The sequence below is a fragment of the Pinus tabuliformis genome, chromosome 2_2, assembly GCF_031772625.1.
Source record: "Pinus tabuliformis cultivar Carrire ecotype Pingquan chromosome 2_2, CPIR1, whole genome shotgun sequence".
Taxonomy (NCBI): Eukaryota; Viridiplantae; Streptophyta; class Pinopsida; order Pinales; family Pinaceae; genus Pinus; species Pinus tabuliformis.
This window is the reverse complement of record NC_142300.1, coordinates 1,225,168,726-1,225,240,814: the sequence shown is the minus strand read 5'-3', so window position 1 is coordinate 1,225,240,814 and position 72,089 is coordinate 1,225,168,726. Positions and strand designations below refer to the sequence as shown.

The window sequence follows — 72,089 nt, the reverse complement described above, 5'->3', positions numbered from 1 at the left end:
GAAGAAAATGTAATGAAGTGTATGTGGATAATGGGAAATGGATAATGACTCTTGCTGGGAAAAAGTGAATTATGGCATGAAAAATCTCAAAAATAGCAAATCTGCTTCTTAATTATGGAATTTCTGCTAAAATAGTTGAGTTTGACCTATGTTGACCAGCCACCTGTAGACGTTGAATTCAAGTGTGGATAGGTATTTCACCATCCTTGTACATTTAAGAACAACCCCCAAGTCTTCAAATTTTCTAATCTATCATGCAACATATCAAACCATTAAACCCTTACAGGAAGTTACAAGAACTTGTAAGTTTCTGGAAATGTCGTTCTTATGATCATGGTCTTGTTCTTTAGAATTTTTCATGAAACTAGTCTTTTGAAGACCAATTGTCATCACAATTTAATCTCCTTAATGATCAGTTGATCATCCGAAACCTGCTAAAAAAACTTGGCATAAAGAACATAAGTTTGTTCAAGAAGAGATGGCCATTCCCTTTCTGATTCTTACGCAAAAATTGTATGCCAAAATTAAACAGATTAAAGAATATCAAAAGCATAATTTTAGTCCAGTTCATCATCTTAATAACAATATATCTTTTAATAAAAATAACCATGAAAAGTAAATCAACTCCCTGTTCGTGTCCGATGACTCATAGAATGTGCATGTAAAAGCTTGGCATTGTAGATTTGTTGTATCGTGCAGATTAGTACGTCACACAAAAGCATTTAACAAGAATACAATTATAGATTTTAATGCCAACTATAAATGAATCCTCCTAATTTGCTTCCAAGTGTAAACCCAAAAAATTAAACAAATTTAGACCTCTCAAGCTTGTAATTTTTTTCACATGGGTGACAGAAATGATGATATTCACAGATAAACAATTTCCTCCACTTTTTTGTTTGAACCATAAAATTTCATAAAGATTTTTTCAGTTTGTTTCAATCACACAATAAATTTCACATCATTTTTTTTATAATTTTCCATGACAATTTTCTGAAAAACAAGAAAACAAATAAAATATTTACAAAACTAAAAAGTGAAATAAACAAAACATTAAACACAATAATCACAAAACATATCCAAAACATAATATTAAAACTGCTGACATTTGCAACAAGAAATGCTAAAAATAACACTACTATAAATAGTGGGGCTATAAATAGCAGTTCAGCCATTGGAGATCTTAGCAACAATGGGTGAAAAGTGAAAGTGCTAAAAATGGCTTTTCTAAAAATAGCATTTCGGGATCCCTTCTTATTTTAGTCAGTTCCTTGACTAAACATAGGATAAAATTTGAATTTGATATAAACATCAGTTTGAAAATTAATTAGTTAATTCATCTTGAGTTAATTAGTTAAGGAAAATCAAACTTGAATTCTATGTGAGGACATGCAACAGTTTCTCCTTTGATTGAGGAATTTAACCTTCAGTTAAAGAGATAAGGATGAGTTGTAATATTGAGTTGTAATTAGTTGACTTAGTTTAACTTAGTCAAGTCCAGTTAGATTAATTTAACAGTTTTTTAAATTAATGAGAGTTTAGTTAGTTGATGCTTGCATGAATGTAACTACTGTAATTCAGATAACTGAAGATTCACTCATGGATAACTCATGCATGTCAGTTCAGTCAAAGACCCAGTTGAAATCAGATGGAAGGACAGTGTAATATTATTCCTTATGGATTGCGTAGTTGGACCTGAGGTTACAGTGAGTGTGATGAGGCCAATTCACCCATGTGATATCATTGGACCCAAATCAAAATTGTGCAAGGAAATAGGAGGCTTAGAGGGCTTGAGGAAGATATATTCTATGTCTATTGAGTCTGTGAGCAGTGTTTGAGTGCAGAGAGATCAGGATAGCTTGAGAGCTAATTCTTTTTATAACTTGAACAAGATTTCCACTTGTATGATAATACAGAGTTGGGGTTTTAGGCTAGTGCTTTCCCCAGTGATATATCTTTTGTGTTATGGTTGATTACTTCTCATTCTCAGTTATGTCTGTTCATGCTTGATGATGCTCATATTTGTTTAAGCTTCCACAAAGTTTATGGTAGAAGTAGATCAAGTATTATGCTTTAGGACATCGCATATATCAGGTTGATCTATAGGTGAAAATTCTACATGGTATCGGAGCAAAGGTGATCAAGTCAGAACAGTATACAAGCAAGAGAAGTACGAAGTTTGGTTTCTGAATATTGAATTGAGTTCTTATCACATCTATTTCATCGATGGCGTTCAGTGGCTTAAGACTCGAATATGCCCTTGATGGCAGTTCGAATTATATAGCCTGGAAGGATCGCATGGAGGCAGTATTGGAAGATAACGGTCTCAAGGACTTCATTGATCAAGAAGTCCAAAAGCCGACCGATGCTACTCAACTGGCGAAATGGAAAAAGTGTGCGGCTAGAGCAAGGAGAATCCTCCTGGAGGGAGTTTGAGATCACATTGTCTTGAGCCTCTATGGGAAGGAGACTCTATTTTCGATGTGGAAAACATTAAAAGATATTTATCAGAATAGCAGCGATCAGAGGAATCTGGTGCTGAAGGACAAACTTCACAAGATCAAGTGCGAAAAGGGTGACACAATCTCTACGTTCCTGAACAAGCTCACCACCTGTAGGGATGAGCTTGCAAGTGTAGGGGTCGTGACTGCTGATGACGACATGGTGAGTCTAGCACTCCTCGATCTTCCTAAGAGCTAGCATAGCTACCAGTACTCGGTTAATGGAAGAGAGAAACAACCAGATTGGGAACAACTTTGGTCAGACCTAATGTAGGAGGAGGTAAGGTGGAGCACCAAAGATAAATCTTCATCAAAACAAGATGATGAAGAAAATATAGCTTTAGCGAGTAAAGCTAAGAAAGGGAAAGGGAAGGCGTCCCAATCCAAGTCTTCTCATGGTGGGAAGAAGGTTGAAAAGTCGAAGGTGCGATGCTTTCAATGTCATGAAGTGGGCCATTATGCTATGAATTGTCCACAGAAGAAATGCAAGAAGGGTTTCTCAAAGGGATTTGATGGTGATGCACTAGCTTCATAATTTGAGTTGTATTTCTCGCTTATTGCATGCATGGTTTCATCCATGGTGGAATGTGTTTGGTACCTGGACAGTGGAGCTTCTCTCCACATGTCAGGTGACAAGAATCTTTTCAGTACATTGGAGGAGAAGGATCTCCAGATGTGGATCGAGATGGGCGATGATGGAAAATACTATGTCTCGGGTGAAGGTACAGTTGTCTTTCAGAGGGAGCATGGTGCTCCTCTCACCCTATCTGTTGTTAAATATGTACCAGGTTTGAAAAAGAATCTTGTGTCTATTTCTATGCTAGAAGATAAAGGCTATGATGTAGTCTTTAGTAAAGGAAAAGTTTTTCTGAGGAATATCGGCACTAGACAGACCAAGCGAATAGGGATTCAAGTAAAGAATCTCTACAAGATGGAGGTAGATGATTGTGCTGCACTGAGTTCTAAAGCAAAGGTGGTGCAAAGCCAAGACGTTGGCGAGCTATGGCATAGGAGACTGGACCACTTGCATCACGAGGCCTTGAAGATCATGCAACAAATTTCTATCAGCTTACCCAAGGGAAAAATGGAGCAAACAGACACATGCAAAGGTTGTACCTTGGGTAAGTATGCGAAATATTCCTTTCAGGATTGGGATAGTAGAGCTAGAGAAATCCTGGAGCGAGTTCACTCAGATGTATGTGGACCATTCTCTATAGCCTCCACTGTTAAACAAAGGTACTATGTTCTTTTTATTGATGATTTTTCTCATAGATGCTGGATCTACTTTATGCAAAAGAAGGATCAAACCTTCTTGAGGTTTTGTGAGTTTAAAGCCTCGACAGAGAAAGAATCTGGGAAGAAAATAACATCCTTGCATAGTGACAATGGTGGAGAGTATATTTCCCAACAATTTAAAGACTTATGTGCTACAAAAGGAATTAAACGGGAACTGACGACACCCCATAACCCACAATAGAATGGGGTGGCTGAAAGGAAGAATAGATCTATTATGAGAGCATCTCAAGCAATGTTTCATGACCAAGGACTACCACTTCATGTGCAGGCTGAGGCATGCAATACAACAGTGTATCTTCAGAATAGAAGTCCTCATCGTATCTTGGGGATGAAGACACCTATGGAGAATTTTTCGGGGATGTGACCAGATGTGAGTCACTTTCACATCTTTGGATCATCAGTTTTCTGTCATGTGACCAAAGATGCTCAGAAGAAGCTAGACCCAACAGCTAAGTTGGGGATACTTGTGGGGTACACAGATACACCCCACAACTATCGTGTGTTTTTGCCTGCCAGTCAGAGGACTGTAGTGCGCAGGGATATGAATTTCAACGAGTAGAGAGCCATGTGAGTGTCACTTGAGAGGGAGCTCAAGTTGCATGGTGATGAGGAAATTTTAGTTCCAAAGTTGGAGGAGCCTCCTAATGATGTGGATCAGCCACATGCAGAGGATCCAGTAGCGAATACCACCACTCCTGGAGAGTCTTCCAGAGACGGGTGGAAACGCTCACGAGAAGATGACAGATTGATGCAGGATGCAAGAGAGAATGTGGGGAAGTCGTCCTCTCATCGTAGATAGAGGAGATCTCCCGAGAGATACATTGGCTACCTGGCCCTAGTTGGGGAGTGTGTAGCGACCGAACCTTCTTCTTTTTAGGAGGCAGTGCAGCAACCAGTCTAGGTTGATGCAATGGTAGAAGAGTACGATTCTATCATGCAGAACAGTGTGTGGGATGTTGTCCCTAGACCTGCGGACAAGTCAGTGGTTAGTTCCCAATGGCTTTACAAGGTAAAGCAGGCAGTTGATGGCAGTGTTGAGAAACACAAGGCAAGGTTTGTTGCCCGAGGTTTCTCACAGGTTGAGGGGATTGACTACGATGAGACCTTTGCTCCCGTAGCAAGGTACTCATCTATCAAATCAATGCTAGCTCTATTAGCTCAGATGGGTTGGAAGATCCATCATATGGATGTGAAGACGGCGTTCCTCAATGGGAAGATTGAGGAAGAGGTATACATTGAGTAGCCCGAAGGATTTGAGACCTTCAATCGTGAGTCGCATGTCTACTGACTCAAGCGAGCAATGTATGGGCTGAATCAAGCACCCCGTGCTTGGTATACCAAGATCGACAGTTATTTCACCGGGTTGGGCTTCATCAAGAGTGAAGAAGATGGGAACCTTTACCACATCATAGTAGAAGGTAAGCCATTGATTATTGTACTTTATGTGGATGATCTGATTTTGAAAGGTGATGATCAGTTGATCAAATCTTGCAAGGAGGAACTTTCAAGAGAGTTCAAGATGAAGGACTTGGGCCTCATGCACTACTTTCTAGGCATGGAAGTGTGGTAGAAAGATGGGGAAGTATTTGTGCCTCAAGGCAAGTATGCCAATGAGATACTCAGGTGCTTTCACATGGAGAAGTGCAAGCCCATGTAGACTCCTCTAGCTGGGAACTGGAGGAAGGAGGATGCTACTTCAAGTGAGGTAGTAGTTGCTACTGTTTATCGGCAGCTTGTGGGTTCACTCATGTATTTGGTGAACACATGACCCGACTTATGCTTTGCAGTGAACTAGCTGAGTCAAGCTATGGTTCAGCCTACCAACCTGTTTTGGAAGGCAGTGAAGCATGTGCTGAGATATCTCAGAGGCACTACACAGTATAGATTATGATATAGACAGATAGAGGGAGTGAAGCTGCAAGGATTCACAGATGCGGATTGGGTTGGTAGTCCATCAAATCAGAAGAGCACTTCTGGAGGAATCTTCAACTTCAGCTGCAGTTTCTTGGTATAGTAAGAAACAGAGATCAGTTGCACTTAGCTCAGTAGAGGCTAAATACATGGCTGCAAGTCAGGCAACATCTGAGGCCATTTGGATGCGGAAGATTCTAGTGGGATTGTTTGGTCAAATAATGGATCCTACAGTGATATACTGTGATAATCAGAGTTGCATAAAACTCTCTGAGAATCCAGTGTTTCATGATAGGTCCAAGCATATGGATATCCGTTACCATCATCTACGGGACTGTGTGGTCAAGAGGATCATGATGTTGCAGTACGTTTCGACCGAGGAGCAGGATGCAGATACTTTAACTAAGGCATTGTCAAAATGCAAGTTCGAGTTCCATAGATACACGATCGGGGTTATTGATAATCCCTTTCTTGTTGAGAGGGAGTGCTGAGATTTGCAACAAGAAATCCTAAAAATAGTACTACTATAAATAGTCGGGCTATAAATAGCAGTTCATCCATTGGAGATCTTAGCAACAATGGGTGAAAAGTGAATGTGCTAAAAATATCTTTTCTAAAAATAGAATTTCAAGATCCCTTCTTATTTTAGTCAGTCCCTGGACTAAACATACGAAGTAAAATTCGAATTTGATATCAACAGCAGTTTGGAAATTAATTAATTAATTCATCTTAAGTTAATTAGTTAAGGAAAATCAAACTTGAATTCTATGTGAGGACATGCAACAGTTTCTCCTCTGATTGAGGAATTTAACCTTCAGTTAAAGAGATAAGTATGAGTTGTAATATTGAGTTGTAATTGGTTGACTTAGTTTAACTTAGTCAATTCCAGTTAGATTAATTTAACAGTTTGTTAAATTAATGAGAGTTTAGTTAGTTAATGATTGCATGCATGTAACTATTGTAATTCAGATAACTGAAGATTTGCTCATGGATAACTCATGCATGTCAATTCAGTCAAAGACCCAGTTGAGATCAGATGGAGGGACAGTGTACTATCAGTTGCTAGGATATTCCCTGTTGAATATTCCTTGCATGTAGAAGGAATATTATTCCTTATGGATTGCATAGTTGGACCTAAGGTTATAGTGAGTGTGATGAGGCCAATTCAGACATGTGATATCATTGGACCCCAATCAAACCTGCGCAAGGAAATAGGAGTATTGGAGGGCTTGAGGAAGATATATTCTATGTCTATTGAGTCTATGAGTAGTATTGTTTGAGTGCAGAGAGATCAGGATAGCTTGAGAGCTAATTCTTTTTATAACTTGAACAAGATTTCCACTTGTATTCTAATACAGAGTTGGGGTTTTAGGCTGGTGCTTTCCCCAGTGATATATCTTTTGTGTTATGGTTGATTACTTCTCATTCTCAGTTATATCTGTTCATGCTTGATGGTGCTCATATCTATTTAAGCTTCCGCAAAGCTTATGGTAGAAGTAGATCAAGTATTATGCTTTAGGACATTGCATATATCAGGTTGATCTATAGGTGAAAATACAAAAACATAACATCAACATTAAAACATATATAAAAACATAACATTAAAATATATACTAAAAAAAAACATAACGCATAAAAAATAATTATAATAATAATAATTATAACATATAACAAAAATATATACATTGAAAACAAAACAAAACATATAGACGAAAAAAATAAAATTTATAAACAAATAATATTAAAAATCAAACACTCAATTATAAAACATAACATAAAAAAAAAACAAAACAAAACATATATTATAAGAACATTGAAAGAAACGATATTAAAACAAATTAACTTCAAAATATGAATACATAAACGATCCTTGCAATTCTGGGCTCGCATTTATGGGCAAAACTCTTCATGCTCATAATTCTCAGTAGAATGTTAGCAACGCATATCTACGGGACGGTGTTATGGACAGATCACTTACCTCAGATTCCTTTCTAGAGATATCCCTATAGATATGGCACAATTTTCTCACAAAATCTGCATTTAATCATTGATAATATTCAAATCAGCAAATATGGAAGACTAGTTCTGCGTGCCTCCTGTGCTTGAAGACTAGATCAGGTTTCAGATCCAATTAGTAAAATTTGAATTTAATAATTCCCTCCTATTTTTGCTCAATTCAGCCTACCTAAAATCCCTCCTTTTCATTATATAAGGAGACTTGTTTTCTCCACAATTGCAAGTATCAAATCATTGATCTTATCTCCATTTTTATGTGACCCTTGGGTAGTCTTGCATATCTTGTGAAGGATCTTGAAGATTCAAGAAATGCTCTTGGTTTAATTTTTTATGTTTTGGTTTCGGTTATTCACTGGGCAAAGTGAAACCATGCTATTCTAGTTTGGAAAATGAGTATAAAGCTTCTATATCTTATTGCGATCAATTCGTTGTTTGAATAATACAGTTTTGGTTGGGTCGCTGGGTGGATTTGATCTTTGGTTACAGTGAAAACAATACCTCGACCACATTTTCCTATGCGTGTTTAAAATTTCATCTTGATGGTTGAATAATGATGTATTGCTGCTTTGGTGAAAGTTAGATCTTCTTATTGATGTAGATATATATATGGAAGGAGAAATATACATTATCAATAAATTATTGACAGCATACTATGTGGGTTTCCACCTACAAATTTCTTTCCTAAAGACTAACCTTGAATTGTTTATATATAGATTTGGCTTGTTAGAAATCTTCAGTCTTAAAAAAAAAAAAAAACCGTTTTTTCCTTCACGTAGTCACCAAAATAGGGTCCTGAAGAACCATGATTTCCCCTCAAACCGTTAGGAATCCAAGGAAATGATTTCTGGGTTACGTAACACATTCCGTTTCGGAAGAAACCCATGTCCCAATTTTTTTAATTTTTCCCTGGTTTGATTGGAAACCACTTTTTAAAAATGAAGTTTTTATAGAGGTTGCGTTTGGATTACCTGTAGGATAGATTTTCTTGGGAACCTTCTCATTCGAAGCGGCAAAATGATGTGCACGATGTGAGACCCTTTAGCCATAGATCATAATGGAAATCTACAAGGAAGTCATATTGAAACGAATCTAATTGGTTTCTTAAGCATTTTTTTTAGAAAAAATATGTCTACTTCTTGAGCATACGTTAACCTCACTTATGACTTGGATCTCAACCTATTTTAAAGACAATAACTCAGCCTTATTAAGACAAAAATTGGCTCTTTAAAACCTCAGTCTCGGCCCTATGGAACATCTATTTCACATCTGGTATTTGACCCTTATTTGTGGAAACTTGGCTCCCTGGTTCATGGTTGCAGCTTGGCCCCTTCTGCAGAGGATTTTGGTCCCCCTGTGGCCTATGGATAGAGAAATAACTTCGGACCTGTAGAAGTAGCTTGTGGACTCCTTTTTGAGTGCAGAATAGTGGTATATATACCTACTTGTGGTGGACGGAACATTGGTATATAATAGTTGGAAAACTTGGTTAGGGTACAGTACAAAGCTTGGACCTGCGTTGGCTGCCAAATTTGATTCTATAACATCGGAAGAGTTCTCAGACCTATCACACTTGTTGAATTCATACTCAAGCAAAGAAAATTTCAATAATATCCTTGGATTATTTAAGAGTTTTAACACAATTATCAAATCACGAAACTACAGATTTAATTTTTAAATTTGAAATCGAAAATAAAGAATTTTTTAAAAAATGATTTCGATTTCTTGTAATGCTTGTAGTTTCAATGATTTGTGCAAATTCCTAGCAAGAGATTTTTATTTAATTTTGAAAATAAATCAAGAGATTTTCTGATCTTCCTGATTGCTCGAAGCGCAAGAAGAGAGCATACTAACCTATTGATTTATTTATTTTTTATTTTTGCAGGTTATCATGGATGAAGTGGCTCACATGAATTTATTCATGAGAAATGTTTATGATTTTTTTTATTATTTTTATTATTATTATTTTTAGAAGACAAGACTAAAAGAAAAATCTACGAGATCTCGTTTTATTTTTCTAATCTATTCTACCTTAACTTGAAACTCTTTTTTTATTTCCTAGGTAAAAGAATGTTTCCAATGAAGCCATCTACGGACTAAAAATTCAAAAATGCTCACATCTAGATTTAAAGTTTTTACTTGATTATTTGCAAGCATGTGAGTAACCTGTCTTATTCTTGGAGTTGGCACAAGGTTCTTTTGAAACCAATCTTCAATATTGTTCTTGCTCTCCAAGAAGTACCTGTTCAACATTTTCAATTTTCTCATCCGTAGATGGATTAGTAAGAAATGGAGGGTTTAAAAACTGAATTTGAAACTAAGTATGACAAAAAATAAAAATAAACTCAACTTGAACTCCTTTATGAAAATCTTGTTGCCACCAGGTTTCACAAGTTAGTCCATAAAAGGAAATTGCAATAAAAATGACTTCCTAAGTCTATCTCTAAATCATCCTCCCTGGAAACAACGCCAAAATGTTGGGTCTAAAATGCGGATGCAAATTAGAGTTTCATTTACTTATCAATCTGGGTAAGTAAACTTTGAGGATCATCCAATATATATGGACTTAGAGACAAATTAAACTAAGCTAGGTGAAGAAATCCCAAAGCTCCCTTACAGGAGGTCTTTCATTGGGATCTCCAACACCTATTTAGTCGTTTAACAAAATGAAATCTAAAAACATTATGACAAGTGTAATAAATGTTAAAGCTCCCTTATAGGAGACTGTTCATTAATATTTCTAATCATCTTAATCAACAAACTATTTAAACTAATGAAAATAAAGCACTTAAACCTAATATGATTGATTTCATGAAATATTAAAGCTCTCTTACAAGAGACTATTCATTTATATCTCAAGCATATGAATCATAAACTTAAACTAATGAAATCAAACATTAAATAACAAATTAGAGTCATTGAAAGAAACATTAATACTTTCTTACGAAAGGTCATTCATTAATATTTCAAACATATGAACTAATAATGTAATCTAATGAAATTCACAAACAAACATAAAATGAAAGTTTACCAAAACAAAACAAGCATGCAAGTGAGGCAATGGGGGCCCTCCATATCTCAACAAGCACAACTAGAAAGAAGTCAAATGTAGAAGAAAATCCAATCCACTTTATTTATCATCAATTGCAAATTGCAATTACAAGCTCCAAGTTCTACATTCCAAGAGGTCCTAAACTCTACATCACAATGATTCTAAAATCTAAAATTACGAATGAATGACTAAGTTTCTAAATTCTAAAAATTAATATTACAAATGAAGGAGATAACACTCCTATTTATACAAAAAGATGAGATAACAAACTCATAATGATGATCCACTATTCCCTCTTCAAATCCACATATCTCTCAACCAATGGTGACACATAACCCTATCCTCCATGATCTTCTCCATGAGGTCCATGATCTTATCCATGAGGTCCATGATCTCCTCAAATTCGAATTTGAACATAGAGTGCCACATAAGGGTACCTTATAAGCTTCCTTTGTACCTACACATGTCAGCAAACTCATTCTAATTGTTAGGTATAAGTATATGGATATTATTTTCTACAGTTTAACTACAAATTCTCTTAAAAATACTAAGAATTAATAATGTTTTGGAAAACACAATGATAACCCATTTAATGATGAAAGTGAAGCTAATGTGATGACATGGTGGTGGAATAGAGGTGAGAAAATGTGTCAATGGAGAGAAAGTGGATGTTGAATGGAGTGAACATGGATGCATTTTAAGGATAATTCTTAGGCCCAACAGTAGTTCCAAGGCATTTTATGCATGCCAAGATGTGCTAGGTTCTAGGGTGTGGCGCCAACACATGTTAGGGAGTGGTAGGGCTAAGTGTCAGGGAAACACAATGGAGCATTAGTTTCAAATGCATGGAAATGAATGAATATGAGTGTGTGATAGGGAGTGTCAATGAGTTCCAAGTGTGCTAAGGAGGGAGTGACAAGGTATGCTAGGAAGTGGCAAGGTATGCTAGGCAGTGCCAAGGCATGCTAGAGTGCTAGGGAAGCATGTCAAGATGTGCCAAGTGACAAGGTGTGCCAATGCATGCTAAGGAGTGTTAGTGAGTGCTAGGGAAACACAAGGGAGAACTAGGTCAAAATGCATGGGAAATGAATGAATAAGAGTGTGTGAGGGAGTGTCAATGAGTTCTAGGTGTGCTAAGGATGGAGTGACATGGTATGCTAAGCAGTGCTAAGGCATGGTAGAGTGCTAGGGTAGCATGCGTCCAAGATGTGCCAGGTGCAAGGGTGTACCAATGCGTGCTAGGAAGTGTTAGGGAGTGCATTGACTTGGTAACTTGTTAAGTGGGATGAGTTGAGATTGGACATGAGTAACGTAAGATGAGTTACGGGTAGTTCTTAGTTAAACAAGGCATATGTTGAATTTTCATGACACATGAGAATATGGGTTTGGTCTTAGAATATTTGATGCAAACACTCTCAAGTGCCACAACAAATATACTTTGCACAAAGAAATCTACGCACATTAGCTAATCAACTAGCGCACATGCAAATTTTTAACTTTTTCAAACCCTTCTTTGTTATATTACAAACTTTAATAGAAAAGGCTAGAGCTCCCATACGAGGGATCATTTCCCTTTACAATCACATTGATACAAGGAATACAATTAGGGCTTGGTGTTAGTCCTTTGACAACCAATCTACCTTGAACAAGACAACACTTGACCTACTTGTTGATGTTGGCCACACACAAACCTTTCAGTCCACGTGTCCCAAACACATCTAGCAAGTCGTATTGCCTCCCATTCTGCAACTCCTCAATCTGCCTCTATCAATAAACATAACTCCTTTAGGTTATTGAACTCATCTCAACACAAGTTTCCCTTTAACTACCTCCTTTTTCCTTCAAGGTCTGCAACACTTAGGGTATTTGATCAGTTGCTCACAACTCTATTTGTGAACAACTCTTTGGTCTTCCGACTTTTTCCATACTACTTCTCCAAGATGACAAGTCTAGGACTATGGTGGCTTCCCTTGTTCTCACTAAATCAATCCTCTACAATAGTGTGAACTAGGGCTAGTTGGCTAGCCCACTTGACGGCTACTTTAGTCCTTCAAAGTTTGCATGTCCTTACACCCAATACACCTACCCTTCTACCAGTCTTGTTGTCCTTCACAAGTATAGGACTTAGGGATCTTCTTTGATAGTCACCTAACAACCCTCCAACTGTACTTGGACTACCATCAATTTTACCAACCACATTCAATTCTTTTGTTGATCCAGGGGCCACAACACTGCCCTCATCTACAGATGAGGTGATCCTTTAATTATAGTATCTCGTGTATATGGACAAGCTAGCATATTAAGAGGAAGGTCATTATGATTAGTTTCAACTCGACGCGAATGTAAACCCACTTTGAATGCACCAAGGGGGATCTGAAGGGTAGCATCTGGTGCTCTTGCGCATATGTGGTTAAACAAAAAGGCCCCCTTTCATTTGCATGAAGTGTTCTTGGTACAAATCCATGTTAGAGTCGAGGCCATAGAAAGATGAAGTCTAAGTACATTGAATGTATTGTCTATAAATAACCTCTCTAAAAACCTGACACAAACATACAATGATGTCATTTACATTGGAGGTGTAAATCACTAGAATTGTCTTACAACTTTAATCGCTCCCCCACAAAAATGTGTCATGCTGCCTTGTGATGATGCTTCAACCCTATTAGAGAATAACCTCACAATGTAAAACTAATTTAAACATGATGTAACTTTAATAGTGCCCCACATTCACCCCCTGGCTCACCACTCATGGCTAATTTAAGGCTATTTCAAGCATTGATGTGGATAACATCATTTTATTTTCTCTTATGTATATTATTCTACATTGACACAATTGAGTTTAGAGGTTAAGGACTTAAGAATTAGGGGATTTAGGTGTTAGTGGTTAAGGGGTTAGTAGTTAAGGTGTTTAGGTGGTGAAGGGTTAGGGTTAAGGGTCACAGGTTAAGAGGATAAGGAGTTATGTATTAGGAGTTGGTTCATGAATTATAGGTTAGGGGTTAGTGTCTTAAGATTTAATGAGTCAAGAGGTTTATGGGTTATGAGTTGTGAGTGTAGGGGTTAAGTGTAGAATTTTCTCTACAAATCAGCTAGCTCACTGATATCATGTAGAAATTTCACCTGTAGATCAAACTGATATATGCAATGTACTAAAGCATAATACTATATCTACATCTACCATAAAATTTGCGGAAGCTAATCAACCATGAGCAACATCAAGCATGAAAACATATAGCCGATAAGAAGGAATCAATCACACATAACACAGAAGAATTTATGCGGGAAAAGCACCAGCCTAAAACCCCATCTCTGTATTATCAATCAAGTGGAAATCCTCAACAACATACAAAAAGAATCAACTCAAAAGCTATCCTGCTCTCTCTATACTCTGATGATGTAGATCATGGACTATCTAGGCCTATACAAATAGGCTCCACAAGTCCTTCAAGCCCCTATTTCCTTGCGCAGTTTTGATTGGGGTCCAATTACATAACATGCGTTAATTGGCCAAATCATACCTACAATCACCTCAGGTCCAACTACGTAGTACTAGAAGGAATAATATTCCTTCCTCATGCAAGGAATATTCACTAAGAATATCCTAGCAACTGATAGTACATTGTCCCTCATCTGATCTCAACTGGGTCTCTGTCTGAACTGACATGCATCAGTTATCCATGAGTGAATACTCAGTTATCTGAAAATACCAATTGTCACATGCATGCAAGCATCAACAAACTGAATCTCATTAATTTAACAACTTGTTAAATTAATCTAACTAGACTTGACTAAGTTAAACTAAGTCAACTGATCCTCTCAATATAGAACTCATCCTTAATTCCTCAATCAATGGAGAAAATCAAGGACACATTCCCCAATCAGTGGAGAAATTATTGCATGTTCTCATGAAGACTTCAAGTTTGATTTTCCTTAACTAATTAACTCAAAATGAATTAATTAATTAATATTCAAACTACTGGTAAGACCAAATTCGAATTTTACTTCCTATTTCTAGTCCAGGGACTAACTAAAATAGGAAACCACACTACACTGCTATTAATAGAACTTCTATTTTTAACACTTCCATTTTTCATTCCCTGTTGCCCAATCCAACATTGATGCCCAAACTGCTATTTTTAGCAGTGTTATTTTTAGCACTTCTATTTTTAGCAATTTCTTGTTGCCAATTTTCAACACTCCCTCTCAACAAGAAAGGCTTCCTCTTGAACCCAATCATGTACCTCTGGAATGTTTTGCATGCAACACATCTACCAAGTGTGGTTGCTCCAGCAACTCTTGAAACAAAAAACTCCCAAATGACCTCTCTGTTTGGCTAGAAACATACTCTGATGCTGAAGCTCTACCTATTGCTGACAAGTGCTCCCTCTCTGACCTCTGTGCTACTGCAACATCTCCATGCATCTTGCACCATTGCACCCTTATCTGTGCTACCCTTCACTATGCAACACACTTGTGCCTCTCGCATTGCTCCAGCCTGCATGCTCTGTGCTATCCTGGGATTCCATGCATTGTACCTCTCTCTGCTGCTCCATCCGCATCTATCTCTACCCAATCAGTCAGTTCTTGCTACTCCACATCAGGGCTCCCGTAACAAGGTCTCATCCAAGAGGTTGGGTACCTCAAGGATCCTACCCCTCATCCTTGGGACGGTCACTCTACATCGCCCCACCTCCTACCTAGAGGTATGGCTGCATGTGATCCCTCAGCCCACCTTGCTCGAAGTTTCCCCCTATTGGAGGTCTCTACATGAGTAGATGTCTCTACTTAATCTCCACTCAGCTTCCCCGGTTGTGGCTACTCCACAACCCCCTGAAGCTGCTGCACCAATCATGGCTCCTCCAAAATCGTCTGAGACTTCTTCTGGCACTACATGTTGAGAGGTAATATACCCTCCCTCTCAACCATCAAGTCTCCATTAGTTTCCTTGTTGCTCAAGGCTTTGCATGCATCTTGAACCTCAAGGGAATACAGGTTCTTGACCTATGAACTGATCTGCTTCACCTGTTTAGTGATGATGTGTCTAAGGAAAACCTTTCCCTTACTGAAGACTACATCATAGCCTTTGTCTTCCAGCATCGTGATCGAGACCAAGTTTCTCTTCAATCCTGTTACATACTTGACATCGGTCAAGGTAAGGCGAGCTCCATGCTCCCTCTAAAAAATAACCATGCCTACACCTGAGACACTGTAATTTTCATCATTACCCGTCGCTATGAGTATCTGGAGATCTTTCTCCTCTAAAGTACTGAACAAACTCTTGTCGCCGATCATGTGGAAAGAAGCTCCACTGTCAAGAAACCAACCACTTCCCACCATGGATGAAACCATGCATGTGAAGAGTGTGAAATCCAACTCGAACTGTGAAGCAAGTGCCTCACCTTCAAATCCTTCCCCGGATCCCTTCTTGGATTTCCTTAGTGGACAATTTGTAACAAAATGGCCCACCTCATGGCAACAAAATCATCGCACTTTTGATTTGTCAAACTTCTTCCCACCATGGGAAGAATTGGACTTAGAAATAGAAACCTTCTCCTTCCCCTTCTTCACCTTACTCACGAAGGCACAATTTTCTTCATTGTCCATGGATGAAGAACCATCTCTGCTGCCTCTTCTTATCATCTCCTGCATTAAATCCAACCAAAGTTGTTCCCAATCTGGGAGTTTCTCTCTTCCATTAACCGAGTCCTGGTAGCTATGCCAGCTCTTAGGAAGACCGAGGAGTGCAAGACTCACCATGTCATCATCAGCTGTCATGATCCCTACACTTCCAAGCTCATCCCTACATGAGGTGAGCTTGTTCAGATACATAGAGATGTTGCCATCCTTTTCACACTTGATCTTTTGAAGTTTGTCCTTCAGTGCCAACTTCCTCTGATCATTTCTATTTTGATAAAGATCTATCAATGTTTTCCACATCGAAAATGGAGTTTCCTTCCCATGGAGGCTCGAGAAAATGAGATCTCGAACTCCCTCCAGAATGATTCTCCTAGCTCTAGCCACACACTTCCTCCATTCCACCAACTCTTGGGCATTAAATCCTGAGGGCTTGGGGACTTCTTGATCAATGAAGTCCTCACCCCGTTATCCTCTAATACTACCTCCATGAGATCCTTCTAGGCAATATAGTCTTAGCTGCCATCCAATGCATACTCAAGCCTCAAACTACAGAATACCATTGATGAAATCTGAAATGTGATAAGAACTCGATATCTATATCTAGAAACCACAAACTTCTTCCTTCTTGTATATTGTTCTTCCTTGATCACCTATGCTCTGATACCAAGTAGAATTTTCTCTAAAAATCAGCTAGCTCACTGATATCATGTAGAAATTTTACCTGCAGTTCAAACCGATATATGCAATGTGCTAAAGCATAATACTAGATCTACATCTACCATAAACTTTTCGCAAGCTAATCAACCATGAGCAACATCAAGAATGAACACATATAACTGATAAGAAGGAATCGATCACACATAACATAGAAGAATTTATCCGGGAAAATCACCAGCCCAAAACCCCATCTCTGTATTATCAATCAAGTGGAAATCCTCAACAACATACAAAAAGAATTAGCTCAAAATCTATCCTGCTCTCTCTGTACTCTAATGATGTAGCTCATGGACTATCTAGGCATGTATAAATAGACTCCACAAGTCCTCCAAGCCCCTATTTCCTTGCGCATTTTTGATTGGGGTCCAATTACATAACATGTGTGAATTGGCCAAATCATACCTGCTGTCACCTTAGGTCCAACTACGCAGTATTAAAAGGAATAATATTCCTTCCTCATGCAAGGAATATTCACTAGGAATATCCTAGCAACTGATAGTACATTGTCCCTCATCTGATCTCAACTGGGTCTCTGTCTGAAATGACATGCATCAGTTATCCATGAGTGAATACTCAGTTATCTGAAAATACTAGTTATCACATGCATGCAAGCATCAACAAACTGAATCTCATTAATTTAACAACTTGTTAAATTAATCTAACTAGACTTAACTAAGTTAAACTAAGTCAACTGATCCTCTCAATATAGAACTCATCCTTAATTCCTCAATCAGTGGAGCAATTCAAGGACACATTCCCCAATTAGTGGAGAAATTATTGCATGTTCTCACAAAGACTTCAAGTTTGATTTTCCTTAACTAATTAACTCAAATTGAATTAATTGATTAATATTCAAACTGCTGGTAAGACCAAATTCGAATTTTACTTCCTATTTCTAGTCGAGGGACTGACTAAAATAGGAATCCACACTACACTACTAAAAATAGAACTTCTAGTTTTAGCACTTCCATTTTTCATTCCCTGTTTCCCAATCTAGCACTGATGCCCAAAGTTCTATTTTTAGCAGTGCTATTTTTAGCAATTTCTTGTTGCCAATTTTCAACATTAAGGGATTATCGATTGGGGGTTAAGGGGATAGGGAATTTAGTGGTTATGGGTTAAGGTCTTATGGTTTGTGATAATTGGACTCTTAATCCCCTTATCACCACTATTGGGGGTTCCCCTATCAATTTCTCTTTCTACCTTCCCTCTAGGTCCCCTAGACCCTATGAAATTAAGTCCTAAGCCCCCTTCTCATTCTCTAATGCTACGATTATAGATATTAGTAAACCATGATTTAACCTCCAATTTCTACCATCCATGCTACCCTTGTGCCCCCTTGGCCTGTTCAATACACCATAACATACCCCCACAACCTTTTTGGTCATGCCATTCTGCTTTTCCTAATGTTATGAACCCCCAAATTTGGTCCCAATGCCCCTACAACTACACCCTTGGGCCCCCTTGGCTAAGGGATTAAACACATTAGGGGTTATGGGTTGTGATAAGGGAGCCCCTAATCCCCTTATCACAACTAGAAATAGGCTCATGAACACCATCAATATCTATTAGAGGTGTTGCAATGAAAGCAATAATGAATACAAAGTTGTCGTCAATAGGACAGGGATCATCAAGATGTTAAACCATCCAATGTAAAGATGGTTTTCAATCCTAGTGATCTAGTCACATAAAATACCCCATAAATTTGTGCTTTGGGACACCCCTAGGATTCAATAATTAATCCAAACTGAGAGGATTCGTTGCTGAGGTGACAATGGCAACAACCTTGAGTTGACAGAAAGTGACACTTTGTGAGCCTTGCACAACTAGGGTGTCGGTTTCATCATCAACAAGAGGCACAATTGACAAGTGGCAAACATATCACATTTAGGGCACTTGATCACAAATCTTTATGCATGTTTTTCTACCGAGGGTACCTTTCACATTTCCCAAGGCACAAATTACATATTTGGATGAATTTTGGATAACTTGTCACATTCCACTAGCTTCATGCATGAAGAGGAGCTCCCATCCTTTAAGAAGATTTTGGAGGATTTCATGTCATATTCAAGGGTCACATGTATAAAAGAAGAACACCATAGCCAAGAATAAGAAAATTGGCATTTGTGTCAGGTGTTAGGGAGTGTTAGGGAGTGCCATGGAAACACAAGGGGGAACTAGCTCAAAATGCATGGAAATGAATGAATAAGAGTGTGTGATATGGAGTGTCAGTGATTTTCATGTGTGTTAAGGAGGGAGTGACAAGGTTATATGCTAGGCAGTTCCAAGGCATGCTAGATTTCTAGGGCATGTCAGGGAGTGCTAGGGAGTGCCAAATCATGCCAAGGAATGTAGGGGATGCTAACACGTTCCACATAGTGCCAAGGGATTGTTAGATGTGCCACGTGCTATGGCATGTCAAGATGTAAACTATGTTGCTCAGTTGTTTTATGGCCACAGTTGGACATGAGCCTTGACATGGTAACTTGTAACTTGTTAAGTTGGATAAGTTGAAATTATACATGAGTAGCCTAAGATGAGTTATAGTCAGTTCTTAGGTGAACAAGGCATAGTCTAGTTGTAGTAATTGTAACTTGGTCAAGTTGTTGTAGTCAAGGCAAGACTTGGTTGGGTTCGCAAGTCCCAAAAAAAGTAAGGGTAGTTGTGAGGGAATTATAGCTAAGGAGTGTCAGGGCATGCCAAGGAATGAAAAGGCATGCTAACACATGTCGAGCATTGCCAATGCATGTTAAGGAATGTTTAGGGAGTGTTAGGGCATCACAAGGGAGAACTAGGTCAAAATACATGGAAATGAACAAATAAGTGTGTGTGTCGAGGAGTGTCAATGAATTCCAGGTGTCTCAAGGACAAAGTGTGTTAGAAGAAGGTCAGAATAGGAATTGTAGGAGGCAAGCCTATGGTTACAATTATAAGGGGTTGGTCAAAGAAGTTCCAGACAAAGGGAGACTTTGGGTTGGGCACAACACTATTTTTCCAATGACTTGGTTGGGTTCCCAAGTCACAAAATAGTAAAGCTATATATGAGGGCATGATAATTAGGGAGTGCAAAGCTATGCCAGGGAGTGCCAAGAAGTACTAACACATGCTAGACAATTCCAAGGCATGTTAGGCATGCTAAGACAAGGCAACTGCTAAGGCATGCCAAGATGTGCTAGGTGCCAGGGTGTGGCATGAATGCATGGTAGGGAGTGTTAGGGCCAAGTGTTAAGGAAACACAAGGGAACACTAGTTTCAAATGCATGGAAATGAAGTGTCAGTGAGTTCCAGGTGTGCTAAGGAGGGAGTGACAAGGTATGTTATGCAGTGCCAAGGCATGATAGAGTGCTAGGGAAGCATACCAAGATGTGCCAAGCGCTAAGGTGTGCCAATGCATGCTAAGGAGTGTTAGGGAGTGCCAAGGAAACATAAGGGAGCACTAGGTCAAAATGCATGGAAATGAATGAATAAGAGTGTGTGATAGGGAGTGTTAGTGAGTTCCAAGTGTGCTAAGGAGAGAGTGACATGGTATGCTAGTCTTAGCTAAGTCATGCTAGATTTCTAGGGCGAAATGTAGCCAAGATGTGCCAGGTTCTAGGGTGTGTCAACATGTGCTAGGAAGTGTTAGGGAGTACCAGGGAAACACAAGGGAGCACTAGGTCAAATTAATGCATACAAATGAACAAATAAGAGTTTGTGACAGGAAGTGTCAGTGAGATACAGGTGTGCTGAGGGAGTAAAAAGGTATGGTAGGTAGTGCTAAAGAATGTTAGAGGCCAAGGCAACATGCCAAGATGTGTTAGGTTCTAGGGTGTGCCAATGCATGCCAGGGAGTGTTATGGAGTGCGAAGGAAACAAAAAGGATCACTAGTTTCAAATACATGGAAATGAATGCATAAGAGTGTGTGAAAGGGAGTGTTAGTGAGTTCTAGGTGTGGTAAGGAGGGAGTGACAAGATATGTTAGGTAGTTCCAAGGAATGCTAGAGTGCCAGGGAAACATGCCAAGATGTGCCAGGTGCTAGGGTGTGCCAATGCGTGCCAACGAATGTTAGGGAGTGCCACAGAAACACAAGGGAGAACTAGTTCAAAATGCATGGAAATGAAGAGATAAGAGTGTGTGATAGGGAGTGTCAACGAGTTCCAAGTGTTCTAAGGAGGCAGTGACAAGGTTATATGTTAGGCAGTGCCAAGGCATGCTAGAGTGCTAGGGAGTGCAAAGCATGCCAAGAAATGCAGGGGATGCTAACACACGCCACATAGGGCTAAGGGATTGTTAGACGTGCCAGGTGCTATGACATGTCAAGATGTAAATTGTGTTGCTTATTTTTTTTATGGCCATGGTTGGACATGAGCCTTGACTTGGTAACTTGTTAAGTGGGATGAGTTGAGATTGGACATGAGTAGCCTAAGATGTGTTATAGGAAGTTCTTAGGTGAACAAGGCATAGTCTAGTTGTAGTAACTATAACTTGGTTAAGTTGTTGTAGTCGAGGCAGGACTTGGTTGGGTTCCCAAGTCTAAAAAAAAGTAAGGGTAGTTGTGAGGGCATGATAACTAAGGAGTGCCAGGGCATGCCAAGGAATGAAAAGTTGTGCTAACACATGGCAGACAATGTCAATGGATGTTGAGTAGTGTTAGGGAGTGTCAAGAGAACACAAGGGAGAACTAGGTCAAAATGCTTGGAAATGAACGAATAAGAGTGTGTGCCAAGGACTGTCAGTGAATTCCAGGTGTCCCAAGGATGAAGTGTTTTAGGAGAAGTTCAAAATAGAACTTACATGAAGCAAGCCTATGGTTGTGATAAGGTGCGGACAAAGAATTTTTAGAGAAAGGGAAACTTTGGGTTGGGCACAATATTGTTTTTCTAATGAATTGGTTTGGTTCTCAAGTCACAAAAAAAGTAAGGCTATCTATGAGGGCATGACAATTAGGGAGTGCCAAGGTGTTCTAGGGAATGTAAGGTTCCCAATTCATGGAAAAATGTAATGCTAGTTGTGAGGGAATGACTTCCAAGCTGTGTTAGGGAATGCTAGGGCATGCTAACATGTGCCAGATAGTAACGATAGTGATGGGGGGGACCTTTTTTCTTATAGTGCGATATTGCAATGTGATATATCGCAATCGCATATCGTCAAATCTTCGGGCCGCGTGTTAAGTCCTTCCATGTGTGTATATTAGCAATGCAATAGCGTGAGTAGATCTGGACCGTTGATCTGCGCGCTTGATCAACGACCCTCATTTAATCGTGTTGATCGCTATCGCGATTTCCATAAGGCCGCCTCCGATAGACTCTGCTTGCCACCTCTGATTGTGATATGTCGATTAGATCTGGACCGTTGATCGGTCCGATCCGACGACTCCTATGCAATGTTGCTTTAGCCTCCGCTTAACTCTGTTTTCGCCATTTCTTCATGTTTTTCTCATGCGACACTGTTTTCTGCCATTTTTTAATGTTTTTCCCTTGCGATAATGTTTAAGTATATGAAGACTTAGAGGGTTTTAGAATCCATTTTGGATCAAAACTATTCTAAAAATCAAATACTGAAAACCATGCTTGAAAATGATACTATTCTAGGAATGAAAATTAAAAAAAAAACACACACACACACACTCATATGCTAAAAAAGAAATTCACTCATTATGCTAAAAGGAAATTAGCTGATTATGCTAAAAGGAAACTATGAAGTATTCTGTGGTAAAAGTTATTACTTGCATATATATATCCTATCTACCTGAGAATGATGAAAGAAAAACATGTGAACATAATTTAAATGGTTGTAGCAATTGATGGAAGGAAAGCATGTAAATGACTAAATTGAAAGAAAATTGAAGCTATATCAAATGTTTATATGAAAATATATCAAATGATAAAGAAACCTAACAAAAACTACAACAATTAATAAACAGAAAACGAGCAAATGCAAAACCTTCCTTGTTTGTAGGGTCCCTCCACAAAAAGGCAGTATCAAATCTTTACTCGAACAGCTAGATGCATTAGTCTGTAAGGTACTTCTTCATTAAAAAAGAATAAAAAACATAGTTTTTAAAAATGTCACAGTCACCTCAAAATTACCCCTTCCTCCTTTGCTTCAATGAAGTGTTTATATAGGGGTTACAATGTAACTTCATGGAGATTCATATGGCTAAATATCATAACTGAATCGACACTTAGTTCCCGCTATTTTGATGAAGCACAGTCCATTTCAACCTCGGTTTGCTTGATTGGGCATTTATTGACACATGGGTGCACTATTTTCTCACGTAACCTACAAAATAGGGCTCCAAAGAACCTAAAATATCTCCCAAATGGTAACGAATTCGGGAAACTTGTTCACTAAGAATTTAATTGGGTTCGTTTTGAACAAAACCCATGTTTGGTTTTCCGTGATTCACTTTCATTTTCTCATAAAACGCGTTTGAAGTTGACTGGTCAAAATTGTTGTGATTTTCCCTTGATCTTTGCTTGGAGGTCCACATGTGCGAGCTGGGTGGAATTTGACCAATACAAATCCATATTGGAGCTTCTAGAAATAATTTTCAAGTATCAGATTTCATTTTAGAGTGGTGCTACTACCTCAACCATGGAGGTAGCTATGGAAACTTGACAAATTTGTAGCTTGTTAAACTATCATTAGTTAAAACCATGCAAATTTCTTCTTAATCTACTAAAAATAAAGGAAAACTATGTTAATTAACCACTTAGACATATATATACACGTCATGAAGAATTATGGTAAAAATGGTGGCAAGTGAGTGATATGGTGCAATGGATGGTTGGAAGTAATGGCTTAATGAATGACAAAGACAAGTGAAAATGATGACAAATCAGTGACCCAACAAACCCCTAGCAAAAATTCAGTGAACCCCATGCAAGAAAACCCTACAAAATTTACAGTGAACCGTAAACATAAAAACACCAAAGAGCGCAAAATTCCCATGGTTTGAATGTGTTTACAAACCCAAAGTTAGCAACTGGTAGGAATGGAATCCTACCAAATAGTCATCGATGAAGCCACTGAGTCGCAAAAACCTTTTTGCATCAATGTTGAAGACCTCGACCCCTCACCATACCTCACATGCAAACCCAACCAAGCTTACATGCAACAAAAATCACAAAGGTGTCAAAAATAACTACAAATAACCCAGTGAAAATGCTTGAAAAATTCATAGGAAAGAGAACTTACTCTCAAAAAAACCCATTGGAGCGCGAAAACCCCATGTTCACCGTGTCCACTATTGAGCTTGTTGAAATCTGAGGCTGGGTCGACAGCAAATAATTGTACCAAGCACTCGTGCACCACAACCATGGAGCAAAAAGGCATAGAAAATGAAGCCTTGAACCACAACAACCAAACCCTTGACCCCCCCCACAAACCACTTATCTCAGTAACGAAACAATTTGACCACAATCATCGAGTGTATGTTGACAAACATCAGGGTGTTGAACGAACAACAGTTGAGGCAGAAAAACACCCACACACTATCCCCAAGCAAAATAACACATCCTTCCAAATGTGGTAAACCCTAAACCCTAACCGACGAGGAAAAACACAAGAAATGAGGTGGGAGTTAATTCCCCAACTACCACGACAAGTGGGACAATGTGTTGGACATGTGTCATACATTCCATTCAATGTTGAGGTGGTCATTTGATGTCGTGGCAAGGAGGGCACGCAACAACTGGCGACCCTCCTCTTCTATACTCTCCTATTCTTTTTTCAAAATTTGAAAAAATAATTGAAATTAAAATATATATATATAAAAGAAATTTATAAACAAGTGTCATATGCAGCATTGTTGCTTAGTACCTGCCTCTTATGCAAAAATTAATTGATAGTAGAAGATGAAAAGTAAGCGTATAGTTGTACATTTACAACCTCTTGGTAAGAGTTCAACCTTGGACCAAGTGTAATGCCTAGTTTTATGTATGGAATTAAGGCTAGATTTTATGAGAAAGCACATGACCCCATTTGAGGTAGTGGTATTGATGACCACAAGAGTCATAAGCTTTATTGTATATAGTATTTAGGTTGAAATGACCTTTTGGTCACTAAGTAAGACCAAAAACTTCTTTAAGAACTTGTCTTTCTAAATGTAAAGAAACATGACAATGGCTTAAGACCCTAACAACATAATTGTTTACATAATCCTGCATCTCACATTTTTTTTTTTCTCGGAAATATTAACTACTTTTATATTAATATGTACATATAACTTTACATTCAAAGAAATTGGTTGCCCAAGGCCAACTGCGGCTCATGGGCTGCATTTTTAGACTTGTACAATTGCCTCACAGGGTTGTAAGATCAGAAGGATCAAAATTCAAAATGCTAAGAGTTTCCATAATGGCTCCACAACGACCCACGCAGGGGCAATTCCAAAAAGACATACAACCTAGACAAACTATGGAAACTGAATACATAACCGTGAACATACAAAAAACCAGGCAATCACCAAGGATTTGTGCCCAACAGGAGACATCGTCCCCACTGCAATGGTGGAGACTGCATACAGTAACTAGCAACAAAAAAACACAGACGACCATGTGAAACAGGAAATTGAAATTGTTCCTACCCCGAAACCCGACTTGAGAGAGGAAGGCAAAAACATAGGACCACCATCCAGAGCTAATCCTCTGGCTCTTCTTCCATCGCCGACGGATTGTGCGCTGGTTCTGGCTGCTCGGGAGCTCGATGTTGGGTGGGGGATTGAGAGCGTTCTGTCCCTGAATTGCTCTCCTCACTCGCCGGTTCCTCCACTGGGAGCTTCCCTCGAACATTTGCTGAGCCTTCCGCTTCAATTGACGGCTCCCCCATTGGGAGCTTCCCCTTACCGTGTGCATTATTGTCTTCCGCCAGGACCAGAGACGATTCTTCTGCGTTCTCCTCCTGAATTTGGGTGAAAAGCACAGAGATGTGTGCATTAATGCCTGGATTATCCCCAGAGCTGCCCAGAGTGAATATAACTGAACCAAATGCAGGTAGCTTGGGCTCCCCTCCACTAGAGCTGCCCACTTCCATGACTTGACTGGCCGGGATAGGGGTGGCTCCCATCCTTCGGTAACAGTAACAACAACAACAATGATGATGAACATCTGCAGCTAGGGGGCGAGAGGATTCTCCACGCCCGGGTCCTTTGCGACAAGGCATCCTCTCACGCACCATGATAGCCACCAAGCCTTTGTTCCGTTCCCCGGTAGACGAGGTCCGGCACTGTTTCTGAGCCCTCCCCACAACGTGCAATCCCCATTTTGGGACAGAGCAAAGCCTAAATAGGCATATAACCAGTCCAGGGAATGCAGGTGTGTTATAAACCTCGGCCCAACTCTCAACCTCCAGCTCGCAGCACAGACGCTCAACACTCTGTAAATTCCCCTCACCAGAATGAGCTCCCTTCCCCAAGCAATCCACATACTTAAACCGCGTAACATTACCAATGAAAAGACCAGCATTGAATGCCCCTCGCAGGATTGCCATTCCCTCCCTCGGCTCCATTAAGGATGCTCAGAGGCCGCTTCAGTTGTGAAGTTTCGGCGGCTTGCAGCATTTAAGGTTGAAGCGCTATCACGTGGCAGCCCATGCCCGGCATGTGGCTCGCCATTGAATGTCTCAATGCCACCCGCATCCGGGGTGTTGACCTCTGCAAGGATCAGGCTTTGGCATTCCTGGAGCTGCTGCCTGTTTGTAATGAGGTTTATGTCTCCCGTTGATAGAGAGTGTTCTGACTCTGTCCCGATGTTAGCAAGGAGATCCGCAATTTTGTTGCCCTCCCGTTTAATGTGTGTGAAGGAGATGGCACGAAAATTGCTGAGCTTCTGTGCTAAGTCATTTAATCTTGCTTCAAGCCTCCAACTGGGTGCGACTTTCCTGGCATTTGAACCATTTTGAAGACGGGTGGCTATATTGATAAGAATTTGGGAGTCTCCTTCCACAATTAGGGGCTGTAGGTGAAGATTCCCTGCTAGTAACATGCCTTGCCAAAGACCTTCCAACTCAGCTGAGTTGTTAGTATCCCACCCTATGTTCCCAAAATAAATCCGTATGGGTTTGCCCTCAGAGTTCCGTATTATGCCCCCATATCCTGCTACACCCGGGTTTCCTTTGGAAGCCCCATCGAAATTTAGCTTGTAAGAATTTTTGGGAGGGGCTTCCCATTGACAGCATTCCTTGCTATTATTATTGAGAGCACTGCTATTGGGGGAGTCAAGGGGAAGCTTCAGCTGCCAATTGTTTAGGATGTTGTGCTCATTATCAGTGGAGGGAAGATCCTCCTTGGTCCAAACCTGAAGCGCCATAGTCTCTTGAATGTTCTTGTGAATCTTGTTCCAGGTTTCCTCTAAAGGAGATATCTTGTCTTTGAAAATGCGCTGATTGCGTTCCTTCCAGATGTTCCAGAGGACAATTCCCGGAACAATACTCCAAAGATGATTAAGGATCCTACTGTTGTAGGGCTGCATTGGCCAAAGTCTTAAGGAGCTGATGATATCCCCTTCTCCCCTGCCGCTTTTCTGACATCTGAAACTGACCTTATTCCATAATTGATTGGCTAGCGGGCAGGTATCTAGAAGATGATAAAGGGTTTCCTCATTTTGCGAGCAATTGAGACAGATAGAGGGGCCATGGAAGTTCCGCTTTCGGAGCTTGTCCCAGGTGAGTATTTTTTTATGACTCACCAACCAAAGAAAGTAGGTGATTTTTGGCCATGGTCCTAGCTTCCATATTTTACTCCATACAGGGTCAGGGGGGGAAGGGAAGTTGCATAACAACCTATATGCTTCAGAAGTAGAGTAAGATCCCTTGGGAAGGTATCCCCATCTCAGAATGTCCCTTCCATTGTTCTGCCTGATGCTTCTTTTCTTCAATTCGGTCGTGAGCTCTTCTTGCTGCTGCAAATCTGCATTGTGGAGAATTAGGTCACTTCCTTTCCATTTTCTGAAGCTATGCTCTATCTCTGAAGACCAGAATTGGTGAACTGTTTTCTGCTGCTGATCCAGGCCGTCAGGAATTAGCGCCGGGTGGAGTGTGTCTTGGAGTTTAGGCTGTTGATTCCAGGCATCGGTCCAAAATCTTGCCGTACATCCGTTCCTTATCTCCCAGAAGCTATGCTTCTGAATTAGCTGGTGATGTTGCTTGGCCGCATTCCATATAGTGGAGCCTTTTTCAGTGGGAATGAAACGAATGAGTTCTTCTTGAGGTCGATTGCCGGCATACTTGGCCGTCCATATTTTCCCCCAAGGCTTGTCAGGACTAGTGATCCATTGCCACCAGATCTTGGCGTTCATAATAGAATTGCTGTGTTCAGGATCCCTTAATCCAATGCCTCCCTTTTCTTTTGGCATGCAGACATTGGTCCATTTCACCAGGGCCCATTTGCAATTGGTAGTTGCGCTACTCCACAGAAAATTTCGCTGAAGGTTTCTTATACTTTTTAAAACCCATTTAGGCGCTGCAAGAATGGAAAACAAGTACAGAGGCATTGCCTGCATAACCGATTTGATGAGGACAATTCGGCTGGCTAAATTAAGTGATCTGTAAGTCCAGAGATTGAGACGATTTTCTAATTTCTCCAAAAGGGAGCGCCAAGCGGGCTGCTTGAGAGCAGAAGCCGAAAGAGGAGCACCAAGGTATTTAGAGGGCAGAGTGGCCGCAGGGAAACCCAGGATGCGCGTAACAGCAGCTTTGACAGAGGGCGGAGTATGGAAAAAGAAGATCTGGGACTTAGCACAATTGATGTGCATGCCTGAGGCCTCCGAGAAATCATGAAGGAGGGATTTTAGACGGTGGGCTTCACGGGCAGAGGGATACCCAAAAAGCATCGTGTCATCGATGAATTGCTGGTGGGAAGTGGCAGGGGAGTTATGCACGGAGATGCCATTGATCTGATGAGAGAGGAGGGCTTGCTTGATATGCCGCCCTAACCCTTCAGCCATAAGGACGAAGAGAAAGGGGGAAAGGGGATCCCCTTGACGGATACCTCTTGAAGGATTAAAGGGGCGGGAGGGGATGCCATTGACGAGAATGGAGAAATGCGTGGAGGTAATCAGGTTCATAATCCAGCGGATCCAAGGAGAGCAGAAACCAAAAGCTGTAAGCATGCTATGAATGTAATTCCAGCTTAGTTTGTCAAAAGCCTTGGAGAGGTCTAGTTTGAGAAGCATACCTGATTGCTTAGAGTGCTTGAGGGAATGAATGATTTCGTGAGAGAGCAGGATGCCATCCATTATGTGCCGCCCTTCCACGTACCCTGACTGTTCCGGAGAGATGAGCCCAGGTAGCAGAGGTTTGAGTCGATTTGCTATGACTTTTGATATTACTTTGTAGATGACATTGCACAGCGCAATGGGCCTGAACTTGTCAGGGGTGATGGCGTCCTCCTCTTTGGGGATGAGAGTTATAAAGGTGGCGTTGAGAGATGGTAAGAGCCAGCGCGTCGCCCTGGATTCTTCAACTATCTGCCATACCTCTTCCTTTAGCATATCCCAGAAGGAGTGAAAGAAGGTAGTAGAAAATCCATCGGGCCCCGGGGCCTTGCCTTCTTTGAGCTGCTTCATAGCTTCGTCCACTTCCTGCGGAAGAATAGGGCGCATTAGGAGATCGTTTTGTTCCTCCGTAATGATTTTTGGGATATTGCCTGTGATTTTGCGAATGGCCTGTCGCCGGTCTTCTCTTTGGTCTTGATGGATCTGTTTGAAGTGGTTGAGGAGTTCCTCTTCAATCTCCTCATGGGTCTCTACTTTTGCTCCAGACTGATTTTGGATGAAGGGAATGTTATTGTGCATTCTTCTCTGAACAGTGGTTCTATGAAAGAACTTTGTGTTGCGATCCCCCTCCTTCAGCCACCTAACCCTTGACTTTTGTTTCCAATAAATTTCTTCCTGCTTCCTTCTGTTCTCCAACTGGCTATGGATGAGGCGTTCCTGCTCCAAGGTGGCCTCCAAGTGTCCTGCAACAATGACCCTTTGGTGAAGAGTTTCCAGGTCCTGAGTGAGCTTTTGCTGCTCTTTGAAAATGTTTCCAAAGGTTTCCCTGTTCCACCTTTTCAATTGCTCTTTGAGAAATCTTAACTTTTGCTGGAATTGATACATCTTTGATCCCTCTGGGGGAGTGTATGAGGCCCATGAGGTTTTCACAAAATCCCTGAAAGTAGGATGCGTGAGCCAAAAACCTTCGAATCGAAAGGGTCGTTTGGTTAGATTACCTGGCCGTTGCCATTGTAGTGCTATTGGCCAATGGTCCGAACCGGAGTGAGCGAGAATGGTTGCTGAGAAGTCCCCTCCTAAGTGGACCGCATTGTCAGAAAGTAGAAAGCGATCCAATTTTGAGGCTATCTGGTGTTTGCCCGCCCTGCGATTGCTCCAAGTAAAGGTTCCATTGCAAAACGGCATGTCTATGAGTGAGGTCGCTTGGATGAAGTCCTTGAAGTGACTGTCTTCTTGCTCCAATCTGCGTCTGCCTCCCAGCTTCTCTTCAGTTTTAGTTATCATATTGAAATCCCCAGCTACGAGCCAGAGTGGGTATTTTCTGTTGTTGCTAAGAGTTTCAATTGTGTCTAGAAGCGCTGTCTTTCTTCCGGCGTCTTGTGGGAAGTAAACATTTGACAGATTCCCAAAGATATTGGTGCCCAAGATATGAAAGGTTGCCTGAATAAAGTGGTGCGCCGCATGAAAATCCGAGAGGGAAACCGCCTGGGTGTTCCATGCTATAGCTAGACCTCCTGAGGCCCCGGAGGCATCTACTGCTACCGATCTGCAGCCAGGCCAGGCTTTCGAGAGAATGCTGCCTAGCGTTGTAGTGTTGCACTTGGTTTCTTGGAGAAAGCACAGATGTGGCTTTTCCTTTTTTAGCATATATTTTAACATCCTGAGTTTGCCGGGACTATTAAGCCCTCTTATATTCCATGATACCAGCTTCATCATTAACTATTGATGGAGGGTTTGTAGTACTTTGTCAACTGTGCATATCTGCCTGAGTCCACCAGGATTTTCCCGATCTCTATAGTCCTTTGCAGATCAGTCTTTCTGCCTCTTTTCTTTGAGTCTTTTGTGCGTGGACTTCCGTCCCATTGACTGCCTGATTGTATGCCAAGTTGGCTTTGATAATAAGCTCGAGATATGACCAGTTCAAGCTTATTGAGTTGAAGTTCTGGTATTGCATCGTACGCTCTTTTTTTACAAGCTATTTCCAGCTCTAGGAGGTCTAAACCGTGCATATCGATACTCTCGGGCTCTTCATCCATGACTTGCACTTGATCGCTTTCTTCAGTGCTGATCTCATGGTTCTGGGGGCGTTCCGATGTTCCGTCAACCTCCATTTCTTTGATGATTTCCGGAGAATCTTTCTGATCCCGTTTGAGAATAGAAGGGGGGATGACATGTGAGGAGGATTTGGGGGGGGGATGCAATGGAGGGGAAGGCGACGAGGAGGACGGGTGATCATGAATGGCCTCAGCGCTGTGAGGCTGATTCTCAGAGGCCTGGCCAAGAACGTCAAAGCTGTTCTTGGTTACTGGGCCATGAGACTTAGGGGGCTGTGGTGTGAACCCATTTTGGGGTTTTTTGTGAGAACGCTTCTTGCTTGTGACTTTGATGAAACCATCCTGGGCAGGGGAGGCAGAGGAGTCAGGAGAGATATTTTGGGTGTTTTGAGGACAATCCCTAAAAAGATGACCAAGGGTATGGCACTTACGGCAGCGAAAAGGAACATGCTCGTAGTCAAGAGTCTGGATCCATTCCTCATCCCGGTGAGCAAGAGTGACCGATTCAGGTAGGGCTTCATTGAGACGGATAAAAACACAAATTCGGGCATAGGAGGTAAACTTACGAGACTTGGTTTCTTCCGCTGCTTTGATATATTCACCAACCCCATCTCCTATCCTTTTGAGAGCTTCCTCCTCCCAATATTCATCCGGGAGAGAGTATAATCGAATCCAGACCGGTGCCCAGGTTAGATCTTCCTTGTCTGGATTGAATCTGGGTATCCAATCCCTCAGATACAATCCGGCCGAGTTAAAAAAGTATGGCCCTCCCACTAATATTCGATGCTTGTCCTCCAAGCAGTAGAATATTGCCGTGAAGAAACCCTTCGGCCCAAGCTGTAGCGTGACATCCCCCTTCGGTTTCCACTTCGCCGCTATCCATCCATTCAGAGCTTTCTCGGTAGGCCAGAACCCTATGAACTTCCCGATGAGGGCATGATCTCGCATAAACTCGATTCTTCTGTCTATCAAGTCTCCTGGCAGCTCGATGCGTGGTCTTTCTTTGGCAACTGGTCTGCAGGTTGATGAGGTGACCTTCAGACCTTCTTCTGGCTTTTCAGTACCCTGCTGAGGATTGTTGTCATCTTCCTTACGATTTCCACTTCCTTTGTTGTCGTTTTGGGGTATTTTCCCTCCGTTCAGGACCTCTCCATCCACTGACCCGAATACGACGCTTTGCGCCGGATCTGGCTGCGTCGGGGAGGGCTCTGACGCCCCCCCCTGCGGCTGGGTCATTGTGAGCCCCTGGCACTCTGCAAATCTGAGCCGCTGCAACGATCTTTCCTCTACAGAGATGAACTTGACTGGGTTACTGTCGACACCGTCGAAGGAACAATCAGAGCACTAGCAGAACCCTAGCTCTAGCAGCACCCAAATCCTTCATTGCAAATGTAAGTGCTTAGGCATAATAATAGTGTTAATAGAGTTGCAAACACTTAATCCTACCGTGTTTTCATCCTGCATCTCACATTAAACATATTATATTATATTAATTATTTTTATTTCTTAATATTATTATAACTTTAAATGATAAATCAAATTATAATGACTAAAATTCTAAATTAATTATGATTGTTAAATTAACCATCTTAATAATTATAATAATCAACAGTTTATTTGAAACTATTCACTAAATGTAGAGTCAACCATCTATTAAAATATTATAAATTGATTGATTCTACTTAATAATCAGAAATTTATTTAAAACTGCTCACTAAATGTAAATTCAACCATCTATTAAAATATTATAAATTGATTGATTCTAATCATTATGAAAAGTGTGAAACCAATACAACAACCTTGTCATCTCTCCCAAAGGATGAGCATAAATAATTTTTTTATAACCTACCACTAACATAGAAATATACCCACTTCTATGTGAAGGTCAACTATAATTAAGAGAATTAATTTTCAATAAACGTATTCCTAATGTTTACATGAGGTGCGACATTTTTTATAATATTAAAATGGGTATATTCTGATGACCCTGAAATTTGGAGTTGAATTAATTAAACGCTAATTTAAAGGTGGTGAAACGTAAACTCGTTATTTTTGCATGTGAGTCGTGCTAAATTTTGATTGCAATAAGTAAAGAATTGGTATATGAGTGGTAATGTTTAACATTTAACATTTTTAATTTAATGTCGGTCATATTTAAAAATCAATCTAACTATTATTATGTATAAACAAAATATAAATTTAAAATATGAAGAGGTTTACGAACACTCAAAAAAAAGGTATGGTAAATAAATAAAAGTATAAATAAACTAGATGTATGGTAAATAAATAAAACCTATTTTTATACTTACTCCAAAGGTATGGTAAATAAATAAAAATGTAAATAAACTAGAGGTATGGTAAATAAATAAAACTTCTTTTTATGTTTACTCCATAAACCTCATTATATTTACAAAAACTCAAAAAATAAGTTTTATTTAGGTGAAGCCTATGGGCCAAATACCATGGGACAAATTATAATTAATACCATAGGCCAAATACCCTATTTATAAAAGAGGTATGGTAAATACATAAATATAAAAGATGTATTTTTATCTCTTAGAGGAAACTTTGGTTGCGGGGAAAAATAAAAGGTAACCTCAAACCTCTTTGAGATTGAAAGATGTCCCTTCAACCTATAGAGGGATCTCTCCCTAAACTCAACTACTCAAGGTCACTGCAGTAGAAGTTTTACAATTAAGTCTTATGGCCAGATTTATCTAATAATGACTGAGTTCGGTTGGAGTGTGTAAAAATTATACCATTGGGCATGGAGTCTGACCCAACCAGGCTTTATATAATTACAGTTTCGATGAGCAAAACATAAAAGTGGGGTAGTGATAATTATTTTGACACTTTAAGTAATTTGGAAGAAAATGAAGGAAATATGTGCAATCGTTAAGTGAACAACAATGATTAAATGCCTGAGAATAAAAAAAAAGGAGCACAAACATATGAATCCCAATTTCAAACACTCGGTATTTCAGACATGAGGAATTCTGAAATGAAGAAAGACAGATAAGGAATCATAACACAAGAATTTATTTAAACTGCTCATGCACACTGTTTTAATTAAGATCTGCTCAATAATACACAAAAGAATCTATATTTCAAATAAACTCCAACCCTTTCTTCTTCTACAATCTTCGCTTATATAGACAATACAATAACTAAAACAGGTTTGTAGCTCAAATTAATTAAAGTAATCCAACAATAGAACTATAAATCTCTTAGGTACATGCATATGAAAGTATCTTTAAACATATTGGTTTGCTCTCTTAGTTGACTTTCTGCACGGGAACTGACCTGAATTCGATCACTATATTGTTTTTCATCCATCTCGATGCATTTGGAGTGGAAAAAGTAGAGGAAGAAGCTCACAACACCATTTTTACCTGCGGGACCCAGCTTGGCGAAATAGGGTCTGAAACTCTCCGGAGTGTTTTGAGGAATCAAATGATGACTTTTGTGGGAAAAACATTACCACTCAAGTGAAACACCTTTTTATGCTATTCTACACACAGAGAGATTTACAACGGCACAAGAATCGCGTCAATCAGAGTCTGTATGCAAATGTTATGCCACTCAGAAGTTGACCTTCCTGTTTTCACACCTATAGTTCGGGAGGATGCCACATCAGCCCTCATTATTCATGGAAAATGGGCTATCCATGTGTTTTTGATGTAAAAGACTCTAGAAGAGTCTATTTTGTAACTTTAGTTAAGAGTTGATGTAGTCAAACTTAACCACTAGTAGGCTATCGGGCTGTGTTATAACCGAGCCACTAGGAGGAAGGCGCATTCTATTATTTCGAGATAATTTTGTTCCATAGTTGAGAAAAGATAGTCAGGAGAGATAGGAGGTAAAGCACAGAGAGAGGATTTGCGTATTGTAGCATCCCACAGGCCACAAACATTACTTCTTTGTATCTGCAGCCATATTTCCAAGTCGAGAAAGAGAGCGCAACAGCCTCACCTTTCAGCTGGGTTTTCTCCCGAAAGGGTTTCCAAGAGAGAATATCTTGTGTATTATGTGTGTGTGAGCTTATTTTTTTGTTCTCTACCTTTTTTATTGATTTACCTTTACATGCATGCACTAATTACAATTAATTTTACAGATCTATAAATTAAATAAAATTGTAATAGTGTAGACTCTCAGATTTTTTAATATAATATTATCAAATATATTGTGACAGACTATCCACTGGAATATCCACAGAATTTTACGGCTCAGGAACCTTCAGTAGGTAGATTTTCAACATGAGTGGAATTCACAGTAGGAGGAAAATTTGCAGTAGGAGGGTTTGTAGTAGACTATATTTTTCTAAGCCTATCACTTCTTCTAGAATAGACTTTGGGTATTTTAGGAACAGAAGATGAGGGTTTGTCTTCCTTATTTCGACTTTTGGTTTGCACAATGGGGGTGTCCTGAGAGGAGGTTCCTGCCTAAGGGTTCTTGATTTGTTTGGTACCCTTTTTCCTTCCTTATTTAGACTTAGGGGGCTGGGGTTGAAACCCTCCCCAAAATAGAAAATGGCTCCATGTTCTTCCAGCCTTTTCCAACTGACTTTCAATTAATAATTTAATTAAAGCCTTGTGATAAATGAAGTGTGGAGATGGGTTTGTCCTGGCCCGAACCTAAGCAGCCATATGCTTCATACTTTCTAATAAAAAATAACATGCATTCATTCTCAATTGTCTTGCTAGGTGAGCTAAGAAATGAAAATGATATAAGTTTACCCGGTTAAAATGCCCTTCACATGTGAAATATGACTGGGTAATTCACAACAGCCCATGCCATTTGTCTTCCAACCAAGACCTCTACACCCCTGCCTTCCAATTCCTTTCTTTGAACTCGGCCTTTAGGAAGAACGAGACATCAATCCCAGCTAAGATGTGGCTCCTAAAGACTCTTTCTCCATATGTAGGTAGAGTTGTGACCTCTAAAATCAACTCCTATGTCACCTAGAACGAAATCCCTCCAACCTCCACACGCTGACCATCAAAACCCTGGGAAAATGCTCATGCAACCTCATCGTGGAAGTCGGTGCATCATTTGAAAAATTCCTCCCACCCAGCCTGTTGAAAATGTTGTTGAATGTCCGGGTAGATCTCAAGAAGATCAGGTCCTTTTGGTTCATTTCTATTTAACCTCCCACTTTTCCCCATTATCTTTACAGTCTCGTGATCACACAGAAGAGAGGATCAAGATTCGATCATGTATCTCCATCGAGTAGCTTGAACAGAACGGTTTTCCAGTGATAAAAGATAACATAAATCACAATGGAAATGAACAATTACTATACGGGGAAAAACAATGATGTTTCAAGAATGTGTGTTAGATCACTGATTGACGAGTAAAATGATGACTTAACCCTTCGATGATTACAAAACAATTGCATACCTCTTTGGCAGTGGAAAACACTCTTTCATCACGTACCTTTCACCTTTTGATTTATCGTGGTATGACATGGTAATCATTATTTCATTGTTGAAGTGGAACGTGTCAATGCATTTGAAAAATTGAAATTGAAAGTTTATGTTTGCCGCTGATACTCTAGTTACTAGCAAATACCTGAGAACGCTAACACTCCCATTGTGAGCATATTTCTCTAGAAAAATTATTGAACTCACAAAAGCGTTGATAGTCCCACTATCAAAATTGTTTCATGTTTAGTTCAAATATTTCGTTGACACTATAATTGTGAGCATTAAAAAATTTCAAACTTAAATAAATGTGATGATAGGTATAAAAAGGTATGGTAAATAAATAAAAATATATCAATTAGGATTAGAAATCAACATCTAATTATATACCAAGCCTATTGCAAAAATACCATAGACCAAATTATTATTAATACCATGCAAAATAACATTATTAAATATAATATTCATATCATTAAATTTAATAAATTTGTATTAATACAATATTAATTTATATATATGTATTAACTCTAGATATATATGGGAGGGGAGAACAAAGGCATAAATTGATAGAGGTGGAGAGATAGGGTAAATCACAAGGGAGAGATGGAGATAAACTGAAGGAAAGGGGAGAGGATGAATGAAGAGAGAGAGAGAGAGAGAGAGAGAGAGGGAGATGAGTGAGAGAGGTAGAGAAGGGTAAGAAAGGGAGAGGAAGAGATAAAGATGGAGGTGGAAGAGAGAGAAGGAGAGAGGGATGGAGATAGTGAGAGGATTGGAGGGCAGAGAGAGAGAGAGAGAGAGAGAGATGGGGGGAGAGAGGGAGGTAAGGGAGAGAGAGGAGGAGAGAGGGAGGGATAGAGAGATGGAGGGGTAGGGGGAGAGAGGGAGGAAAGAAGACATGTAGAGTAATAAGTGGAGAGAGAGAGAGGGAGTGACAAGGGAGAGATGGAGAGAGAGTGTGTATGTTTAGGGGTGATATAAAGAGACAAAGAAGGATAGATGGAGACAAGGGGGAGAGAAGGAGAGAGAAGGAGAAATGGAGGGATATAGTAACACAGTTGGAGAGAGAGAGAAAGAGTGATGGGGAAGAGAGAAAGGATTGTAGAGACAGAGAGAGAGAGAGAGGATTGGATGGAAAAGAGAGAGAGAGAGAGAGAGAGAGAGAGAGAGAGAGAGAGAGAGATTGGATGGAAAAGAGAGAGAGAGAGAGAGAGAGAGAGAGATAGGCGATGATATAGGGAGGTGGGAGAGAAATGGAGAGAGAGGAAGGATGAGATAGAAGAAGAGAGTGATGGGGGAAGAGAGAGGGAAGTAGGATAAAAATGGAGAGACAAGAAGGATGAGAGAGAGGAGGAGAGAGGGAGGGATAGAGAGATGGATTTGGAGGTGGAGAGAGGGAGGGAAGAAGAAGGACACAGAGAGTGAGAAGTGGAGAGAGAGAGAGAGAGAGTAACAGGGGAGAGATGGACAAAGAGTGTGTATGTTTGGACTGAGATAATGAGACAAAGAAGGAGAGATGGAGAGAAGGCGGGGGAGGGAGAAGGAGAGAGAGAGGCATATAGTAACATATTTGGAGGGTGAAGGGAGATAGAGAGAGAGTGGTGGGAGAGAAATGGAGAGAGAGGAACGAAGAGAGGGAGGATGCGAGAGTGGAGAGAGGTAGGGAAAGAGAGATGGAGGGGGAGAGAGAGCAAGGTAAGAAGAAATACATAGAGAGAGAAAGGTGGAGAGAGAGAGGGACAGTGATAAGGAAGATGGAGAGAAGGAGAGAGGACAACAAGAGGGAAGAGAGATAAAAGCATGGGGGAGAGAGAGAGAGAGAGAGTGAAGGAGGGAGTGATAGATAGATATATTGAAGAAAGAGGGTGTATGTTTTGGGGGTGATATAGAGAGACAAAGTGATATGTTGTTGAATGTTAGTTTTGTTGTGCTAATTTCAACATCAGATTTAAAAATAATTGTTTAACATTTGCTTCATGTGCATAGGTTTCCTTATGGTGTATGTGAATGATAACAAGTAAATGTATCAAGTTTTATGTTAAATTCGAGAGAAAAATAGCATGAAAAACAAATGTTGAACAACAACAATCGAATGTATAACAAACCATCGAAATGAACATTTAACACAGTGTTTTGATGAAGGAGTTCACTCTCCTGGGATACATCTCCTTGGTCCAGCTTCCATGGCTTGGGCCTCTGTATTAGTTCAAAATGGGAAAAGTAATGTTTACAATGCTCTACTATTCCTGAAACCAGCTTCAATGTGCTCAGAACATGAAAATCATCTAGGAACACCTTTTCCTGATCCCAATTTGGTTGAATTTTTCAAAAGTTATGACCAACATTGTTTCTCCTAGTAAACCTCCACTAAAACTGGAGGAACTCTAGTTAGTCCTGCTAAAACTAGAGGAATCCCCAGATTTGTTGGATTCGTTATCTTCTCCTCCAAACTAAACTGCAGTAAATTGATATTAAGCGCAGTTTAATTAAACGTTAATTCATGGTTAGCGCATAATCCACGGTTAGGTTAACTGTCAACCTTCAGATGTTGTGGTAGTGCTCACATAGGTGGTATAAATGTCGCACTTATGTTGGCAGTTTTTGGTTAACCGTTAACCGTAGCCGTCAGGGTTGTGGTTGCATTCACATGGGAGGGGTCTAGTCTGCGTACTTTCTCCCTACTCCCCCAACCGCAAAGTGTTAACACTTTAAATATATGCAGAGACTATTACATGTTAAGTCACAATGATGCGGTGGAGCTGTAAGCCATGTGGTTTGTTCGGTGTAAGTACCGGGTTTGACTCTCCAGCCTATCATAAAAAAAAATTTGAAGCGTGCCAATGAACCTGGCCTTTGGGGAGGGACACATGGCGGCCTCTAGGCTTACCACTTGTCCCCTCCTCATTGGTCCATCCTTCATCCAATGAAAACAAGCCACGTCACCACACCTGCAGACCAACCACAATATCACACTTGGCGAAACTTGATAGGTAGTTGAACACCTTTGACCCTACCCAGTCACCTACCACGTCAGCAGTATGGACAACTAACTATGCAATGACTGTACATTTCTTTTTCAAAAATTCCTCTATTTGGCAAAGCGTATAGAATGTGATATCTTCCTCATACGAGCTCATTTTTTAGTGAAATGAGTTGCATTGGAATCGTATTGCCGAGACGAACGTGGGTGTTCAAGTTTTGAGTGATTTTGATAACTTTGATTTTTGAGCTAAATATTGAGCACCTAACCATTCCTCCCTAGTAGAAGCCTTTTGGACCCCAAAAGATACTATCAATTGTTCAACATGTGAGGGTACAACTCCCTCACCTTCTCAATCTACAACCGTTTGGCCTTAGAAGTTTTTTCTCCCATGAGTCCCACTCTAAGGTATTCGACATTCCTTCTCTTTGAAGTTCTAGTTCTTCTATCAAGTATGAGATCTTGCTGAAGTTCATCAAGATATTCTGGCGAGAAATCATCATTGATGGGAGCTGAGCATTCTCTGCTTGATCATCAATCAGAGGAGGCTCAAACAATCTCAAATTCTCAACATTAACAACAGAGTATATTTTCATATAAGGAGACAAATCTAGCTTAAATGCATTGTTACCAATCTTTTCCAGAATTTTAAAAGGACCATAACAGATTGGCTTAAGATTTTTACCTTTCGCTTGAAGTCTCTCTTTGCTAATATACAACCAAAATTCATCTCCAACTTGAAATTTATGATCGACACAATGTTTGTCATGCCTTGCCTTGTAGCTGCTTTGACTTCTTTCAAGCTATTCTTGCACTGTGTGATGTATCAACTGAATTTGCTCAATGAACTTCCTTGCCTTATCGATGTCACTATGACCATCAATGGTGACATATTTCTCAAAGATGAAGTCCAATGGCGATCTTGGAAAGTACCCAAAACATGCCTCAAATGGCAATGTGTTTGTGGAAGAATGCTTTGCCCTATTGTATGCATGTTGTATGTAATGAAATTGTTCATCCCATAACTTGGGATGTTTGCTACAATATCCTCTAAGAAGATGAATGGTTGTCCTATTGACCACCTCAAGTTGTCCATCTATTTGTGTATGAAAGGTTGTACTCTTCTTCAACTTAGTGTCCATCATTTCCCACAAATTTGACCAAAAATTCCCAACAAATTGAGAATCTTAGTCACCTACAATGGAAGTAGGAAGACCAAAGTGAACCCAAATATTTTGAAAGAAAAGATGAGTTGTTTGTTCCACTGTAATTTTCTTTTTAAATTGTGTTAGAATACACATTTTGCTGAACCTGACTACAATTACATACAAGTAAACATGACATTTCCTTGACAATGGAAGACCTCCTACAAAATCCATTAAGATACTTTCCCATGGACGTGAAGGTACCGGAAGTGGAGTGTAGAATCCTAGTTTCCTATTGCTAGGCTTACTTTTTGCACACAAAGAACACCCTCTAATGAAACGAGATACATTATCAAACATGTGTGGCCAATAACAATACCTTTGGAGATTCACTATTGTCTTTCCTACACCAAAGTGTCCAACAATCAATGAAGTGTGCACCTCCATTATGATATTGTTTCTTTCTCCTTGTGGAATACATAGCTTTCCCAAGTGATACAACAAACTATTATGTACATAGTAATCTAACTCTTCAATTTGGTTTCCTTGCCTCAAGCTTGCATACACATCTTTAAATTCATTGTCATATGCATATTGCTCAATGTAACTTTCATGTAAAAGAAAATTTTTCTTGAGTATAATATATGAATTTACAATAGGCCTAGTAATCAAATCAGCTACCTTATTGTAGATTCCCTTTTTGTACTTGATAACCAAATGAAATTGTTGTAGAAAACCCATCCATCTGAAGTGTCATCATTGCTGCAACTTTGATTGTGACTATAAGTACTGCAATGGTTGATGGTCAGTATGGATAATGGTCTCCTTCCCATCAAGTAGTGTTTCCATTTTCTGACACTTTGTACCAATGCATAAAGTTCTTTGTCATAAGTGGGATAGTTAGTCACAACTCCATTAAAAATTTTAGAATGAAATGAAATGGGCTTACTATGTTGCATAAGAACTGCTCCCATGGCATAATCACTAACATCCATTTGAATCTCAAATGGTTGTCTAAGATCCAAAAGAGCCAATACCGGTGTTGAATTGATCTTTTTTTTTTTAAGCATCAAATGCTTTCTGTTGTAAATCTCACCAATGGAAGACTTTATTGACACTAGTCAATGCATGTAGTGGAGCTACAATGGAAGAAAAATTAGCAATAAATTTCCTCCAATATTGTGCTGCCCCAAGAAAGCTTCTTACCTCTATAACTGTATTGGGCTTGGGCCAATTCAGAATGACCTCAACCTTAGAGGGGTCTATCTTCAACTCACCTCCTCCAACAATGTGTCCCAAATATACTAAAGAAGTCTTTCCAAATTCACACTTCGACATCTTTAAAAACAATTGTTCTTTTCTCAAGACATCAAGTACTTTGTTCACATGCATGACATGTTCATCTCTGGATTTGCTGAATATGAGAATATCATCTAAGTAAACAATGACAAATTCATCTAGAAATGGTCTCAATACATCATTCATAACTCTCATGAAAGTAGTTGGAGCATTTGTAAGACCAAAAGGCATAACAAGCCACTCAAACAATCCTTGTTTAGTTTTAAATGTAGTTTTCCAAATGTCCTCTTCAACTATTCTAACTTGATGATAACCACTTCATAAGTATAACTTAGTGAAATAATTTGCATACCTCAATTGATCAAGCAAATCATCAATTCTTGAGAGTGGATAATGATTCTTTACCATTATTTTGTTCAATGCATGGAAATCCACACACATGCGCCAAGTCCCATCCTTCTTTGGCACCAAGAGAATGGGTGAACCACATGGCGAAGTAGATGGGCATATGATACCTTTGTTCAACGATTCTTGAATTTTCTTCTTAATTTCCATGCTCTCCAATATAGACATCTGATACATGCCAATGTTTGGAAGTGGAACATCCTGCTACAGTTGTATCTCATGTTGAATTCCCCTCTTGGGAGGTAACCCCTTTGGTTCCTGAAACATCTCACCATGCTTGCTTACCACATCAAACAAGTCAAATTTTAACTTATCATCACAACCTTCAAAATATTCATAATCAATATCATTCCTTTTCTTTTATCATGAGAAGCACAAACTTTGTATTGCATTTACTAGTCTCTTCATTTGCTCTACATTAACCAAAGAAATATTTAACTTTTTGTGATGGGCTCCCACAATATACTCCATTCCATCCTTGAGCAATAGTTATTTTTTCTCATGGCGATAAAATACGTCTTTCCTATCATACAAATATGGGCTCACCATAATGATTCCTGAGATGTCAAGTGGAACTACATCTAACTCAACTTCATCAATGAACTTTTCAGTTTTGGAAAACCTGAATAAGCATTTCCTTGTAACCTGTAAATTTGCATTATTGACTATCCAACCCAAGGGATATGGCTTATGATGAGGTACAGTTTCAAGGTTAAGATTTTTAACCAAGTCTTCTGAAATTAAGTTCAATTGTGACCACTATCAAATAATATATCAATATTTGTATGATTTGAAATTACCCTTACATGGAACAATTTTATTCTTGATTCTTCATTTGGAGCATTGTTGTGACTATGTGAGGAACTAGTGCTTGCAACAACTTCTTTTCCTTTTGTGAACATGGCTGAAATCTTGGTCTCATCACCAGAATATGATCCAAGATCATGTTGTGTGGTAGCGGTCATCTTTTGTTTTCCCTTATTGCGTGGTTTCTTAGGCCTTAGTTCAAGATTTAATTTCCAACAATGGGTTTAATCATGCCCCGCTTTGGAGCAATGTTGGCATATAGCTTTCTCCCCTTCTTTCTTCACACTTGCACTCTTCTTTCCCTTCCATTTTCCACCCTTCTCTTTCTCCTTACCTTGAATGGCTTCTTCTTACTACCCTCCTCCTGAATGTTGTTTCCTCTTGCTTCAAGGTGCATGGCTTGCACACATACCTCATCCAAGTTGCTTGGATTGAATATAAGGATAGTATGTTTTAAGTAGGAATGATAAACTCCCAATATATTTCAACAGTGTATCTTGGGAATTCAAGCTTACTCCTAACAACAAAGCCCTCTTTCTAAACTCTTGGGTATAGTCTTGAGTTGTTTCACCCTTGAGTTGCCTAAAAGTTTGCCAACTCATAATGGCTTTTTGCATATAGGCTAGAGGATAAAACTGTCTTTTAATTACAAAAACAAATTCAACCGAAGAAATGGATATCTTACCATAAATTCACATTTCCTCTTGAGTCTTTGCTTCCCACCAGACTAATGTTGCTCCTTCTAGCCTCAATGAAGCCAACTGGATCTTTATGTCATCTTCTTGAAGGTTTTGAATTTTACAATAAAACTCCAATTATCGAATCTAATTGTCTAAATTTTCTACATTCACCTCACCATTGTACATGGGAAGTTCAAACTTAATGTCCAATTTGAGTAAGGGAGTTTTTTCCTTGGGGGGTTTTTAATGAGTATGAACAGTTTTTGTGGAGGAAGTGGAAGATGATGTTTTCTTAGATGTTTTGGATGATGAAGATGGTGAGGAAGACGAATATGGTGGATATGGAGGAGGCTTTCCTCCATTACACTTTAAATCATTATTTTCATCTTTTTTATCCTCTAAGCTTCCCTCTCCATGTGGAGGCTTAGAACTCTCTCCAGCCATTCTAGTATTCCTCTCTTCATAGAGGACTCTAACCATGTCAGTTAAGTCATAGAAAGCTTTCTTGAATGCTTCCTCTTTTGAAAGACCTTCACTCTTGCTCCAGACATGATGGCTTTGGATTCAAGCTCAGCTTCTAGTACTGCTTGTACCTCCTCAATCTCAATTGAAGGTAAAACTTTAGGTGCTTCAAGTGTAGCTGGGATTGGAACATTGGGTGGAGATTGTGGCCTTATGGCTCTCCTTCTTCTGGGCATTACCTTAGGAGTTGCAACCAATAGTTTCCCTTCTCCTCTCTACAACTTTAATAAGCATGAAAAATTTGAAACCATTAAACTACTTGCACAAAACTTAAGCTATCAAGAAAATAACCTTTACTCTGATACCAACTTGATCTGTTATTGAAAGTTAGTTTTTTTGTGCTAATTTAAACTTCATATTTAAAAACAACTGCTTCAATTCATGAGAAAAATAGCATGAAAAACAAGTGCTAAACAACAGTAATCAAATGTACAACAAACCATCAAAATGAACACTTAACACAATATTTTGATGAAGGAGTTCACCCCTCTTGGTCTACATCTCCTTGGTCCAGCTTTCATGGCTTGGGCCTTGTATTAGCTCAAAATGGAAAAAAATTGTTGTTTATCTACTACTCCTGAAACCTTCTTCAATGTGCTCATAACATCAAAATCATCTAGGAACACCTTTTCCTAATCCCAATTTGGTTGAATTTTGCAAAATGTATGACCAAAATTGTTTCTCCTAGTAAACCTCCACTAAAACTAGAGGAACTCGAGTTAGTCCCGCTAAAACTGGTGGAATCCATGGATTTCTCAGATCTGTTATATTCTCTGCCAAACTAAACTTTCATTAATTAATATTAAGCATGGTTTATTTAAATGTTAATTGGTGTTTAGCGCATAATCTGTTGTTAGATTAATTGTTGGCCTCTGGATGTTGTGGTAGTGGTCACATAGGTAGTATAAATGTCACGGTTACGTTGGTGATTTTTGGTTAACTATTAACCGTAGCCACCTGGGTTGTGGTTGTGTTCACATGGGAGGGGAATGGCCTGTGGGCTGGCTCCCTCCTCCCCCCAACCGCAAAGTGTTAACACTTTAAATATATGTGGAGACCATTACATGTTAAGTCACAACAGTGTGGTGGAGAAGTAAGCCATGTGGTTTGTTCGGTGCAGGTCTCGAGTTCGACTTTCTGGCCTGCCAAATAAAAAATAAAAAAAAATTAAGCACGCCAATGAACCTAACCTTTGGGGAGGGACACGTGGCGGCCTCCAAGCTTGCCACTTGTCCCCTCCTCATTGGTCCATCCTCCATCCAATGAAAACAAGCCACATCACCGCACTTGCGGACCAACCACAATCTGACAGTTGGCGAAACCTAGTAGGTAGTTGACCACCTTTGACCCTACCCAGTCACCTTCCACGTCAGCAATATGAACTACTCACTGCGTAGTGACTATACATTTTGTTTTCAAAAATTCCTCTGTTTGGAAAAGCAGACAAAACGTGATATCTTCCCCATACGAGCTCGATTTTTAGTGAAACAAGTTGCGTTGGGATCATATCGACGAGATGGATGCAATCATTCAAGTTTTGGATGATTCTGAGAACTTTTATTTTTGAGCTAAATACTGAGCACCCGATCACAAAGGGAGATAGAGATATAGATGGGAGGCGAAGAGAGGGAAGAAGAGAGAGACGGAGACAGGGAGGGGGGGGACAAAGATATTGATAGATATTGAGTGAGAGTATGTGTGAGTTTGGGGCGTTGAGATAGAGAGACAAAGAAGGAGAGATGGAGGGAGATATAGGTATAGATGGAGGGGGGGGGGAGAGGGAAGAAGATTTCTTGCATTAGATGCATTGATTTCAGTGTATATGGTGATTTCTAACCCTATTTGATTGCATGGACTGGATGCATTTATTTTAGAGTAGATTTTGATTTCTAATGACTTTTTATTACTTGCACTAGATGCATTGATTTTAATGTAGATAATTTCTAATCCTATTTGATTGCTTGCACTAAATGCATTGATTTTAGTGTAGATGGCGATTTGTAATCCTATTTGATTGCTTGCACTAGATGCATTAATTTCAATGTAGATGTTGATTTCTAATTATATTTGATTGCTTGCATTATATGCATTAATTTCAATGTAGATTTTGGTTTCTAATCCTATTTTCTTACTTGCACTAGATACATTGATTTCAGTGTAGATGTTGATTTTTAATCCTATTTGATTACTTGCTTTAGATGCATTAATTTCAATGTAGATATTGTTTTCATTTGATTTCTTGCATTAGATGCATTGATTTTAATGTAGATGTTGATTTCTGAATTGATGTAATTGAATGTATAATGGTATATTAATTTTAAAGTGATTGGATTAACAATGTGCATTGATTTCATTGTGAGCACAAAAAATTATTGACAATGTATGTTGATTTTTGTGTTATAGTAATTCAACCTATTAATATTGGAGAGCAAGAGAGGCAAGGTATGATGTTTACTAAAACATGTTGAGCTAAAGATTTAAATGGTTTACGATTTCAACTGTCCTTTTCATATAATCGATATGAAAAGATGACAAAACTAACAAGGGTAACTTTGACTAGCAATTCTATTACTCATAGATCCACTCTCCTTACTACCTCACCCTTGGAACGTTCGAGCCTATTTTCCTTAATAGCCCCTTAAGGCATTGAGAATGGCGATGCGGCTTTTTTGTGTGACAATAAGAATAGTACAAGAAAATAGTTTGAGATTGATCACAATGAAGACTATTTGTAATTGACTACATTCTTATTATTCAAATTTTCTATCATTAAACACTATTACATTATCACTTTACATTCAAAAAATTTATTTCATCATTTTTCATCATTAAAGTTATTAACAATATTTATCATCTCAACAAACTAAGGTAACTAAGAAAATTTAAAATTAAAATGACCAGATAAATCTTAGACATATTTTGCATATTTAAAATGATTATATTAATATTAGATGTATTTACATATTATTGATAAAATTAATCATATGTTCGATAGATTTTCCTTGTTAGATCTAAGACCTTTGTGATCCATAATGTGGATACAAGTCTTTCGGATTAACCACGTTGTTAATCCTAACAATGTGATTAATCTGAGAGACTTATATCTAGATTTTCATTGGTCGCACATGAATAAAACTAGCCTAGATCCATCTTAACTCTGGATCTATCAAGTCCTGAGAGGGATCAAATCTCTCAAGGTGCAAACCTTTCCTCAAGTTTTGCACTAGAAAAAGAGGTTTGCACCTCGAGAGATTTGATCCCTCTTAGCGCTTGATAGATTTGGAGTTAAGATGGATCTAGGCTGTATAAAACATAAATATACCAATGAAATACATAAGTTTGAAAGATCGATAAAGTAAAACCTCAAAAACAAAGCGACGAACAAATCGAAAATATAGTGGATAATATATCATAAACCTCCATGTGACTGCTTAAAAAGGAGTAAACTCTAAAATAATTAAATATTTTGTAGTACAGAGCAAACGATTTTATAAAGATTGGATTGTACACCTGTAATATTAATCCATATTTAATGGTACTATACACATGTACCATCTGTGCCACGTGTATTTGTGAGGTTTGTTTTTTAATGTTATTATTTTTAAATTATTATTTTTCTGGCAATTGAATTTTAAACCCCATAAAATTAGTCAAGTCATTGTCCTCGACCAATAATAAAATTAAAATATAATTTTTATAAAAATATAAATATATTTTAAAATTTTCAAAATATTGAATTTAATATTTAGATTTTTCAAAACTTTAATAAAAAAAAAAAACAATATAACCTGCCAAAAGCACATATAAAAAATTGGCCAGTATAAAAATAGTAATAATAGCATGGCTGATGGGATTTGAGTACACGTACCCATGGTCACAACGTTGAATTCTCACCACTAAAGCAAAGATCAAACAGTATAATTTAATAGGTCCATATTTTTATAAAATTAAGAACTAATTAGAATTGTACTTGTGTCACCGAAATGGGCTTAGAGTTACATCAATGGGTGAAAGTACACCATAGTTCATTTATGAATCATAGTGGTAGTAAATGTATTATTAAAAGTTTTCGCTGCATTTTTTTTAAATTTTAATGGTGTAATTTGTAAGATTTACAAATGATATTAGAGGACTATGTCTTTTACATTCTGTGGGGTATTTGGAGAAGCCTAAATGCATACATTTTGGAAGCGATAGTGGTAGAGGAAAGAGGAATTTGCTTGAAGATAGCAAGTTTTTATATGTAGATTGAGATGAAAATGAAGAAAATTTCTAGAAGGGTTTACTAGTTGGAGGACGTGTGGAAAAGATTTCCAACAGGTTGTTTTTATACAATAGAATCAAACGTGTTTGACTTGGTTATTTAACTCTTACTTGTCTTGTGCACATTGAATGAGATTCATCATCATAAATGTAATTGTTAGTTGGATTTGAAAGATTTAGTCCAACTAAAATTTCTCCTACTTTGGTGTTTGGTTGAGATATTTTATCAACTAGTTGATTGTATGGTTAAGATAGAATTTCTATCTTGAAACAATACTTGTCGTATTTATATGTGATGTTTAATAGAGTGCAGTGTTGTTTTTGGTGTGCAATTGGTTTCTCAAATGTTTGTGGCAATGAAGTTTATATTGTTTTGAAGCCCGAAGATTTTTATCTCTTGGAACAATGGTGTCGGAACAAAAATAATAGAGCAGAGATTTTACCTCTTTGGGGTTTTTATTTTGGGCAACATGACTTGGAATTGCTTCTATAAGCATTTTTTGAGATTCCAAAGTGATTATAGATTGGGTAATGAAGAGATCAAAATTTGGACCACCAATGCTTATAAACTAGATGCATTGCATAAGATAGATGCTAAAATCTGTCCTTTCCTCATAACTATAGGGAACATAATTATATAGCAGATTTTGTGTCCAAAGAAGGATGCAACACAACACCAAGGAAGACATATTTCTATACATTTTTCAATGGATCTTGCCATGATTCTGAGAGAATAAATATTGTTTAGTCAGTGTGTGCTTTTTTCATGATTTAGCCATAATTATGTAGTTTTCTGTGCAAATTAATTTTTTCAAAGATAATTTTTATCTAGAAATATTACATGGAAAATATTAAATTTTGATTTGGGTGAGGTACTAGAAGTAGAATGACATATTTTATATAAAAGGAAATATTACATAGAAAATATTAAATTCTGATTTGGGCAAGGGACTAGAAGCAGAATGACATATTTTATGTAAAAGTTAAAGATACGTAGTCAAGATATATAGTTTAGAAGTTACAGTTTGAGTGGGCTTAATGGTTAAGAGCATGTTTCCTCTTAAGAGGTCACAAGTTAAAAACCAAAGGAAGGTAGAGTATGTATGCCTTCGTAGACTTAGCAGTCAAATCGCTACACAAAGGTGAGTCCCTTGTTCCACAAACAAGGGGGTATCATACACCAATTTGGTTGGCTTGGTTGTGACCTTAAAATTAGATAATAATAATAATGCCGCAAAATTATGCCTAATTAAACCATCCTATTTAAATGTGGAAAATAAAATCCACCACAAAATTAGAACATAGAATCTAGCTAGAAAATTGATGTAACTATTTAAAAGATATTCAAAAGTGAAACATGGAATCTAAGTTCTAGTAATTTATTTGTGATAGTTATATGTTGAAGAATCCATATGAACCGTCGTATTTATTTAGGAATTTCGAAAGCTCTTCAAATCTGAGTGTTGAATTTTAATTCTCTGATCATCATATCTGCTTGAATTTTTTTATTTTGTCTATTCACATAGTACCTACCTTTCTTTACCAAAATTTTGTATAGTTGATTTCATATTGTGGCTCCTAGGACTTTATCAATCTTCGTTGTAAAATTTAATTTGAAACGATGACATTGCATTTACTTACAGTTGATGATATATTTTTAGGTTTGCCAATTTACATGGACCTGCTTTTAATAGAATTTAGTGTGTCTGGTTTCGTCTTGACTCCTGGTTTTTAAAATTTTAAATCGCATATTCGCTGTGTATTTTTTTTTAAATCAAGGAGTCTGCATCAATATCCTCTTTAAAATTTAATTTCAAAAATTCTATTTGCATTTATTTACTAGTTGTTCATACATTTTAATCATAGAAATTACTTAAAAAAAAAAAAATATTTTAAAGTTAATTAAAATTGTTGGAATTTATAACATGTTTTATAGGTTTTGTAGACATATTTTTTTAGTTAAAATTACTTAAAATCTATTGGAATCACAATATTGATATGTGAATTCTCTGCCATTAAAGTCTCCCAAAAAAAATTTATGGTACTAAATCCATCTATATAATGAAAAACAAAATTTAAATAATAAAAAATCAAAATTTCAAAATTACATTTCAAAAAAAAGTTACAAATAAAAAAATTTAAAATCAAATATAGCGTCCTCACAATCATATTATTATTATATATATAACAATTATATTTCCATAATATATTAAAACACAAGTACTCAAACTTTAAAAATCATTTGCAAAATTACAAATGGTCCAACTTGGACCTCTTATGAAGCCATGAACCTGTAAAAGTTTCAGCGGGCATCATTTTTAGAAAGCAAAACAATTTCGCATTTTGTCACAGTTTCTTTCAAAGATCTACATAGTAGTTGTTTCTCGCTCTTATGTTTGAAAGAAAATATATTGAAAGCTCCATTATGCTCAGCAGCTTTGCTAAGCAATGATTAAACTTTTCTGAAACCGAGACTATGCCATTGCAAACCTCACAAAATAAATGGTATTCGCAATAAAATAACTGTTGATGAAAATAAATGGTATACACAATAAAATAACTGTTGATGAGATAGAGTAGTAGTACGCTGTATGTGCGATTACCTGTAAATGCAAACCTGCAAACGCACAAGACAGAAGATATAATAAATGCATATGTGTGATATCTGGAGGAAGTAACTGCGCAAAGTTGCTGAGAAGAAACAAACTCAACAAAGAAAAACTAGAAAAATTTAGATGAAAATATATTGCACTGTGTATGTAGATATATATTCTGACCTCAATAGTTAAAGTTAAAGAAAACTTCAGCAGATTCTAGGCATCTTCAGTACAGAGAAACTACCGTTCCCTCCATCCATATAAATCTTCATCTCCAGGCATGCACTAAGGTCATCCAGACTGATGTATTGCTGCTTGGCTGCCATGGGTGAGATGAAATATTTAGCGGCATGAGCGGAATTGTGTATCCACACGTATGGCTCATAACTTCTATCGTAGAAGAAACTGCTCTCCCCTTTGGTAGAATAGGTTCTGTATATCTTCCTGCGCTTCAGCGTCTTAGTGCAACCGGGTTTCAGTGTGTAGGCTTTCACCAGAATCGATCCCACCCTTATCTGTATGTCAACAGGCCAGTCCGTCAGATTTTTTACCCTCGTCTTGGATTTCGATGATCTCTTCCCCATCATCAAGAAGAACAGGGATGAACACATTATTTCCCTATCACTCTCTTTTCCTCCTCCAATGAAAGTGAACGTCTTATCGACCAGAACAGAGCCAGCATTTATTCCTGTGATATTAGGGCAAAGAGGTGGCGTTCGAGAAGGATGTGAAACTTCGAATTGCTGGGGAAGATTTATGGGCAGCAGTGCAGCGAAATATCGCCTTTTCGGAAATCGAATAAGGGTAGTTCAAGAACAAAATTTCATTTGGTTTGACTGGAGAATTCAATAATTTTGTACATTCTCGTCTGTGGGAGTCGGGACTCGGGATGTGTTAGTATAACCTTGGTTGATGTGTCTGTTGTGCCGCAGCAGCTTTACAGAGTATGGTACTTTCTGTAAATGCTGCCAAGCTGAGAATATTTAGTATTTAGGTATATATATTAAATCCCAATTACGGCTTTAGAGATGACAGAGGACCGACAGACATGGCAGAGAGCCCGAAAATAAGCCTGCGCGGCGCCCATTTAAATGCCTGCGCTGTATATTAAATGGTTCCTTCCCGTTGGACACTGCAGAGAGCCCGAAACTAAGCCTTAGCGATAAATTGATTGTAGGTATCTTCGTATTCATGATGTTGATGTTGTAGCGTAAAGAGATTTGTATGGTCAGTAATTTACATTTAAATTAGCGAATGTCATGGTTTCCAGCTGCCATACTCAAACCTTGTGAATGGAAGCCAGAATGGCATGGCTTCCGTGCGTGAAGCTTTTGGGATGGCCAATGAGATCAATTTAGATTTTGTCATTAGATTAGATATATTTTAATGGAGTATACTAGACTCAAAGTTTTAAGGTATCCAAACTCCATATTAGATGAGATATCATATTCTCAAGTTTTTTTCTAGAATAACTTTTTTGCTTAAGTTGTCCATCTTTAGACCACTTTCAAACTGATTACAAATGGCTTCAGAAGATGGACATTCCACATTCCATGATGAAGTGTTACTCGGTTTCAATTGCTCCATACAAATTCTTTCTTCCCACTCTTCCTTGGGGATTATCCATCTACCTGTTTCACACTTAAGATGGTGAGATCAAGTCCTCAGTTGTGCTATTAAACTTTTAGCCTCTCTCTTGATTGTGGCACTCTAAGTCTTTTCTTCATGCGATTGTGATGGGTTGAAGTTTTTGACATTTATCACTTTTTTTTTGCCAACTTGTTTTACCCACATGGCAGTGTTGAATTTTTCAAACACTCAATTTTATATCTCTTCTTTAGAATTAGGACAATCTCACCAATTAATTCCTCATTTTCTCACCCATTTGTCGTTTTGCTTCCTCCAAGTTTTCTTCCTACATTTTAGCTCCTTAGTGACAATCATCTTGGGCCAACGATGTGCCTCCATTCTTTCCATTTTTTTAGATAACTTAACAAATGGATGATTGTTGAAGCCTCCATCCGGAACGTTCCAACCTCACCTAGCAGGTTCTTATATGGGACCGTTGACTTGACTTTGTGGTCGCTAATGGTTAAGTTCTTTTGAATTCTTTCTAGTTGTCTCCACTTGTGATTTGACATGTTGCTCCCCCAAACTTCACATCCATATAGGACAACCAATGTAACCAACACTCCAAAAAATGTTTTCTTGGTTCTCTAGTCCCATAATTTTTCTTTCTTGCATCTGTTCTGAAGAAGGTAAGAAGTTCTCCACCCCCTTGGATCTTTTTAGTTATGCATGTCTCCCAACTGAATCTTTTGTGAAAAAAAATTCCTAGGTACTTGTACTCTTCCACTATCTCCATGGGTTTTTTTCTCAAATATGAAGCTAACTTGTTGCTTTTTCTATTTCAAAGAGAAGATCATGACTTCGGTTTTGCTAGTGTTTACTGTTGGAATTCAGAGGCACAGCAAACGAATAAAACACACAGCAGAAAAATAAACAAGCACATAAGACACAGCTTTTAACGTGGTTCACCCAACCAATCTGGGCTACGTCCACCAAACATAGGAATCAGGAATTTATTATTCAAATTGGAGATTACATCAAGAAATCCTCACACTCTCTTAGCAAACATCCGAATGGTTGCCTGTTATATAGCCTAGAGAATCTAACAGCCTCATTAATTCCCTCACATCAAATATAGGAGGCATTAACTCCCTCCCAACAACATGGAGCTAATCTAGGACCTGAATTCCTATTGTTGTCACCAGCTGAGATTTTTCCTATTTCATCCCAAACAGAAAATCTCAACAATCTCCACCTTGACAACAATTCGCCTGATGCCCTGTTATTATTATTTTATCTTTTCTGCAAGCCAAGAGAAGCCAAACACCAGCGTAGCTTCTCCAACAAAACTGGTTTCGTGAACATGTCTGCACAGTTCTCCTTTGTATGCACCTTTTCAAGAGAAACTCCCCTTTCAGTGATAACCTGTCTTACAAAATGATATTTGATTGGAATATGCTTTGATTTACTATGATAGGCCGGGTTCTTAGCCAAATGTATTGCACTTTGACTGTCACAAAGTAACCTGATGTTGTCCTGTAACCTACCAAACTCATCAAGCAAACCTTTCAACCAAACCGCCTCTTTGCAAGCATGAGAAGCAGCAATGTATTCTGCTTCAGTAGTGGATAAAGCAACAATGTTCTGTAGCTTTGACATCCAGCTTATAGCTCCACCTGCAAGAGTAAAAACGTACCCTGAAGTTGATCTTCTCTTATCCAAATCACCTGCAAAATCGGAATCAACATATCCGCAAACAAATTCACTACTCTTATTGTAAGAAATACAATAACTACTTGTGCCTCTCAAGTACCGAAGCACCCATTTCACTGGTGACCAGTGCTCTTTACCCGGATTTGCCATGTACCTGCTGACAACCCCAACTGCATGAGAAATATCTGGTCGCGTACACACCATCGCATACATCAAACATCCTACTACATTGGGATAAGGAATTCGAGACATATAATCCTTTTCTTCATCTGTATTAGGACATAAACTCGGAGAAAGCTTAAAATGGGAAGCTAAAGGGATCGACACAAGCTTCACATTGTTCATACCAAACCTCAAAAGTATTTTCTCAACATACTTCTGTTGTGATAGCCACAGCTTACCATTACTCCTGTCTCTGAAAATCTTCATGCCCAAAATCTGTCTTGCCGCTCCTAGATCTTTCATATCAAACATCCTTGCCATCTGAGTCTTCAACTTGTTGATTTCTTCAATGCTTTTGCTTGCTAAAAGCATATCATCAACATATAACACTAAGATAATGAACATGCCATTATTTAACTGCTTAAAATACACACAATGATCATATTCACTTCTTACATATTTCTGACTCAACATGAAAGAATCAAACTTCTTATACCACTGCCGAGGCGACTGCTTCAGGCCATATAATGACTTCTTGAGCCTGCAGACAAATTTCGCATTGCGATGCTGAACAAACCCTTCCGGTTGTTCCATATATATTTCCTCATCTAAATCACCATGTAGAAAAGCAGTCTTAACATCTAACTGCTGCAACTCCAAATCAAACAAAGCCACTAATGCTAACACAATTCTAATTGAAACAATTTTAACCACTGGTGAAAATATCTCATGAAAATCTATGCCAGCTTTCTGAGAAAACCCTTTTGCAACCAGTCTCGCTTTGTACCTGTCTTCCGTATCATTCACACCCCGTTTCAGCTTGAACACCCACTTGCATCCCACAGTTTTCCTGCCTTTGGGAAGTTCAACCAGATCCCACGTGCCATTCTTACCTAAGGCCATCATTTCTTCCTTCATGGCTGCTTTCCATTTGTCACTATTTGAACCTTCTACAGCTTCCTGATAACACAAAGGTTCATCATCATTAGCGATCAAAGCAACTGAAGTAACATGATCATCATACCTTCTCGGACGACGTTTAATCCTTGTAGATCTCCTTAAGAATGTTTCTGGTGCTTCCACAATTGGCTGTCTATCAACTGTAGGAATTTCTTCATGATCGCCATCTGAGACCTGTTCATGTCCTCCATCTAAACCCTGTTCATAATCTGATTCTGAAACCTGTTCATGACTAGAATCTGAACTATGGTCGTTATGACTATCATTAGAAATGCTGTCAAACTGAATATGCTGGAAATCAGATACATCATCCTGTTTCAATCTTCTATCTACATCTAACTGTACAAGAGAGGATTCATTAAACTTTACATCTCTGTTGATGATGATTTTGCGGGTAGTAGGATCCCACAATCTAAATCCCTTTGTTCCATCACCATACCCAACAAAGATATACTTTTTAGACTTTGGATCTAATTTAGTTCGCTGATGTTTAGGCACTAGAGCATATGCATCACAACCAAACACTCTGAGTTTAGAATAGTCACAAGGGTGTCCTGTCCATACCTCTTGCGGAACCTTGCAGTCTATTGCCGTTGATGGAGATCGGTTTATCACATAACAAGCGGTTGCCACTGCTTCCGTCCACAACTCCTTCGGCAACTCGGCGTTACTCAGCATACACCTTGCTCTCTCTAGAAGAGTCCTGTTCATGCGTTCAGCAACTCCATTCTGTTGAGGAGTATAAACCGTGGTCTTATGTCTTTCGATCCCTGCATCCTTGCAATAGCTGTCAAACTCCTTGGAGGAAAACTCACCACCATTGTCAGTTCTTAAACATTTTATAGTTCTACCAGTGCTGTTTTCTACCAATGCTCTAAACTGCTTGAAAACTGTAAAAGCATCAGACTTCTTTTTCAACATGAAGACCCAAACTTTCCGAGAAAAGTCATCAATGAATGATACAAAATAAGACGAACCACCATATGACGCTGTAGGGGCTGGACCCCAAACATATGAATGGATATAATCAAGTATCCCTTTACTAGTATGTTTGCCTGTTTTAAACTTTTGTTTACTTTGTTTACCAAACAGACAATGTTTACAGAAATCCAATTTTCCAGATCTTATATTAGGAAGTAACTTTCGGTCAGCCAAAATTTTCAATCCTCTTTCACTCATATGCCCCAATCTTTGATGCCATAGGTGAATGGAACTACTGTCATGTTCAGACACAGACACATGATCTGACCCAATTCTACCTTCTAACTGAAATAGATTTCCTACTTTCTTAGCCTTCATCACTAGTAAGATACCTTTATAGATTTTCATAACTCCACCTTGAATTACAGTTTTATATCCATTTGAATCAAGTGCTCCTAATGAAATCAAATTTTTCCTTAAATTTGGTACATGCCCACATCAGTTAATATTCTTGTTGTCCCATCAAACATTTGCAGTTGTATGCTCCCAATTCCCACAATATTACATGTTACATCATTACCCATGTACACAACACCATCATCAACTGATCTATATGTTTTAAACCAATCTCTATGTATACACATGTGGTTAGATGCCCCGGAATCTAACAACCAATGTTGATAATGTTTTATCATGTTTTATAATGTATAATGTTGATCATCACTCATACCTGAACCAGATACTGAACCTGTATCTGTGGTGTTGGCTTCCTTCTTTTCTATCGAAGAGCCTTCTTTAGCAGCCTGCTTTCGCTTCCAGCAATCCTTTTTCAGATGTCCAGCCTTGCCACAATGCCAGCACTTCACCTTTGGCTTCTTTCCTTTGGACTTTGAGCGAGAGTCGCTATGCTTTCCCCCGGAGTGTCTCTCTCGTGAGCGACCTCTGGCCATCATTACCTCTGATGTAGAGGTGTCTGCATTCGACCTCTTCCTCGTCTCCTTAGCCAACAAGGCTCCAACAACATCATCAAACTCAAGAATTTCTGATGTACTAAAACTTATGGAAGTAACAAAGTGATCCCAGGATTCAGGCAAAGAACATAATAGAGTTATTGCCTTATCCTCTGAATCAAATTTCACATCTAGACTGTTTAATTGCACCAACAAGGTATTAAAAACATTCAGGTGATCAGCAATTGAGGTACCTTCTTTCATCCGCAAACTGTAAAGCTGCCGTTTCAGGAGAATCCGATTTGTCAAAGATTTCGTCATATAGAGCTTCTCAAGCTTCGACCACAAGCCTGCGACGGTTTTCTCTGACACAATGTTGAACAGAACATCGTCCGCCAGACATAACCGAATTGCGCTCAGAGCTCTATCGTCCATCTCATCCCATTCATCCTCTATCATGGAAGGAGGCCTTTTGTTTTTCCCCAACAGTGCTTTCGCCACACCTTGTTGAACCAGCAAATCGTGCATCTTCACCTTCCAGATCTCAAAATTATTCTTGCCATTAAATTTCTCAATTTCAAAACGGGCACTTTGTGTTTTGGCCATCGTTCAGGCTCCAACGAACCAGCGCTTCACGCACGCTCCAAAACAGGTTTACGCCAGGTAATGTGTCATTCCTCCACGCAACAGCACGCTGGTTTGGCGCCTCTCCTTCACGCATCAGCACGCAGGTATAGAACTTGCCTCAGCGATAATCCAGCAAACGCACCACCAACAGCTCCACGCGCACAAGTTTTACAGCGCTCCACCTCCAAACCAACTCCGTGCTACAGCAGTGCCGCTCATCCAACGAGCTCTGATACCAATTGTTGGAATTCAGAGGCACAACAAACGAATAAAACACACAGCAGAAAAATAAACAAGCACATAAGACACAGCTTTTAACGTGGTTCACCCAACCAATCTGGGCTACGTCCACCAAACATAGGCATCATGAATTTATTATTCAAATTGGAGATTACATCAAGAAATCCTCACACTCTCTTAGCAAACATCCGAATGGTTGCATGTTATATAGCCTAGAGAATCTAACAGCCTCATTAATTCCCTCACATCAAATATAGGAGGCATTAACTCCCTCCCAACAACCTGGAGCTAATCTAGGACCTGAATTCCTATTCCATGATGAAGTGTTACTCGGTTTCAATTGCTCCATACAAATTCTTTCTTCCCACTCTTCCTTGGGGATTATCCATCTACCTATTTCACACTTAAGATGGTGAGATCAAGTCCTCAGTTGTGCTATTAAACTTTTAGCCTCTCTCTTGATTGTGGCACTCTAAGTCTTTTCTTCATGCGATTGTGATGGGTTGAAGTTTTTGACATTTATCACTTTTTTTTTGCCAACTTGTTTTACCCACATGGCAGTGTTGAATTTTTCAAACACTCAATTTTATATCTCTTCTTTAGAATTAGGACAATCTCGCCAATTAATTCCTCATTTTCTCACCCATTTGTCGTTTTGCTTCCTCCAAATTTTCTTCCTACATTTTAGCTCCTTAGTGACAATCATCTTGGGCCAACGATGTGCCTCCATTCTTTCCATTTTTTTAGATAACTTAACAAATGGATGATTGTTGAAGCCTCCATCCGGAACGTTCCAACCTCACCTAGCAGGTTCTCATATGGGACCGTTGACTTGACTTTGTGGTCGCTAATGGTTAAGTTCTTTTGAATTCTTTCTAGTTGTCTCCACTTGTGATTTGACATGTTGCTCCCCCAAACTTCACATCCATATAGGACAACCAATGTAACCAACACTCCAAAAAAAAATTTCTTGGTTCTCTAGTCCCATAATTTTTCTTTCTTGCATCTATTCTGAAGAAGGTAAGAAATTCTCCACCCCCTTGGATCTTTTTAGTTATGCATGTCTCCCAACTGAATCTTTTGTGAAAAAAAATTCCTAGGTACTTGTACTCTTCCACTATCTCCATGGGTTTTTTTCTCAAATATGAAGCTAACTTGTTGCTTTTTCTGTTTCAAAGAGAAGATCATGACTTCGGTTTTGCTAGTGTTTACTTGCATCTCAACCTCTGGACAAAGGAGCTCTAAGGCCTTCAAATGCTTTCTCAAACCATGGGTAGATTTTGCGATTAAGATAAGATCATCAACATACAAAAGTAGCTTCACCACATACCCCACTAGTTGAATACTCTCTCCACTGGTGTTGTTTAGTCATTCTTCTAGCTTATCAATATATAAACCAAATAAAGTGCGGGAAAGGGGACACACCTGCTTGACCCCAGTGTCACTACCAAATCATTTCAAAAATCCCTCTTTAGTTCTCATTTTAGCACTAATTTTCTCATATAATTTATGGACATCAACTCTATATTCATTTGGGATTCCAAGCTGTTCCATTCTTCTCCAAAACTTATCCCTAAGAACAATGCCAAAAGCTTTTTTGAAATCAATAAAGCAACAAAAGGTTTGCCCACCCTGAATGTCCCATACTTTTTTCATGAAGTGCCTAAGAGTGATGCAATGATCAATTGTATAATGTCTTGGCCTAAAACTAGCCTACCCTTTTGCTCTTTTACCCTCTTTTTCTGCCCAATTCTTGATTCTACGCTCCATCATGCTCCCAAAGAATTTTCCAAGAAGAGGATTGACCATAATAGTGCTATAATTAGAGGGATTATTGATGTCTCCACTTTTGCAAAGAGGGGTAGCGACTCTTGTTGTCCATTCAACTAAAAAATTGCCTTGCGTGATATTGTTGAAGATCCTTTTGATGATTAGGGCCAAGATCTCAACACCCCATTTTAAGAATTCTGCCTATAACCCATCAATGTCTTGGGCTTTACCACTCACGAATTTTTTTTATATCACGCTTGACATCCTCGATTAAAAATAACACAATTGTAGAGTTGATTATGGGGGGGCTACTTTTCTCTTGATTTCTCTCATAGAGAAGCTTTGCATATTCCAACCAATGAGTGTCTGAGATATTATTATCTATTTGTTTTCTCTTTTGTTGTAGTTCCCACCAAAATCCTTTAGGGTTGTGCTTTCCCAAAGAGATTAATTCATTTCTTCTTGAAGTCACATAAATTTCTTTTTTTGTTTTTATCATATTTTTATATTTTTTCCTGCTTTCACTATCTGCCTCCTTCCCCTTAAGGGATCTTTTAGCAACCTTTCACTCTTCATCATACCAAGGATTAGTTGGAAAGGTGTTTGAGACCCTCTTCTTAGGCCAAGATCTTTTACACACCTTTAAGGCTTTGTGGATTAGAGGGATCAACATATTGCTGCCAATGCATTCTATTTCTGCAATGTATTCCTTTTTTTTGTGTTGAATTTTTCCCACTGAAAGTGTTTTTCTAGAGCAGCAACATCTTGATTTATGAGGATTCTTCCATTTGCATGCACTTTCTTATGGCATTGTTGGGTATGCCCTTCCTGTATCCCACTTGAGTGTATGCCCAACTTAATACAGAGAGGCATATGGTCAAAATTCATCTCAATAGGACAAGCCTCAATATTGAACTCTAACAAATTGCAAATAGAGCTCTGAGAGCATATTACATAGTCCACCACACTTTGACCATTGTATGTTTTACACATGATGCCACCAGATGTTGGCCAAGCTTTCATGCCATTGCAAATTACCATGTCATGGAGGCTACATAAGCCTAACAACTCAGCTCCAAAGTGCGACACACTCCCATTCCCATCTTGAGAAGTCCTTTTCCACATGTGCTCTTCATTCTCCTCTAACCAAAGAGGATTGTTGTCCAAATTCCCATCACTTCCCAACTAAATGCACTGATTGTTTGTTGTCATGGCATTAAAGTCGCCGATTAGAACTATACCTCCTAAACTCTTGAAAAAAACAATATCTCTTTTTAAAGCAGCATAAGGGTCTTCTTTATCTAAATTTGTCCTCTTTTAGAACTTTGATTTTTTTGGGGCGAAGTAACATGCAGCCAGCTGGAATGTTACTTTGTTGCTTGTTATATTTAGCCATACAAATTGCTTATTTGGATCCTCTTTTTCCACTTTCACTATTACACTCCACATTTCTCTTATTAGAACGATGATCCATCCATGCCCTTTCCATGTACTAGTATATTTGTTCCACATTGAAATTTTATTATATCCTTCGAATTTTGGAACCATGCAACCATCATGCTAATGGGTTTTTGTAAGGATAATGATGTCTTTCCCTTCTGCTATGGGCCCCAATCCCGATCCTCTCCTCCATGGGTAACCTCTACAATTCCAACTCACCATGTTTAAATACTCTCGGGGAGCCCCGAATCCCTATTTTTGATTTGTTAAGTGCTCGCTGACTTGGGCTTTCCCATTTTTCAACCACACCCATTTTCCTGCATCTCTTACATATTTCACTTTCTCCCATTCCTTCCTTCGCTCGTCTTGTTGTTCAAGTGTCAAGTCATCATCTAGGTAAATATGAGTGCCTTTAAGTAGCCCTCTATTCTTTAGGATATCCATCTTGTCTTCTATATTTTTTCATGAAACTCTGACATATCTATCCTTTCCATTTTTTGCCTTCCTACCAATCCTATTTGGTTGTTGAATATAACTTGTCCAATTCTACTTGTCCTTGAAAAAATCCCTTGCTAAAATATTTGTTCTTTCTTTTTCTCCATAGTCTTTCAGGTCTTTGATGATGACATTTGTGGCCTTGTCTTCCCTAGCTTTTTCTTCTCTTATTTGCCTCTTGATTTGTCTCTCCATAGTTTCTTTTTTCTCAACCAATAGTTCCTTTACCACTTGAGCCCAAGTTTTAGCTTCTTCTATTTGTTGCTTTAATTTGATTTCTCTCATTTCCATGTTTGCAATTGTTGATTGAAATTCTTCCATCTTATATGTTCTTTTATTTTTCCTTGTCCCTGTGTCTTTTTCTTCTATAACCTTTGTTTGCTCTAATTCTTATTTCAGTGTGATCAAATCTTATTACTTTCTCTTTGAGGACCTTCTTTTCTCTTTCAAGTTTCTTACTGACTTCCAAATTTTCTTTTAATTCGACAACTTCATGTTGTCCCTTTAGCTCAATATACTCAATTCTTTTATCATGCTCATAAGTTTGCTTACATAGAGCTCTGATAACCACAACAATGTCATGGTTGTGGGGTTGTATGTGTCCTTACTGTTCTCCTCTTTGTTTGTTGGAGTATCTTCACTTTCCTTTTGCTTTGACCTAAGTTTCTCTTGTTTTGTTAAGACCTCTTTATTCTTGCTAAAATCTCCATCTTGGTTTGCCTGCTCTGTTGCTAACAAAAGCATTTTGGTCGTGAGATTTTTATTGTTTTTAGTTGTTTTTGGTAAGATCCAAGTGAGTTTTTTTTCTTTGTGAGTGTCTCATCTTTTTGGCATGCTTGTGCCGTAAAATCCCCTTGTATTGTTTTGCGTTCAAAAATATTAATATTTCATTTATACCAAATGCATTGGATTGAGAAAACTTACAGAGAAAGGGATTCTAGTTCCCAATTATATGCTTTGCAATAGTGTTGTAATAGGACTTCCTATCTCACCCTAAGATTTGGAGATTGGGATTCCAATATGTGCACCTGCTTTCCTCCAACAGTCTCCTATGTACTGAACTCAGTGTTTGATTTTGATAGTTGTGTGTTACATCTCGTGTTTTTTCTTCTTAACTCATTGTTTCTTGGGTATTTAGTTTCCACCAAAATTGATATTTTGTTTGCATTGAGCCCCTTATACCCATATCAGCTTATCTAAGCACTTGCTTGCGGGTTGTGAGAGGTTTAAAATAAGTTTAAGGGAGCAAGGTTTGAAAGGTGTTTTTTTTTTTTTTTTTAGTTTGACACACCAGCAATGCACATAAGCAATTACTTGCAGGTTGTGAGAGGTTTAAAATAAGTTTAAGGGAGCAACGTTTGAAAGTTTTTTTTTTTGGTTTGACACACCAGCGATGCACATAAGCAATTACACTAAAAAAAATATAGATGTGGGTCTGAAATACCTGTGGATGTTGGTCTGCCTCTCTTTTTGAGACACTATTGCTCCCTTGTTTCTAAAAAAACAATCCCCCGATTTATGCTTCCGGTCGCTGGTCCACTCTGTTGGTCCCGCTCTGTTGTTCCTTCGCTATTCCTCTCATTGTTCCCTCACTATTCACTCTGCACGTTCCTATCATTGTTCCCTCACTCACAGATGCTCCTCTCATTGTTCCCTCGTTGTTCCTCTCTATGGTCCTGCTACCCTCATTGTTCCTCTCGTTGATCGATCCGCTGGTCGCTCTGTATAATCATACTGGTCGCTTCATTGAAATTTCTCCACCCCTTCATCGAAATTTAAGGTGTTTCTCCTAGTTGTCTTATATGTTTTAACCTTGTATATAAATTACCTGCAAACGAATTCTTAAAAGCAGAAAATAAACAATGGCGAAAGCATAAAACATAAAACATATATACACAGAGATTTTCCCCTATATCCCAAAACCGACACTACCAGATTGATTTTTTGTTATATTCTTTTCAATGTTACAATACATATATATACATGCCGAAGCATCCATAAACCCCAATCCATTAACCTTGGATTAGAACATAATCGTAGTTCCCTTGACCGGATCTACAAGATACCATGGGCAGAAAACCATTATGCCCAAAACCATGTGCAAAATACATGCACAAAACCATAGGTAGGTCCACCCACCTAATATAGGGTCTAAAAAAAATAAGTTCTCGAGGCACTACCCTGGACCCCATACAGGGGGGCTACTGCCCCATTCAAACCCCGTGATAAGGGGGCTTCCGCCCCCTGCTACACCCAACACAACGAAGTGGGTGCTAGCCACCTCCCTCTAACCCCCCGGCTTCGCATCGTGGAAAAAATATAATGCACACCCAACATGTCTAACCAAACAATTTGATCAATAAAAATTAAATATATAATATTAAATAATTATAATTTTTTTATTTACAATAAACTTTTAAATATACAAATAAATTAAAAATATACCGAAAAGTAAAGCCAAAGAATCGAAAAGACAAACTACGACTTTTCATCAAAGGACATAGACACTGATGATCTTATGAACGATATAACGGATGTCGGTAGAGAATGTTGATGCAAAGAAAAATAATTGGGTGATGAGTTGATGCGTGAGTGGGCATCGAATTTGATCATTTGGTTTTGAGTGGGTTTGTCCATTAAATTGTTGGGATCACAACCAGATCCTCTCTAACATAAATTTAATTTTATATAACCAGATCCTCTCTGACATAAATTTAATTTTATATAAATGTATAGTTATTTTAACAAAATCGAAGTTTATATTAATTTTCTTTGAATTAATTCAAAGATATTATTTTTTTCAATTAATTAAAAAAATTAATGGAGTAGATGATATTAGTATTGTGTTACATTATACTATAATTATATAGTATAATTAGAATTGATATATTTTAAATATAATTATAATTTTAACATTTTAAATCTAATTTAATTTAAAATTTTATAAATATTTTGTTTTTTAAGGAAAAAAACTAAAAACTAAAATTGATATATTTAAAATTTATTATAACTTTAACATTTTAAATATAATTTAATTTTAAATTTTATAAATATTTTGTTTTTTTAGATTTATTATTATTATTATAAAATAAAATAAAAAAATACATTTTCATAATTCCGAAAACGCATTCTGCCTTGCTATCTTGAGTGTAAACAATCATATTTGCATGTTTATATAAGTTTATTTACCACTTTTACATTTTCTATGATGAATTGCATGATCCTTATTGTTCTATAAAAGAAATTTATTGCACACGAAATCTAGGATTCCCAATATAGAGAAATCACCGTGTTTCTAATTTATGGTATTTGATCCATCTTTTATACTTTTCTTTTTTTTACTAACTTTTAATTTTAGGACCCCTTCTTTTCCATATCACAAAAATCTCATCTCTTTTATGAGAAAGTGATGTTTTCAACTTTGATGTTGACATTTTGTTCAAATGTTGCATAATAAATCTTAGGAGGAGCCTTCAATATACCTTGTTTGGATAGAAGATCTGCGGTCATGTTTTGCTCCCTGTAGATATGTTTAAATTGAATGTGCTTGAAGGAGCTTACCAAATCCCTTACACAATTCATCCAGTTAGATAAAATGGGTAGATTGAATTGATTGTGTTCCTTGACCTAATTAATGATACCTTTGGCATCACCATATATTTGCAACTTCTCAATCCTCAACCACTTTACAACAGAAAGAACTCCCCACAATACGATAATCTCAACTCTATTATTGGTGTCAATTCCTCCCTCCCACCAAAAATGATAATAATAATCTAGTTTAATAACTATAAAAACACCACATCCACATCTTCTATGTAATTATGCCCCGTCAAAGAACCCGACTAGAAAAACCTCCCATATGTCTTTAAATCTTATTTGCCTTCTTTTTTCGAGCCTCTTAAAATAAACGATTGTTTTAAATATATAATGTTAATTTATGAGTTTATTAGTGAGTAATTTGATACATAATAACATCATACTTAATACAAGGATGAAGGTTCAAATGGTTCATTCCTGAAATATGGAACGTAGGAAGGGTAGATAAAAAGGGACAGTTGAGTTCCACAATTTTTGTCTTGCTTTAGATTAAAATGACATTTTCTATAGATTAAAATGGCATCATCGTTGTAAAATTTAATTTGAAATGATGACATTGCATTTACCTACAGTTCATTATATATTTTTATGTTGCCAATTTACATGGTGTATTTGATTTTGTCTTTTGACTCTTGGTTTTTTAAATTTTCAATAGCAAATTGGCTATGTATTTATTGTTTAATCCAATAAAGATTGTATCAATATCCTTTTTAAAATTTAATTTAAAAATAAAATAAAATTACATTTATTTACTAGTTGTTTATTTATTTAAATGGATTAAAAATTATTAAAAAATTTAAAATTAATATTTTAAAGTTAATTAAAATGGTTAGAATTTATGATATGTTTTATAAGTTATTTAGGTATATTTTTTAATTAAAATTATTTAAAATCTAATAAAAATTTATTGGAATCACAATATTGATATGTGAACCTTTACAATCAAAATCTCAAAAAATTTAAAAAAACTAAATCCATATATATAATCAAAACAAAATTTAAATAACAAAAAAATCAAATTTTCCAATTTTAAGAATATTAAATCCATATATATAATAAAAACAAAATTTAAATAACAAAAAATCAAATTTTCCCTAACATTTGTTTTGATCAAATTCTAACCAAAATAATCCAACACATCTAAAAAAAATATTTTATAATATTAAATCTATTTTTATATAATTTTAATATTACATTTCAATTAAAAAAAATTACATTCACGTTTTAAAATAACAAATAAAAAAAAAAATTAAATCAAATATAACCTCTCACAACCATTACAACCAAAACTTATATGATGATGATGATGATGGTTAACGTCCGCTGAGACCAAATAATGGTCTATCGGACCTAAAGAAACAAATTATCTATTTTGATTTAAGATTTTATTCCTATGCTCAAAAAGCTTGGAGAGAAGCCTCCCGAGCTCACTATAATTTTGACATTGTAAAAGGCTAGGAAGGTCAGTATTGTAACAAAGAGTGTGAAACTGAGAGCTAATGTGGTTATACGCGGGGCACTCTAAGAGGAAGTGGTTTTCATCCTCGATGTTCCTATTCTTACATATATGGCAGATCCTTTCCGTCCATGGCGTTTTAGGAACTGCCCAACGACCTGTTTCACTATGGAGCTCATGAGAATTCGTTCTAATCTTTGCTATATTAATTTTCTTCTTTGAGCTAGTTAAAATAGAGAGATACTTTTGATCTTCTAGGGTGAGGTTGATGACCTTCTTATAATAACTTAATTTTCTTTTAGCGGCTAAGTCTTTCTCACACCACATTTTTTCTTTGAACTTAGAAGTAACAATATCTTTAATGTTATTTATGTTTTGCAATGCATCATTTTCGTTGATCTCCCAATAGTTTAACCAGGCCCTTGTGTCTTTAAGCCTTAGGTGGTTTTGGCTAGAATTTAAAGCTAGCTTAGGAAGTCTATGATCGTTTATGTCACTGATTTTGTGCTTGTACAACAGAAACCTAAGAATAGCTAAACTACTTGTTATATATATATATAACAATTATATTTCCATAATATATTAAAACACAATTACTCAAACTTCAAAATCATTTGCAAAATTACAAATGTTCCAACTTAGACATCTTATGAACCCATGAACCTGTAAAAGTTTCAGCACGCATCGTTTTAAAAAAGCAAAACAATTTCGCATTTCCCCACAGTTTCTTTCAAAGATCTACATAGCAGTTGTTTCTCGCTCTTATGTTTGAAAAAATATATATTGAAAGTTCCATTATGCTCAGCAGTTCTGCTGAAGCGATGATTAAACCTCTCTCGCAGAGCAGAAAATAAATGGTATTCACAATAAAATAACCGTTGATGAGATTGAGTAATAGTACGCTGTACGTGCCATTACCTGTAAATGCAAACCTGTAAACGCACAAGACAGAAGATATAATATAATAATTGCAAATGTGTGATCTCTGGAGGAAGCAAATGGGCGAAGTGTCTGAGAAGAAACAAACTCAAAAAATCTAAACAAAGAAAAACTAAAAAAATTTAGATGAAAATATACTGCTCTGCGTGTATATATATATATATATTTTCTGACCTCAATAGTTAAAGAAAAACTCAGCGGCTTCTGGGCATCTTGAGTACAGAGAAACTACCGCTCCCTCCATCCATATAAATCTTCATCTCCAGGCATGCACTAAGGTCATCCAGACTGATGTATTGCTGCTTGGCTGCCACGGGCGAGACGAAATATTTAGCGGCATGAGAGGAATTGTGTATCCACACGTATGGCTCATAACTTCCATCGCAGAAGAAGCTGCTCTCACCCCTGGTAGAATAGGTGCTGTATATCTTGCTGCGCCTCAGCGTTTTAGTGCAACCGGGTTTCAGTGTGTAGGCTTTCACCAGAATCGAGCCCACCCTTATCTGTATATCAACAGGCCAGCCAGTCAGATTTTTTACCCTCGTCTTGGATTTCGATGATCTCTTCCCCATCCTCAAGAAGAAAAGTAATGAACACATTATTTCCCTATCACTCTCCTTTCCTCCTCCAATGAAAGTGAACGTCTAATCGACCAGAGCAGAGCCACCATTTATTCCTGTGATATTAAGGCAAAGAGGTGGGGCTCGAGAAGATGAGAAACTTCGAATTGCTGGGGAAGAATCATGCGAAGCAAAAATCGAATAAAAGTTAGTACAAGGACAAAATGTCAGTAGGTTTGACTGGAGAATTCAATAATTTTCTACATTCTGGTCTGTGGGAGTCGGGATGTGTTTGTATAACCTTGGGTGATGTGTCTGTTATGCCGCCGCTGCTTTACAGAGTAGGGTACTTTCAGTAAATGCTGCAGAGCTGAGAATATTTGGTATTTAGCTATATATATTAAATCCCATTTTCGGCTTTAGAGATGGCAGAGGACCGACAGACATGGCAGAGAGCCCGACAATAAGCCTGCGCGGCGCCGATTTAGCTGTATATTAAATGCCTCCTTCCCGTTGGACACTGCAGAGAGTCCGACACTAAGGCTGAGAGATCAATTGATTGCAGGTATATCTTCGTATTCATGATGTTGATGTTGCAGCGTAAAGAAATTTGTATGGTAAGTAATTAGGCAATGTCATAGTTTCCAGCTGCCATACTCAAACCTTGTGAATGGAAGCCAGAATGTCAATTTAGTTTTTGTCATTGAGTTAACGTGTGTTTGCTGGTTGTCTAACCAAACAGTTTGAAACAGTTTTATCGGTGGAAATTATATATATAATTTTGAATGTTTATATTTTTATTTAAAATAAGCTTTTAAATATATAAATAAATTAAATATTTTAAATTTTTGTAACATTTGGAGTCCAGAGGATGCATTAACTTCAATTTATGATTTTAACAATTGCTACGTAGTAGCTAGTATTTTCAGCATAGCTTAAATATAGTTAACAATTGCTATGTAGTAGCTAGTATTTTCAGCGTAGTTTAAATATAGCTAACAATTGCTACGTAGTAGCTAGTATTTTCAGCGTAGTTTAAATATAGCTAATTAGAGTATGAATTGTTGACGTACTTTCAGCTTAGTTTAAATATAGCTAATTAGAGTATGAACCGTTGACATAGTGTGAGATGTTCAATTAAATTTTTCATAAAAAATTAGAAATGAAAGTGAAAATGTTGTGCTAAAATATTGTTTTTTTGGTGAGCGCCCTACCTCATTGGTTCTAATGAAACTTTATAACTTTCTTTCTTTAGTAATGTTTGGTTCAATTTGACTTGGAGAAACTTAATTTCAAGTCAATGAGATGTCATGATTAATATGGAGTTGAATGCAATTGTGTTTGTGGTAATGAAGGCATGTGAATATGAAACAAAACTTTTATTGTTAATTCAAATGGCGTCACTTTCTTTTACAGAGTAAAATTGATTTGAAATGATCTATAATTTGTGATTTAGTATTAAATTATTTCAAAATTAAATTGTAAAGACATGTTAATTAATATTTATGAATAATTCGTAGTAACAATTGTTTAAATAAAACATATCATTAGCCCTTTTCAATTTTTTTCTAAATATTATACATTTGTGTATGATTTGTGATTTAGTTCTAAATTGATTGAATTTGACAGTCACATTGAAAAAGCCAGGAACAAAGTTGCGTACATTAAACAACTTTAACAAAATTCACACATTAACTTTTTGCATGGTAAGCGAGACCAATCTTTTGTGTTTGATTCGAGGAAACAAGATAAAACAACTTAAAAACTAGGAACAACGTTGCAGTAGTTTAAATAGCTTTAACAAAATTCACACATTAACTTTTTGCATGGTAAGTGACAACTTAAAAACCAGGAACAACCTTGCACTAGATTAAACAACTTTAACAAAATTCACACATTAACTTTTCGCATGGTAAGTGAGACCAATCTTCCCTTGCACTAGATTAAACAACTTTAACAAAATTACCACATTAACTTTTTGCATGGTAAGTGAGACCAATCTTCTCTGTTTGATTCGAGGAAAGAAGATAAAACAACTTTAACAAACGGAGTGAAATAGATGAGAAATTGAACACTAATCTCCCAATAAATGTTAAACAATCTCGAGCAACTTGAAATACAATATGGAACTTCAAAGTGGGATCATGATAATATCCCAGCTGGAGTGTCAAATCCTTTGACCTTCCAGAAAGGCATGCTCACAAGATTCTAAAAACTAATAATTGATTATCATAATAGTTATTAATTAAAAAATTTACGTGTAAACAAAAAAAATTATGATTAATGTAATAAGAATTGAAAATAGAGAAAGAAAGAAATAGAAAAAAGACAAAAGGAAAAATATAAGTCAATTTTTGTTTGTTTGTCAAGTTGTCTGTGATACTCTAGGCTTGCCCTTAGCTGACTGGATTTTTTAGCATGTCTCATCTCCTTAGCATAGGGCACAAACACCCCTTGTGAGGTTTGATCTTGGATTTTTTAACATTTCTCCTCTCCTTACCATAGGGCAAAAACACCCCTTGTGAAGTTTGATCCTTGCTGACCAAGCCCATCCTCATCCAATTCTGTTAGTGGGACTTGACTGATTTGACTGCTAAGTCTATAAAGGCATACATTTTCTACCCCCTCTAGTTTTAAACATGTGACCTCTTAGGAGGAAACACATGCTCTTAACCATTAGGTACACTCAAGCTATATATAAATCAAATTAAAAAGTAAGAAAACTCTAAAAAAATATTGGGAAAATAGTTTTTAATTATTTTTTCCTCTTTAAAATTTGTAATCTTAACAAAAAAAAATCATAGAAAAAGACAAAAAAAATAAGACCGACTAAAAAGTAATAAAAATATTGGAATTTTTAAATTTTTTTTTTTTTTTTTAAATTGAAAATATAGAGAACAAACTATAATTCATGGAAATAATAGAAAATAAAAAAACAATGATAAAAAATTCAAAAAATAAAAATAACTCATATAAATAGAAATTATTGAATAAAAAAAATGATTAAACTATAAATATGTAGCATAATTTTTTGTAAAAACAAATTCATAAGCCGTCAAAATCAAGACTAAATACCTATAAATAGTTACAAAATTTAGAGGGAAAATAAAGCCAAAGAATCGAAAAGTGAAACTACGGCTTTCCACTATCGACGAAAACACTGATGATCTTATCAACGATGTCACGGAT

At 37.8% G+C, this 72,089-nt stretch overlaps 1 protein-coding gene and 1 long non-coding RNA gene across 2 annotated transcripts; both read right to left on the bottom strand.

Moving 5' to 3' along the window:
- Positions 1–51,052: 51,052 nt before the first annotated feature.
- On the bottom strand, positions 51,053–52,456 carry LOC149197910 (uncharacterized). The gene is made up of 2 exons (XR_016254241.1): positions 51,679–52,456; positions 51,053–51,518 (listed from the first exon to the last, which is right to left on the bottom strand). It is a non-coding gene; the product is annotated as an uncharacterized LOC149197910 (long non-coding RNA).
- Positions 52,457–68,534: 16,078 nt separating this feature from the next.
- LOC149197909 (uncharacterized) lies at positions 68,535–68,912 on the bottom strand. The gene has a single exon (XM_089408858.1). The coding sequence runs from the start codon at positions 68,910–68,912 to the stop codon at positions 68,535–68,537; it is 378 nt and encodes a 125-aa protein (XP_089264984.1).
- Positions 68,913–72,089: the final 3,177 nt, after the last annotated feature.

Bases quoted from the DNA above. Each gene is read 5' to 3' on its own strand.
- LOC149197909 (XM_089408858.1), bottom strand. From the start codon at position 68,912: ATGGGGAAGAGATCATCGAAATCCAAGACGAGGGTAAAAAATCTGACT.